Raw genomic sequence first — 71504 nt, forward strand, 5'->3', positions numbered from 1 at the left:
GAACGTACAGCCTCTGGTGTTAGGAAAAGCTGTAACCGACCACCAGCATGCAAGAAGTGCCTTAACCCCTGCCCCTTCTCTCAGGGCTCCAGACTTATTCCTGGTGAACTTGGGAAACCACAGCGGGGCCAGGGATGGAGCCAGCCTGGCCAAGCACCAGGCGAATGCCTGGCAGGCCGTGCTCTCTCCTGTTCCTCTGTACCCATCCGTGGCTTTAGAAAAACTAAGCAAACCTAACAGTCACTGTCTTTGGGCTGAGACAGTTCAGGGTGAAGATCCATTTGTCTTGCATGCAGCCGACCCCAGTGAGATCCCCCGCCCTCCTGGGTTGGGGCTCGCCCCCACAGCATCTCAGGGCAGAACCCAAGCCTCTTCTCAGCCCCAAATAAGCAAAACCGCAGCAACTGCTATCAGACCAGCTTCCAATGACAAATGGCAGCATACCAAGAACCCCTTCCCACCAGAGAACTGTGAGGAGCAATTTAACAAAACAAAAACGGTTTATTTACAATACTCAATGCATTTTACAAATAACATTTGCATTCCCTAAGTCTTTTGGAAAGTAATTCCAGTTTGTGCAATGAGTTTACAGGAAAAGTCTTAAGACATCTACTCGACATCTTAAACCTAAAGTCTAAATTTCAAAAGATATGTCACACTATAAGGACCATTTCCAATTAAGAAAAACTAAACTCTGTAGTTAAATATTGCCCTTAAATATCTTTAACTCAAATACAAACCAGATTAGTCTATGAAATAATACCATTAGATTCAGAAGAACTCCACCCCTCCCCCCAATAAAATGCATGCAGAAAGTAAACAAGGTAAATAACATCAACGACATTTTATGTCAATACCTTATTTTGGACTCTCTCAACTATTGTTTTGCTTGTCCCAGCGTAGAAACAGGTAGGCCTGCAGCCTGCTCCCTGGCCCCAAGGGGCAGGTTCGGGAGAAGTCCCTGCTTTCTCCGGGGACCCTGTCTGCTAGTGACAGCAGGGTCTCCCCTGCAGGTATGCCGGAGCTTAAGGGGCTCAGTGGCCTTCCCCACACCTGTCCTGGCAGCTCCTGCCAGAAGCACGACCGGATCTTAGGGCCTTGAGCACAGATGATGGCAGCTAAGTCCCTCTATCTGCGCAGGAGCCACACACTGCGTTCCGCTCACGTCAAGACCTTCGGAACCAGGTAAGGAGCAATGAACTCGTTAATTTCTATCGCTCACAGCTGCCATCTCCTAAAAAGGTAAGCTGCATGTCCTTCCCAGCTCTGGAGCAGGAGAGGAGACACACGGGTCTCCGTGCTGGTTCCCCCAGCGTAGGGGGGCTCTTTTCCACCCCTAACAGCTGGGGTGGACTGGGGGAAGAGGGGGCTTGCCAGACAGAAAGCCTGACACTTGACAGAGCCAACAAAATCCCGGTAAAGAAACGGTGAGGTAGAGTTGAGAGAGTTCAGGCCAATCCTTTGAGCGTCGAGCTTTTGGCACGTTCAACTGACAGAGCCCTGGTGACTTCTCCCCGGGGACACCTCACGGAGTGCCGGAAGCTCAGGAATCCTGGCACCCGAGTCCTGAGAGATTCCGCCCCTGGCTCTTTAGCTGATTTACCCCCAATACTGAAGCAAATAAAAACAATGCTATCAATTTGCTGCATTTATTTAAACAAATCAATTTAGAAATACCATAGAATGAAACAGAAAACTTCTGACATGTAAACATACTGCCGTGTTCCTGAAACGGATGTTAACACCTGATCAAAGCTAGACCTTGCCTATAGGAAAGCTGCCCGGAGTAAGGCTAGTCTCCAGCAAAACTAAAACCATTCGTTTCTCCAGCTTTCCTAGCCTGACACCGCAATCCCATCAAACCACAGGTAAATATAATAAAGACAACAGTGGCTGTGGGTGGAGAGCCCAGTACCAATGGTTACAGCTGTGACACGGTGTCATTCTGGGTGTCACATTGAAAGCAATTGAGCCAATCACATTAGAAAAAAAAAAATCATGGCTTTTCTTCTTTATCACAATTCACTAAGTGATGTTACTTATGGTCCATGTCAAACACGTTTGGTAGAGGCTATTTACAGTGTACATGGCTGAGCATGCACTATTTATAGTTACAAAGATACCTGCCAGCTCATTACAATAGGTTACACAGTGCCTGGAAATGGTGAAACATCTCACACATCATTGAAATCAACACAGTTTCAAGCAGGAAACACTCCTTGTTTGACCACGATTGCAATAATTAACATGAAAATTCTTATAAAAACATGAACCCCCTTCAAGAAATTGATGCATATTCTACGCACTACAGGTTAAGGCAGTAAAAAAATGTATTCCTGATAACTGGAGGTCTTGACAATGTCAATTAAAGCTGTCTTACTCTCGTTTCCCATTCTCCATCATATACTCAAAGTACTATCTGTATAGCTAGTTTTGTGAAATCTTTCATTTTTGAAGTAAAAAAAGTTTTAATATTGAACAGTTGATGCTTGAAAATGTTAACTGCCAGGGAAAGGAAAGTGTAAATTGGATTCTGCCTGAAAGTTTCTAAATCATAAACAAGAGCATTATTTGAGTCTGACCCTTAAAGGTAATAAACAAATACATATAGTTTACCTTTTTTAATTTAAAATATACTGAACTTTGAACAATTCAAGTATGTAAGACTATCAAAAATAACTTCGTAAGCCATAAAACAAATGTCAACTGTGTTTTCAATGTTTTAAGAACTCTTTAAAACTAGTAAACTAAAGCAGGACAGTTCGGTTCCACAAATGATAAATGCCTTTTTATTTGCACTTGTGATTTCTCGAATACAAACCGCTACCAACATATATATGTAAAGATATGGCAGATTATGCATTTGATCAAAGCACTTTGATTTAAGCAAAATACAGATTCAAACGGTGTCAGTTCCGTGCATAAGATCCAAGAAGCTCCGGTCAGAACCCTTGACTCCATAGCCGCAGGCGAGATAGGGCACAATCTGTTGTAAACAGGGCACTGTAGTAAAACCAGAATATTCTTAAACCAAGGCCTGTCGTCTGCATGAACTTGAAGAGACTTTCTCAAGCGTTTTCCAGCACGGCAGTACACTCTGTTGACCTCTGAATTCCATAAATTAACTTTCCTTTGATTTCATTTTGATGGTGGTTGTGTTCACAGTTTTAAAAATTGGTTTAAATTTCTATAAAACTCTGTACATGTTCACAAATTATTGCATAAACAGCATAATCTTCAAGACAGTGTTAGCAAACACATGTCCATTTCAGCAAAAAAAAAGAAATTCACGTTTCCCGTCTGGCTTTTTTCTTCTTTTTTATCTGTTTGGGAGATTCCCAGCTAGTGTCAGACTTGGCTGAAAGGGAAAGCAAGTAGTTAGGATTGCATATGCTGTTTCACCTAAAAATAGACAAGCACGGGCTGGCAGCACAGCGGGGAGGGTGGTTTGCCTTGCATGTGGCCAACTCGGGTTCGAACCCCGGCATCCCGTATGGTCCCCTGAACACCACCAGGAGTAATTCCTGAGTGCAGAGCCAGGAGTAACCCCTGAGCACCACTTGGTGTAGGAGAAAAAAAAAAAAAAAAGCAGTGATGAAAACACGCTCTGACGTCCACTAATACAAATGTCTCAAAATGTAAGTTGCTGAGTGCCATGACTAGGGTACTCTGTACGTGGTGCTGGGCAATCAACCTGGGCTGGCCATGTGCAGGCAAGTACCCTGCCTGTTGTAATATTATTGCTCCAGCCCTCATTCTTTTTATTTCAATCCAATGTATTGTTTGATTTTAACCATATGGATGGTATCTCAGCAGTTCTGAAGTAGAAAATGGTTTTATTTAAATGAGGCTTGGCCTAAAGATTTGAAAGTGAATATGGGTAAATGAACAGCTGCCAATGGCAGCTGATGGGAGAAAATTCTGCACTCTGGGGACCAGAAGACAGGCCACACCGACAAGGGCAGCAACCAAGTCCTGTGTCTGCCCTGGTCACCGCATCTCCTACTGCAGACCACTGGCCCTCACAACCAAGGACCACAGCGTTCCAAAGAACCTAGCCTTTGCAAAGCAGGGAGGGCTGCTCTGGAGAGCTAGCAGACTCTGAGAGGAGACACTGCATTGCTTTGCGTTTGGGCTTCCTCCTCGCGCTGCCCAAGGACCGTGTGTGGTACAGGCACATACGAGACAAGCACCTTCCCGTCCACACTGATGCTAAAATACTGAGGCTTATGAGAGTAGAGCACACACCACAGCAGGGAAGGGGGCCTTGCTTACTCTGTGAAGGAGGCACACTATTTTGCTTAGTATTTGACTTGGGTTTCTCCGTCTCTTGTGGCGTCAGTGGCACTTGGGAAGAGCTCTTGTCAGAATCACTTTTTGATAAAGGAACAGATGGCTCGGCAGAAACAGCAGGTGGAAGAGTCTTGGTAGGCTAGTTTGGAATAAAATCACTGATTTGTAAGAAACAAGGAAAGTAACATTGAATACCTCTGGAGAACAAGAGGCGCTGGTTTAGCTCCCGCACCGGCAGAGGCAGCTCACGCCTGCCCCCTAGTGGTGTGGGGCCGTCAAAGCACCACGCTGCAGCCCTTCCCCCTTCCCCCCTTTCCTCAGTCCTTCCCTCAGTCCTTCCCTCCCTCCCTCCCCTCTCCAGCTTCAAAGCAGACCTTTTTGCGACTTTTCTGCTGGTGCCCCCAATGAAAGTGATGGGGAACTCTGGCCACAACCTTCAGATTGACCCACTCTGGTAAATTTCAATGCCTCTGATGTAGACGAACCTCTCTCAACTGGGGGCAGATGGCCCCTGGGACAGGTACCCCAAAGGACCACCAGAAACAATGAAATCGATGGGGAGGGTCAGCCTGGGGTCACCCAATAGGATGGGGGCCCAAAGGAAGGACACAAGGTCCAAGAGAGCCCAGTGAGAAAAGTTGAGGAAGATAGTGCCAGAGTCCTGCTCTCTGGAAGCAGAGAGGAAGCTGTCTGGCCCTGGTCAGAACCAGGCCAAACTAGAAGGCTGGGGAACGCCTGGGAAGTCCCGGCAATCTGTGAAAGAGCAGAGGTTGCTGGCAGTGGGAAGCTGCCCTGTGCCCACTGCAGGGGAAGGAAGAGGCCGGCCTCCTGCTGCGCTCCAGTCACCTTGCTATGCTCAGTGAGGAGCCTCCAGGTTTGCTCCCCAGTATCTCATGGCCCCCGCACTGCTGGGGGTGGCCCTAACCCCAGCAAAGAAACGCCAAATGGCTCTCTGCTGCTCTCCTATGAAACCCTCCCATGTGGGTGGGTCAGAGAGAGAGCACAGCAGCAGGGCACTTGCCTTGCACACGGCTGACCAGGGTTCAAACCCCGAAATGGTCCTGAGCCCTGCCAGGAGTGCTCCCTAAACCAAAACCAAACAAAAAGATCTCCACAAGTATGGGGCCTGAGATGCTCTGCTCCTCCAAGCGCAAACTCAAGTGACTGCACTACAACTCCACTGCGAGAGCATAGGAGCGCGCGTTCTTTCTTTCTTTTTCTTTTTCTTTCTCTCTCTCTCTCTCTCTCTCTCTCTCTCTCTCTCTCTCTCTCTCAAACTCAAGGGCGGAGCACAGTTTTTATAGGTGGGAGGCCTGGGCCCAATCCCAGGGAGGTAAAACGGGGCGGAAGGCCAGCACGAGACCCCTCTAAGCTGCCTGCTGACCCCTTTATGCCCCTGTGAGGGCTCATGGGTTGTGGGTCGCCTACGGTGAGGACGCGGATCAAACCCAGGGCGGACACAGAGTGTATGCTCTGCCAGTGAGCCACATCTCAGACCCCCGTGATGCCAGGGACAGCACCCCAACTTCTTACTCGCCAAGGATGTACTAAGTTCGCTGAGCTATTTCTTCAGCCCCTGAAACTCATTATTTGCAGCCATGGCTTTGTGCAAGGCAAACACCTCACTCTCTGTTCTTATAATGAGTTCCCCTTTGTCCTGGTGACGCTGAGAGGGCCAGTGTTCCCAGAATGCTTAACACAGTAGTTTGGTATCAACTGTAACGCTGTCATTCCCAAGGCTTCAGAACTCGATTGTTGAAATAAATAGAATCACCTGGCTATTTTTGATGGGCGCTTCAGCTGGGTCACTAGTGCTTGTGGTCTTCGAAGAAAAAGATTTTTCCTGTTTGGGATGAACTTTAGAGGCATTTACTGGGAGCTCTTCTTTGACCTCTTTTTCTAAATCTTCTGTGTCCTAGAGGAGAAAGTGCTTATTAGATCTAATAAAGCACCCATTTATGCTAATGAAAATCTTCTGAGTTGTACTGTTATGATGGAGATTTATTATAAGCATCTTTAGCTTTATAACTGAATTTTAAAGAGATGGTTTTGTTTATGGGTGGAAAGTTTTAAAAGATGCCTGCCCTGTGTGCACCGAGGATGAACTTCCCTGCGTCCTGCAGGACAGTCCCTATGACCATGCTGATAAGCCGCCACGATGGGTGCACGCCCTGAGCACGAAGCAGGGTCATGGGGCGGCGGCAGCAATACCCGCTACAGACAGGCTCTGCCTCGGGTTCCGGATGCTCCTTGGCTGACCAGCCAGTGTGACTGGCTCAGGGAACACCCCCACAACAGTTACTGACATACAGATGTTATTCCAAAAAGTGAATTTCATTCAGAAACGGTCCAAAGAGTTAGATTTATACGTCTGGAACATTTCAGAACCACCTCTGCTTTTTCTAGGGATTTAAATCAAATGTGAACTTAAATATGACCCAGGGTTGGAGAGCCAGCAGAGCAGGTTCAAGTGCTTGCATCCTGAGAGGCTGGCCCCGGTCCAATGGCCAGCCCACGTTAAGGCCGCCCAGGGTCCTGCTAGGAGAGAACCCTGACCAAGAAGGCCAGAACAACCCTTCTTCTTGGTCAGGGAGCTGCCTCAAAGAGCTTCAGTGCATGTTTGCATGTGGATACCACATGATCCACCCAGCACCCCCTGGATAGCACTGACGTGGAAGCAGCCCAAAAACAAACAGAAAAAAGGTGACAGAATCCCAAAGGATGGCCATGTGCTCCCGGGGGGCCTGGGAACCTGACGTGTCAGGAACTCAGCCTGGGCTCCTACACGCACACCGCGGGCTCCAGTGTGCCGATGTTACCCTCAATGCCCTCGTCAGGAAACAAACTGCAGTGAAAACGGACAAACAGACTAGTATCTATCTCTGAAAGGATCTACTGTTTTCAGTATTCTGGGGCCACAGTTGGTGGTGCTCAGGGCTTCCTCCTGACTCTACACACAGCGATCACTGCTGGAGCGAGGGAGAAGGCAAGAGCTTTATCTGCTTTACAATCCCTCGGGCCCCTGCTGGTATCTATTTATGAAGGACAGTGCTCCCTACAACATGGAAGAACTAATGATACATTTCCTTAAAAAACAGTCCAGATGCTGGAAGAAGAAGCACTGGGGGATATTTGCTCAATATCCCTGGGCGAGCCAGCCATGATCCCTGAATCCTGAGCCAGGACTAAGCCAGGAGCACCTCCGGGTGTGGCCACCCAGTGACTGGAACATGAGAACAGCAGGGAGGGCCCTGACCCAGCTGGCGGCCACCTGCGTTCAGACTCAGATTACTTTCTACTGCAGATGTCAGGGAAAGGGGTTTATTGTCTCTTACCTGCCCAGGGGCAGAGAGCAAGCCTGGTGGGATCCAGCGAGCTATCCTGCCAGCACCTCAGAGAGCTAGGTGGGGGTGCAGGCTTTGCATGCAGCAGCTCTGGGTTCAACCCCTGAGTTTGTCAGGTGTGGCCTAAAACCAAGAACCAAGCAACTAAAAACTCCAACCAACCCCCAAACTGCAAGCACTCCTAGGACCTTGTATGGCTGGAAGGAAACTGTGAAGTATCGCCCGGGCAGGAAGAGGGCCCTCTGGTGGTGTGTGTGGAATAGGACACATGCATGCAAGAAAGAAGGCCATTAACAGAACTAAAAATCACAGCACTTCATTAAAAAGGGGAAAAACAGAAACCATATGCATCTCTAGATTGCAATTTGACTCAATTTTCCTCTTGTTCTCTTTTTTTGTTTGTTTGTTTGTTTTAGACACATCTGGCACCAGGCTGGCCAGGTGCAAGGCAGGCGCCTTCCCTGCTGATCAGCTCCAGTGCCTGATGTCCTTTCCTTAAAGTAAGGAAGGGGTTTTGTTTGCCTCTTAGGAAGCACTCCTGGCCAAGTCTGGGAGCCCTGCAGTGCCAGTGAGCAGACCCGGCGGCAAGCAGCAGCAAGCTCTCAAACATCCTGTGCCTTCCCAGGGACTGGCTTCTCTTCAGCCACAGGGCTCAGGGGCTCTCCAGGCTCTCGCCCCGCCCTCGTTCCCTCCCGCAGCCCCGCCCTGCCTCAGCCTACCTGTGCGGGAGAGTTTTCTTCGCCTTGCTTCTTCTTTTTCTTTTTCTTCTTTTTCGATTTCCCAGTTGGAAGAGTCCCCTCTCCTTTTTCTTTATCATCATCTGAAACCTGACATTAAAAAACAAAACACTAAAGTGAGCTATTGATTATTTTGTCTTATTCAAAACTTTGTTACTTCTTTCACTAGGTTCAGAATTATATCCTAATTTTCACTAAAAATTAGAAACATAATAAAAATGATGTAAGTTACATAATAAAAATGATGTAAAATGATCTATTTAAAAACTAACACAGGGGCTGGAGAGATAGCACAGTGGGTAGGGCGTTTGCCTTGCACGAGGCTGACCTCAGTTCAATTCCTAGCATCCCATATGGTCCTCCGAGCACTGCCAGGAGTAATTCCTGAGTACAGAGCTAGGAATAACCCCTGAACATCACCGGGTGTGACCCAAAAAAAGCAAAAACAAAACCAAAAAAAAAAAAAAAAACCTAACCCCCTCCAAATTCCCTAACAGTGCAAGAAACTTCATTCTCCATTACACCACATTTTCATGTATCTTTAGTCACTGCTAAAGTACAATTCGTAGTCTTGGTATACATTTTCCCTTCTGCTCTCTTCTTCAAACTTGGGTTTCAAACTTGGGTTTCAAACTTGGGCTCACACATGCAGTGCATTTGCCCTTCCACTGTCACATCCCTGGACCTATCTCTGCGTTGGTTGTTGTTGTTATGGGGGGAAGAGGGGACATACTCAGCTATGCTAAGACCTGGGTTTGATCCCTGGCATCCCATACAGTCCCTCGAGCACCGCCACGAATGATTCCTGAGCAGAGCCATGAGTCACCCCCAAGTACCACTGGGTGTGGCCCCAACCTCCTTCCACAATATGCTGAAATGTTTGCATTAAAACTGAACCTACTTAGAGAATAACATTCTACCCAGTGACAGAACAGTTCCAAACAATACATCTAACAAAAGATCTGCATGTACAGACACACACATATATAAAACATACGTAATGTTTTATATGTACACATATTTGTTTTGGGGCCACCCCAGTGACGCTTAGAGATTACACCTGGCGAGGCTTGGGGGCCTGCAAGGGATACGTATAGGGAACCAAAACTGAGCTGGTCCTACGCAAGGCAAGCAGCAAGCTACCTGCTCTACCACCACTCCAGCTGCCAGACTTGTTTGTTTTTTGGGTCACACCCAGAATACTCAGGGGTGATTCCTGGCTCTGCACTCAGGAATTAGTCCTGATGGGGCTTGGGGGACCATATAAGATGCCGGGGACGGAACCCCAGTCAGATGCATGCAAGGCATATACCTTACCCACTGTACTATCATTCCAGCCCGTTTTTTTTTTTTTTTTTTTTTTTGCTTTTTGAGTCATACCTGACGATGCACAGGGGTTACTACTGGCTCTGCACTCAGGAATCATCCCTGGCGGTGCTCAGGGGACCATATGGGATGCTGGGATTCGAACCTTGGTCGGCCGAGTGCAAGGCAAACGCCCTACCTGCTGTGCTATTCCTCCAGCCCCATTGTTTTTCTTTTAATTACAAAAGTGCTACCAGTTTAAATGAATTTAAATCCCTACAAAAATCATAAAGCTAGGGGCCGGACTTATAGTACAGCGGGTAGGGCGTTTGCCTTGCACGCAGCTGACCTGGGTTCAATCCCCAGCATCCCATATGGTCCCCAGAGCACCACCAGGAGTAATTCCTGAGTGCAAGAGCCAGGAGTAACCCCTCAGCATCATCGGGTGTGGCCCCCCTCCCCCCAAAAGGATGAGGCTGGGAGAAGCTCAAAGGGCTGTGGTGCACATGCTGTGTGCAGTGGCGCACCACAGGGGTCTCCACAACTCCTGAGCTTGGGGCCGGGAGTAAGAAGCCCCGGGCACTGCCAGATGTGGTGCACCCCTAACAGAAAAAGACTGGGGCCATGGAGACAGTTTAAGGGGCTAGCACACATGCTTTACGTGTGTGTGTGTGTGTGTGTGTGTGTGTGTGTGTGTGTGTGTGTGTGTGTGTGTGTGTCTGTGTGTGTCTGTGTCCTAGGTCTTTTGACCTCTGGCACTACATGGTCCTATGATGTCCACCAGGTATGAAAGATAGGATTTGTCAGTCTTTATTCAGTGGTTCTCGCGCAAAGCAGAGCCGGGCAAGCTCCCCGTGGTGTATGCGATATGCCAAATACAGTAACAATAATAGGTCTCAGTCCCCTGACTCTGAAAAGAGCCTCCAATCATTGGGAAAAATGAGTAAGGAGAGGCTGCTAAAATCTCAGGGCTAGGACGAATGGAGATGTTATTGGCGCCTGCTCGAGTAAATTGATGAACAATGGATGACAGTGATACAGTGATTCAGTGGTTCCATTGGCTAATTCTGATGAGGCACAGGAAGATTCCAGCTAGAGAGACATTTCTGGTTGTACAACACCTGCTAAACAATGTAATTTCTCTTGGTTACATTAAGAGGAAGGGTTGTTTTTTAAACTTTTGAACCACACCTGGCAAGGCTCAGGACTAATCCCAGCTCTGTACATGGGTTTGATCCCCCACATCCCATAAGGTCCCTTGAGCAGCACCAGGAGTGATTCCTGATCACAGTGTCAGGAGTAACTCCTGAGCATCACTGTGAGGGGCCCCAAAACAAAATTAAATAAAACTTAAAACAACAACAAGAAACTGGAGAGATAGTATGGTGGCACTAGTCTTGCATGCCAGGGTTCAATCCCTGGCACCCCATAATGGCCCCAAGTGCCAGACCTCATAGGCAGGAAGGAGTAAGTCCTAGACACTCCCCCCCCCCCCCCCACACAAACTGTCACTGCCTGGAGTCGGGTGGTCCTTAGGACAAGGCCTTTGGCAAGGCCCAAAACAAAAAAAATTAACAAAGTTTAGCAAAATTGACCAGTAATGCCATCTGGCCACAACTTGCTTTCTTTTTCTTTCTTTTTGGGCCACAATCAGTGGTGCTAGGGTTTACTCCTGGCAGACCCGAGGCACCATATGGGATGCCAGGGATCAAACCCAGAACTTTAAAGAACTTGTTCTCTTCCATTTCTGATTCTGTTGCCAGTCTTTTCTTTTAGTATTATTCCATTTATCTCTGTTCTGACTACGTATTATTTCCACCTGCCTACTACTGGCTCCCTGTGTTGTGATGTGTCTTATACAGCTGCTCGTGGACTATGATGGCCCTTAAATACAGCAAAACCCGACCCACGGTAGATATGCAAATATTTGCTGATTTTTTTTGGGGGGGGGTGTAGGGGGACATACCTAACAATGTTCAGGTCACATTGTCAAGGATGAAACCCGGTCAGCAATTTGTCAGGCAAACGCACCGCCCGCGATTCTCTCTGGTGTGTGCAGAGCCCCAGTGGCCCCATTCCATCCCCTTAGCTTCTCTGAGAAGCCGGGAGACAGTGCAGGAGCAAGGGATCTGCCCATGCACAGCCAAACCCCGCTAGATCCTGCACCACGTAGGCATTCCTAAGGAGTAAGCCCCAAGTACCACCAGGTGTGGGGCCCAAACCAAAACCTCAAAAACAACAAGCAAAAAAGGCCTCTGCCCATCCCTCGAGCTGAGCAGTTTTCAATATCCCATGTCCAGACCCAGAGACAGCCCAGTGCTGGCCCACAAGCACAGAAGGGCCGGAAACTCCTGCTACTACCAGCAGCTTGCAGTCTCGGAAACACAACTTCCACTCCAACGCTATCAGCTCAGCTCATTATCCACCACCCCAGTTCATGCGGTGGCCTCTTAAATTCTTACCAAAAATAGCTTCTGAAATTGGCCGAGAGTCTATTTATAGCCAGCCTAATTTTCCTAACACTAGTACTGACTAAATTTCAGTCTCTTTTTCTGAGGGAATTGGGGGGTACACTAAGGGCTGTCAGCTTGGAGGACAGGGGCCATGGGCACCCTCCCGCACGGCCTCGCCAACTCTCTGTGGGAAGCAGCATGCCTGCGGGAAGCAACCCTCCCATGGGGCGCGCTGATGCCAGAGAAGGCGACCCCGACCCACAGCTCGAACGGAGCCAGGCACACAGACAAGCATGCCCACCGATCCCTTTACTCACTTTTTGGTCATCAGGAATTGGTTCCTGGGACTTTAGCAGTGATGCTCTTTCTTCATCTACCCAATTCCCCCACTCTTCTGCTGGTGCATTCCAATCAGAGCTGGGATCGGCAGAAGACAGACCATCTAAAAGTTAACAGTGTCAATTAGGTATCTATCATCTCTGCCGTAAGCTGAAATATAAAAATTAAAATTCCTTACGTTGAACTAAGCTGTAATATTAAACTATTGTTTTTCTTACATTCGAGCATGTTTTAAGAGCCAGGAAAAAATGATGATGGCAAGAACCTTGATCCAAGTTCTACTGAGCACACCATAAGGTTAACTGAGTGGCACTTTTAGGGAACTCCAGAAAACATGTCTAGTAAGCACTCAGCTACTCTCTCCTTGCACTCTGTTATCAGTGCTCAGGAGACCATATTCAGTGCAACGGAGAGACTGGGTGAGCAGCGTGCAAGGCTCTACCGTTTCCCTGGCTCACACATTTGAATTCTAAACCTCCAAATTCTTTCATTTTAGGAGGCACTAGTATTTGATCTCTTTTGGGCAGCTAGTGCTGCCTTATTTAAAGAGCTTTGTCCAGGCTACCCAACCAGTTCACACCGCACACTTCCATATAAGCCCCTTAAATGCTTACTCCAGCCAACATCCAGCACATGCTTCAGGGGAGCCTGAAGGTGGGTGTGGCGAGGGCCTGGGTGACACGTGAAACCCTGTCATTAAGTGCCTAAATGAAAAACAACAAAGTGCTCAGGGACTGCCAGCACAGGGACCTGCCTCGTCAGGGAGTGACCACGCCCGAGCTCTTTTAGCCCATGTCCCACTCAAGGTGTGGGGCTGCAGGCTCTGCAAGCAAGGTGCTCCGGTCTGGTGCCTGTGGTCCCTGAGCACCAGGCCAGGAGTAGCTCTTGTGCTTTTGCAAACTATCCAGTATAATTCTCGAGAAAGATTCATGAGCCCAGTGTACTCATGAACTTCTTAGATGTTTCTTTCTTTTCCTTTGTTTTTTTCTGCCATACCTGGAGATGCTCAGAGGTTACTCCTGGCTCTGCACTTAGGAATTACTCCTGGTGGTGCTCAGGGGGCCCTCAAACCCAAGTCAGCTGCAAAACAAACACTCTACCCACTGTACTATCGCTCTGGTCCCCATAAACTTAGGACATATTTCTAGGAAAATAATTCATAGTTGAAGTTTTCATTTAAAATTAAGAATGATTTCTCATTCTTCAATATTCTCCCATTCATCTCTGTCTTCTTTTGGCTTTTTGGGTCACACCCAGTGATGCTCAAGGGTTACTCCTGGCTCATGCACTCAGGAATTAGTCCTCGTGGTGCTCAGGGGACCACATAGGATGCTGGGAATCAAACCCGGGTCGGCTGCGTGCAAGGCAAACACCCTACCCACAGTGCTATCGCTCCAGCCCCCTCACTATCTTTTTAAAGAGCCTAATTAGCTTTCTTTTCAATGGTAAGGAATGTTTTATTCAATCTCCTTGAAATATATTAAGGTCCTCCCTGCTAGCTAGTCCTCAGGTTATCCAAGTGAGAAAATGGCTGTTTGAAGTGGTAGTGGTCGTGCAGTGGGCCAGTGGCTCGCCTTACACACGAGCAACTGGGCTTAATTGCGGTATCCTGTATGCTCCTGAGTGACGCCAGGAGTAATTCCAGCACAGAGCCAGGAGTAACCCCTGAGCATCACTGGGTGTGGCCCCAAGCAAAACAAAACAAAAAAGGTTATTAGCTGTTTCACGTCAGAACTTAATACAGCACTGACTTTAATAAGCAACCCCCCAAAAAAAAAACCCCAAAACCCCAAAAAACAACAAAAAACAACCACCACCACAACCACCACCACCCCCACCTCCAAATCCCCCCAAAAAAGCTTAAAGACATTCTCTGGTATTTAAACAAACACTGACTCCATCCCACCGAGCAGAGTAACTGTGTTCCCGGGAGGGCGACAGGGCAGCACAGCATTTACCGAATAGTAACCATGTAACTCAAGTCTGCTCTGGCTTGGCAGCCCCAGCACTAGCAGTGCTCAGTCACTTCTCCCATGGAGTGCAGGACACATGTGTGTGGGAATGAGTATTTTCAGGGCAGAGAGGGTGCTCCCGAAGGGTCCTTGGCTGTGTGCTCCAGTCCCGGAGCACCCCAGGGAGCAGCCCCTCAGCACCCTTAGGCGTGGCTGGACACCAAACCAAACCAAACCTGAACTAACCCTTTCATGTAGCTACGGTGATTTTACTCCCTCCAGCACGTCAAAAGAATCAACATCTGACTTTCTCAGACCTGTGGTGATGGTGATGGGGTTCTGTTGCAGCCAGTCTAAAGGTTAACTTCTGCCTGTAAGATGTTCCCTGTGGAGCCGAGAGCTCAATGGGCTGGCGTGCACGCTTTACATGTGTGAGGCCCGGGCCTGAGCCCCAGAACCACATGGTCCCCCAATGCCCTTCCCAGGAATACCAGGAGAGACCCCCAAACAGAGCCAGAAGTATCCTGAACACTACCAAACGTGGCCCAAAACAACCAAAAAACAACCCTATCTCACCTCTGCTTTCCTAGCTTAACCTTACATCCAGGGTCCTGGAGAACTGTGCCTTCGGCGCTATTTCTGCTGACAGTCAAGAGGGCCCACCGTGTGGCCTGTCCCTGAGGGGCACTGCTCTGGGCCCACCCCCGTGTGCGTGCAGCCCCCTCTGCACGTTAGAGGAAGGCAGGGTTAGAGCGGTGCTCCTCTGTCCTGGCAGAAGACTGGAGAGCTGTCTGTCCGTCTGCACCAACTCTTCTGAGAAGCGCCTCATCCCACCCTCAGCCTCACTCTGCCTGCAGCTGCTCTCTCAACACGGCAGAGCTCGAGCTCTGCATGCAGGAGCGCGCGCCCCAGCCCTGGCACCCGCCCCCTCACTCTTCCCAATAGACTGCTTTCTCAAAACTGCTTAGAATACCTTTGGGATTTATGTAATACATTACATTTTTTAAAAAAAGAGGGGCCAGAGTGACAGTACAGGGGGTAGGGTGCTTGCCTGCACGTGACCAACCTGGTGAGTTGAAACCCTGAACCCATATGATCCTCTGAGCACTGCCAGGAGTGCTCCCTGAGCACTGAGCCAGGAGTAAACCCTGAGCACCACCAGTGCACACCCGCCTCCACAATTTTTTTTTAAAAATAAAGAGCCCTAAAAAATAAATAAATGAATAAATAAATAAATAAATAAAGAGCCCTCTTTCATTCATGACCTCATTAAAACCTAACAACCTATGAAAACGGATACAACAGATTATTTGCTCCAATTCACAGCTTAACTCCCAGATTTAACTGTGTAACCCAGTCCAGCTCCTGCAGCCACACCATGATCCTGCTGGCATCAGGAAGATGCAGATGAAGCTCCTGGCCTGTGGGCTGCCAGTTCAGGCCCTCACACCTAGCTACCCTTCTCACCTGACCCCCTTGTGTGCAAGACTGGGCTCGAGTAGGGCAAGGACAGCAGTCAATCTTGTGCTGCGCCATGGCCCGTGGAGTGGTTCTGAGCATGACCGCTGTGGCCAGACTGCCCACCTGAGGCCACCTCCACAGGTGGCCAAGGGGTGCAGGGAACTCGCACAACCTTCCTCTGCCTTAGTGTCTTGTGCCCAGAGTGGAGCAAAGAGAATTTCTACTTTGTAAAATCGATGTAAGCACCAAGTTAACACGCACGAAGAGTGCCAGCTATGTGTGGGTGGGCATGAGCACGGTCACTGAAGACCGGGACGCAGGGAGGCCCGGGACAGGCGCTGGAGCAGGGGTCTCTCCCTTCAGAGGGCTCACCTCTTGCTTAGGGAACATGTGCTGCCAGAGAGCAAACCCGGGTTGCCTGTGTGCCGAGCAGGTGCTCAGACACGGAGCATTCTCTCAGAACAAGCAGCGAATCCCACACCGCAACCAACAGTCCGGGAATGCTGAGACAGAGGCTGGGAAAAGGCTGACCTCAGGGGGGTGCAGGCCTGGCATGCAGCAGACGGGGCTTCCTCCCCCTGCCACGCTGAGCACTGCACTATCCTGCCTGCTTGGCTGATAACTTCTGGGAGTGGGCTGTGCTGACACTGATGCTACTGACGCTCTGCAGTTCCCCGAGACTGAGACAGTGCAGGGTGTCAGGCAGAGGAGCCCACGTAGGCCCAGCCTGCACAGGGGCCCCTGAGCCACCCGTCACAGGTCAATCCCGAGCACAAAGTCAGGAAGAGTCTCAGAGCGTGCTGGGCTGGCCCAAATACCCCCAAACAAAACAATGGCTCCTTTGCCTTTTTCCGTTTCCCCAGATGTGAAACCTGAGTCTTCTTATACTTCTACTGGAAACTAGAATTCCAAACCTATTATACCAAAACCAGGAAGGGGAAAAAGAACCTTCACTTAAAATGCAAGTTTTAAAAACTAGAACTACAGGGTAACTCTAAGAAAACTTTGTTTCAATATTCCCCTAATCACGAAAAACAAATGCAGCATTTTTTTAAATGGGGGTGGGGTCACAGCTGGCAGTGCTTACTACTGGCTTTGTACTCAGGTCACTCCTGGCAAGCTTGGGGAACCACATGGGATGCCGGGATTGAACCTAAGCTGGCTGCATGCAATCAAGCACCCTACCTGCTGTATATCACTCCAGCTGCCCTAGTACATATATTATTAATGCTACAGGTTTTTAATGATTAGCTTATAAGTACTGCATTTGATATTATGTTACTATGGCCTAAAAGATGAGAAATTAGAAAATTAAAACATAAAGCATGAATTTAGGGTGCTTAGGAAGAAAACTCTGGAAAAAAACTTATAATTTTTAAAAGGACATACTTAACCCAGACCATTCATCATCGATATAGGGCTGATTACGGCTAACATCCCACTGATAATCAGAAGTGGTAGATTGAGAAACTGGCTCAGCAGTAGACCCTTAAATGAAAACGAATGCAATAAAATTAAAAATGGAATTTTCTATGATGTTTCATAACAACAATAGATCTATACTTCGCAAGCGGAGATTTTATTTCTCCTAAAAAGAAAAATTGAGACATTAGAGTTTAAGTACAAGTAGAAGTGATGGCAATTTGAGATTATGCTTGATGTAATTTTTTGACCAGAAATATATTATTTTTCCTAGTGCCAATCTATCAGACTTTGTCTTTCACAATAATATGTACTTCAATTGGCCATTTACAAATTTTCAAAAGAAATGTGTTGAACTTCTAAACGTAAGACAATACAGAAAAAAAGACATCCTGGCCGTTCTGGAGGAGCCTGCACACTGAACCCTGAGGGAGAGGGGAGGAAAGCACAGGAGTTTGCTAGAAGCTGCGGCCTGGGGACAATGGGACAGACAGACCATCCGGGAGCAGCAAGCAGGGAAGCCGAGGAGTTGTGCTGGAGCTCACAGCACACTGACGTCGGGGCATTGAAAGAGCAAAGGGTACTGTCACTGATTCTTTGTTTTGGTTTGGGGGCCACACGCAGCGGGGCTCTAGGGTCACTCCTGGCGAGGCTCAGGGGACCCTATGGGCTCGAGGGCTGCAACTCTGTTGGCGGTGTGCCGAGCATGCAATGAAAGTTAGAGTAATCTACCATCTGTAACTTTCCCAGCTCCCTGGTCAAACCCTCTCTCTCTCCTCCCCACCGTCTGCACCAGGGTTTTCATGTATTCAGTTTCTCTCTGAGTCGCTGAGAGAAGAAATGGCTCTCAGTGCCAGCGTCAGTAGTGCATAGCACTCGCTTCTCATGAACGTTCTTACTGAGCTTCACATTTCCATCAGTTATAGATGATCTCACTACCATTCCAGCTACGGGACTGCCTGACAAACACGCAAAAGCCATGGGCATTCTCATATAAATGCTAATAGCATTATCCTATAAATTCCGTATTGTTACTGGCGCAATAACTGCTTAGAGGCAGTGGAATAACCTGACTGCCATGTCGTTAGCAATCCATGCTGTTTTCTCTAAACAGAAGGAAGGGAAAAGCATCTGTGTGAAGCAGTTTGTGCCTCTGCGTAGAGCAGGGTTAGCACTACAATTAAGCACATCACAACTGCTTTTTAATGTGGCACACAGGACAAGATGAGCTTTTACATTTTCAAACGGTTAGGAAAAAACCTGTAATAGTATTTCAGAAATAGATGCACTCATGCTTATATATCATCTGAGTCATTTCCTGCTATCACAACAGAATTAAGTTGTTGCCATTGGGACAAAAAAGGACAACTGTAATAAGATGGTCACCAATATTGGCCACTGACAAACTAACTGCAATATTCAAACACTTAAACAGCATCTAGATAACTAATAAAATGCATATTCATTTAAATAATACAGAGTGCTGTAGCACTGTAGTAGCGCTGTTGTCCCCGTTCATCAATTTGCTCAAGTGGGCACCAGTAATGTCTCCATTGTGAAACTTGTTGTTACTGTTTTTGGCATACTGAATACGCCACAAGGTAGCTTGCCAGGCCCTACTGTGCGGGCAGGATACTCTCAGAGAGGGGCAGAGGAACCTGGTCAGCCTTATGCAAGGCAAATGCCCTACCCGCTGTGCTATCGCTCCAGTCCAGATAGAGTGCTGTACCATAATAAAATGAAACAGCTCACTAGCAACTGTGTAATTTCTTAATACATACATAAAAAGTCATGGAAGACTGAGCCTTACCTAAAAGGCTTAGCTGGAAATTCCCAATGATTATGCAGACAACAGAAATACCAAATTCCAGCTAAAATGCAACAGACACACAGCAGTGGCCACTCAAGCCCCAGACGGAAGGTCTCAGTGCTCTCGCCCATAGCTGCCTCCTGTCTGGGAAGCCGCAGACCTCCCTAGCCTCATACAGACAGGAACTGGCAGCTAAGAATTCTGGTCCTTCTTTCTCTGTGTGTTGAGACCTGCCACTTTCTATTCAGTTGTTATTTATGTTAGTACCTGACACTAGTATTTCAAATGGCAAGTGCTAATATTAATTTAAACCAAAAAATATATTTTTTTTTGTTCACTAAATGAAAGACTGTTTCCACATACCAGAAACAGTAAAGTGTGAGAGATGCCAAAGCAGCAGAATTCTGTTCAGAGGCATGCACCCCTAATCCAACTAGACCAAGCAGCTGTTAAAATAAAATAAATAACATCACTTGGAAACTTCCATTTGCACCACAACTTAAAATATAGGTTTAGATGGACAAATTGTCATGAGAGTATTTTAAAAGAATCTTAGAAATCAGAACCACTTATTAGTTTTTATTAATAAATGCTACCACTTATTAAATACCCATAAACGCTGGGCAGGAAAGTAAGACAATTTCCAATGGCTATGGCTCTATCCACAACAGCAAACCACCCTGTTATCTAGCAGAATTATCTGCCACTGATGACCAGGCATTGAGCTGGATCCCTGACATTCACTATAGCCACATTCACCACTACTTAATGTGAAGGGCCTACATATTTGATAACTCGTCAATTTCCATAGAATTTAGTATGCAGAAGTGATTACATAAACCAAATAGGCTTATCTGAATTAGAGCAATCATTCCATTTAACCATGACAGCATGAGATTTCTTTCTGATTTATGAGATCTTAAGGAACATAACATTAGACACGATGCTAGTCACATCTGGCTCTCTAACTTGCCACAAACCCGATTTCACACAGCTACCTTTCTCTGTCTACAACACCTAGGCATGAACTCTTTAATTGATGCTTGGTTTGATCTGTAGCAACATTAGAGAAAAGTAGCTAATTATAAAAATGCTATATAACTATCATTATTATTATTATTATTTTGCCACACCCAGGGGTACTCCTGACTCTACACTCAGGAATTACTCCTGGTAGGCTTGGGAACCATATAGGATGATGGAACTGACCCTGGGTCGGCTGTGTGCTCTGTACTATCACTCCACCCCCACTCCATATGGAAATAACATTATTATTATTTGGTTTCTGGACTCCACCTACTTGCTCAGGGTTTATTCCTGGCAGCACTGGGGGAGTGGGGGAGAGAGCACATACATGGAACACACCACGTATGATGATAGGGACTGAATTTGGGTCAGGCGCCTGCAAGGCATGCACATAACCCACTGTACTAGCTCTTCAGCTTCCTGAAAATGCTATATAACTTTTATAAGTAAACTGCACATAAAACAAAAGTTCTTAGTATTACTTAAAACTTGACTGCTTTTTATTAACTTGGAAGGCTACTTTTATGGCAGAAATTTATACCTTTTCACTGTAAAAATAAGGCTGGGATTTTAGGGATTACTTCTTCCATACAAATTCTGGTATTTCTACAGAAGTTTTGAACAGGGGGAAGAGAGAGAGAGTAAGCTTAAGAACAGCATTAGCAAATGATCTAGTGTTTGCTTTTGGGATGTAAGTCAATGTGCACTTTTCTCTAAGATTAAAAAAAAAAGAACAGGAAAAATATTTTTACTCTTAAGCACTAAGATTTCTGTATCAAATATAACAGCTTAATGCATAAGAAATTGTAGCATAGCAATAATAATAAACTAAAAAGCCATGGGCAAAGAACAAGAATCAGCGATTCACAGAAAAAATACAAGGGATAATGTAAAATATTTAATCTTCTTAGTTTTAAAGTCAGCCAAAATAATTTATTTTGATAACCAAATTAGGAAATATTAACAAAAAATAACAATATCCAACATTGGAAGGCTATGCTCAGTATCAATACTATTAGGAAAACCCTCTTAGGAAACCCTCTGGCCGCACTGTAGGACACTGCAAACATTTCCTTCATCCCAGTAGCATCACTCTCAAAATTACCCTAAATGAAAAAAAATCTTCAATGCAAATATGTTTACAATGGTTAAAATGGGGGGGAGGGGAGATGTTACCTGATAGGTATACTCTATTTGTGACACTTATACAATATATTATAATGCCATTAAACTTACAAAGCAAAGAAAATGAATAATATTAAGTAGAGGTGGACATAGAAATGCACACCTGGTTTCTATTAGGAAAAAACAAAACAAAACAAAAACCCTTCCAAAACAAAACTTACAGCTAAACTGTCTGTACACAGAAGGGGAAAAAAAAAACAGACCATTAACCCCTCCCCACCCCAACTGTGACTCTCATTGAGTGGTGTGATCTGTAGCACCATAGCACTGTCCTCCACACTGTCCTCGATTTGCTCGAGTGGGCACCAGTAAGATCTCCACTGTGAGACTTGTTGCTACTGTTCTTGGCATACTGAATACGCCACGGGGAGCTTGCCAGGCTCTGCCATGCGTGCGGGCGGGATACTCTCGGTAGCTTGCCAGGCTCTCCTAGAGGGACAGAGGAATCGAACCTGGAACCTGAGTCAGCCACGTGCAAGGCAAACGCCTTACCCGCTGTGCTATCGCTCCAGGCCAAGTGGTGTGATACAATGGATTTTTACTTCTTTATGCCTTTTTCTACTAAACCTAATCTCTTTCCTAACACACACGAGCGCTCTCTCTCTCTCTCTCTCTCTCTCTCACACACACACACACACACACACGCGCTCGCGCGCATACAAGCCCAGCAGCAGAGCTTCTCCCTGCACATGTGAGGCCCAAGCTGCATCCACAGCCGCCCCAGCCATGTCCAAATCCCGCCCAAAACCAACAGAAACAAGCTGCTTTGTTTTTGTGCCATGCCTGGCAGTGTTCAGGGCTCAGTTCTGGCACCTGGGGGATCCTATGTGGTGCCAGGGATCGACCCTGGGCCGGACAAGTGCAAGGCCAGGCCTACCCACTGGACTGCTGCTCCAGCCCAGAACAAAGCTGATCTCTAAAATCCAGGGTGGGTAGGTAGTCAAGACAGGCATTTGTGAAGACTGAAAGACAGTACTGAGACAGAGGTTATAAATTGTACTCCTGTTTACTTATATTACAACTGCTGAAATTAATCAAGAAGTCTGCTCACACATACTTATTACATAACGCAACACACCTACTCATGACAGTGAAATACATCGACAGTCAAATGCGAGAGCATAAAGAGTAAAAAATGCCATTATTCACTTTAGCTGCCACTTAGTTCCGTGTCAAGGATCTGAATGAGTTAATCATTACTACTGTTTCTGGATGGCATCACTATTTTTTCTACTCAGACTTCACAAAAATTCTGAAAAATTCAAAATGCAACATATAAACAATTTTCTTACAATTCTTACCAATGCCAGAAAATATGGAGCGGTCACTCCAGCTCCTTGCCCAGTCCTTCCCATTAGCGTCTGCATCGCCCGGGTCCTGGCCCCAAGCAGCTGGCTCCGCCTTTCTCTTGCCTGCAGGAGCAGGTGAGACCAAGTTCCACTTCTCCTCACCTGCACTGACGTGGGAGGAGAGCTTTATCGACTTTTCATTCCAGTCTCCTCCATTTACAGTGAGGTTCTCATTCAGTCCTGAAGAAACTTAAAGAAAGGAAAGAAAGACTTACAAAGTTTATGTGCCTCCTTGATAAAAGTGGGTATTTCCAAGTTTCTTCAAATGCCCAGTTACTCATTGTCCCTGTCCTCAACTGCTTGAGCATTAAAATAAAAAGGATTTAAGAAGAGACATGCCCATGATGGAATAATTGTTAATTTAAAAACTAAGAGTAGGTCTGTACCTAACATAGATTTAAAGAGATGTTTAACAGTCAAATGACTTGCTCAAAGAAGTATGACAGAGCCAACTCAGAATCTGTGGCAGCCAGAATACTCACCCGCCAATATGAAGACTTGGAAACACATTTTTCCCTTCAAAAATTCCCAGATACTGGAGTGGTAAGACAGCGGGCAGGGCGTTTGCCTTGCATGCAGCCGACCGGGTTTGATTCCCGGTATCCTATATGGTCCCCTGAGCACCGCCAGGAGTAAATAATTGCTGAGTGAAGAGCCAGGAGTAACCACCAAGCATTGCCAGGTGTGACCCAAAAAGAAAAAATATAAAATCTCAGCTATATTATGTATGAGAAAGTGGCTCTAAAACCCGGCTGTGTATTAAAATCAAATGGAAATTTTTTTGTTACTGTTGTTTGGTCACACCCAGTGGTTATTTGGGGACTATTCAAAGTCAGGGACTGGAACATGAGCCTTCTGCATGCAAACGATACATTCGGCCATTGAACTGTGTTCGAAGTTTTTTTTTTTTTTGCTGTTTGGGTCACACCTGGCGATGCACAGGGGTTACTCCTGGCTGCACTCAGGAACCACCCCTGGCCGTGCTCAGGGGACCATATGGGATGTTGGGAATCGAACCCGGGTCAGCCGCGTGCAAGGCAAATGCCCTACCCGCTGTGCTATCGCTCCAGCCCTTCTGTGAAGTTTAGAAATAAGCACATGCTTATATTTAAGTGCTGTAGGGCCAGGAAGATAGAAGAGCAAGTACGGAGTTTGCCCTGCACTCGGTCGACCCAAAGTTCAATCCCTGTCATCCCCAGAAGGGACCCAAAAACCAACACCAAAAAGAAGCCCCACACCTGCAATGAGAAGGTGCTTTTCTATTTTTTATAAATGTTTTCATAAGATACATGATGCCTCTTGGCCCAACCTTTATAATTCCTGTTTGTGAAGTACTATATATCCTGAATTTAGTTTATTCATTCCAAAATATTGGATATTATGAAAACAGTTTAAAGTATGATACTTATTAAGACTTTTTACTTAATAGTAAGGAGACAAGCCCCTTTATCTCTATATGAGATGTGCTTAGTTACATTAAACACAAGTCTCTCTACCTCCAAAATCCCATTTCTCTACTTGCTTAAATGGTAATAACTAGTCTTACACATAAACTACTATCAAAAGAATGTTTTCTATGGGGCGAGAGGAAAACGTAGAACATACTAATCACATGACTGTCAGTGTGGGATTAATTTTTCTTTTAAACTTTTTATTTTGCAAAATCTTTGGACTGTGTTTGTTACCAAAAACAATTTTAAAGACTTTTCCCCCATGTATGTCATTAATGCAAGGGGAAGATATATATGTATATATACAATTTACACACACACACACACACACACACACACACACACACACACACACACACAACACCTTCTCTTTTGATGAACCTTCCATTTAAATTACATGCAATTTTTCTCACCCTGAAGTGTAGAATCTCCTTTTCCAGACTTAAAGTTGCTAACTTGAACATTTAGATGAGAATCACCTAATTGGAATAGAAATACATTTTTTAAAACACTATTACAAAGGCTGCTATGCACATTATATTCGGAGTAAAGATAAATTACTTTTTACTTTTTATTTATAACAAATTGCTCTTTCAAATACTGTATTCTTACACTGGAGTCCATTTTTAAATCACAACATTTTTCACAACTTAAGGAATTGAGTTCTCTAGCATACTTTAAGTCAACTTATACCAGTGTACTTGTGGAAAAATGTCTGAAGTATATCGTGTGTGGCTTCTAATGGTCATGGAGAACTGGGATCTGTAATTGGATTCAACTTAGCCAGCAATCCCAGCTGCCTTCAACAATCCTGGAAGCAAATACATCCACATAAGAGGAACTTTGTCAGCATTTGGGTCCAGGACTTAGGAATATGACAAGATATGTTTTATTTTTATTTTTTGACAAGAAATGTTTAAAAGAAGACATTATTGCCTGACACCAAAAGCACAATGTTTCCTGAATTCTGCATGATGAGACTATTGGTATTAGCAAGGAAAGCATGCGCAAGACAGTGGGAGAGGGCCCAAACCAGTAAAGCAAGGCTAGTATGTGACGGTGAAATGGACGAGTAGAAGTTATTGCTGGACCACAGCAATCAATTCTACCAAGTTAACAACAAAAAAAAGGGGGGGAAGGCACTGACACTAAGAAAGTGGTCTGGAGGGATCAGAGAGATGAGTCAAGTGGAAAGGGTGTTTGCTTTGCACACAGCCAACCCGGGTTCCATCCATGACGCCTCTCAGCTCACATTTCCCTGAGTCCCATCAGGAATGATCCCTAAGCCCAGAGCCAAAAAGAATTTCTGAACACACATGGATGTGGCCCAAATATCAAAAACAAAACAAAATAAGTGGTCTGGAGAGAAGTGGGGGAATGAGGAGACAGAAGGTCCAGCAGGTAAGGCCCCACAGACACAGGGACCTCATCTCGCCACAGAAAGGGTGGCAATGCAAAAAGCTACCAAAAAGGCATCCACACCGGACACTCGGAGCATTTAAAATGCTTAGAATGGGGCTGGAACAATAGCACAGCGGGTAGGGCGTTTGCCTTGCACGCGGCCGACCCGGGTTCGATTCCCAGCATCCCATATGGTCCCCTGAGCACCGCCAGGGGTGATTCCTGAGTTCAGAGCCAGGAGTAACCCCTGTGCATCGCCAGGTGTGACCCAAAAAGCAAAAAAAAAAAAATATTAAAATGCTTAGAATACAGCTCAATAACCCCTCAAGTTGGGAGTTTCATTTCAGCCAGTATCTATGGCACTCTCAAAAAGTTGGAGTGGTAAGAAATTTAGATCGAACCTGTGCGGCCCAGAACATGCTACGCTTGCTTATGAAAACACTCAACATGAAAAAAGGAACAAACAAACATTAAAAAAAAAAAAAAAAGTCCTTTCCGCTATAAAAAAAATGAAGATGAAGAGCATTGGAGCAAGCAAAACACACAAGGAAAAAGAGGCAACAATCATTTCCCCTCTGACTTAAATCAAAGGCGAGCTAACAGAACAGGTCACTCATTAGGCAGCATGGCAAGAGAACGCTGTTGGTATCGGGTCCAAAATGCTCTCATGAAGAAGGGTATATCAGCACATTAGGTAAGAAATTCAAAATAGTCCGATTTCGACATATCATTTTGTACATCTTATTGAAGGAAGTTGGATCGATGTTCCACTAATATACCTTTATTCTTCTTGGAACCAACAGGAAATGATGCGGTTGTAAGTTGCTCGGTGGATACTGTGATGGCATTTTCTATCCCAGGGAGAGTTGAATCCAATGAAGCAGAATCAGTCTGCACCTTATCGCGCTTACGCTGCTGTCGTTTCTCTCTGTGACTAATTTTAGTTTCCCAGGCTCCTGACATAGCCCCAGAAAAAAAAAGTTATTCAGTGAGGAAAGGGAAGACTTAGAAAAGTCGTAGTAGTTTTTTATTTGCAGGGTGGGCACACAAAATATCGACAGACATGTGTTGACTTTGGGAACTACTGAGAACTCATTCTGATCCTATGTTATTATATAAGCATCTAATGAGCATTATTTAGTCTGTATAGATTTTTATCTGTTGTATGACTTAGGAAAATTATGGACAAGTCATCTTGTGTTATCTTTTTATCTTGCCAATAACACTGGTAGGAGAATCACTCGAAAGCACTCCAGAATGGGCGTTACTGGGCAAGGGCAGCAAACCGCTCACGCACAGACTCGTTTCTGGTCTCGGGAACCAAGGACCCCAGGGAAAGAATGGGATCCCCAAGGGTACTGCTGGGAAACAGATGAAAAGGAACGACTTCTCACGTGCTCAAGATACCAAGCGAGACCTAAAATTCACAAGCCAGTGCCTTTGGGAAAAGCACTACTAGAGATCCTTAAACAATTCACATTTTAAAAAGTTTGCTAATAATGTCTGATACAGATGTGTACATTAAAACCTGCAATTATTAGAAGAGCAAGATAGAAGATTAAGTAAAACAAAACACATCTTTGATAGAATGCACCTTGGAAACAAGGAATTAAAATGTTTTCTATAGTCCTTTCCACTTGCTCAAGTACCTTCATCAACTTCCTTTCCGTCATGGCGTGAACTGCTCTGCACTGCTTTAGCATCTGATTTTGATTTCTTCTTATTTTTCTTTGACTGAAAGTAAAATAGAATGTTACTCAACATTTCATTGTTTTTTTCTGAGAAGGTAGAAGTCAGTAAAATACAAAATGAAATGTATGATGCTAACAACCAAAAACATAGTGTGCTTAATAAAAAACATATAAACGGCAATAATAGTATGTTACTATTTATTGAGCGATTACTCTGTGCTTAAATAAGTACTTTACATTCATTTTCTGATTTATTCTCTAGAAACCTCACTAGAGGACATACTACTTTCGTTTTAGAGACAAGAAAATGAAGACTTAGATGTTAAGTATGGAACAAACCGGTCACATTAAGTTAGTGAGAACTGTAATTGGGACCACTAGCTCTGCCTGGCTCCAAAGTCTGTGCCATTTGGCATCACATTGTCCTAACTTGCATTATAAATATGATACTAAAGTAACATGGAGTAAAATGAAAACTATTTGCCAGTGTCCAGAAGGAAAACAATACAGCAACTACTGATCTTTGGATTTCATAAAGCAGAATTCTGGCAACACTGTACATAACATTTAATAAATCAATTGATAAAGCAGATATTTTGTCCATTTGAACAATGTGAAAAACTGAGAATCTGAATAAGGTAGATGTTAACTCATTGAAGAAAAAAATGCCAGCCGGAGAGATAGTATAGCGGAAAGGGAACTTATGCTGCATGAGGATGAACCAGGTTTGATCCCTGGGCAGAGGGCCAGGAATAAGCCACAAACGCTACTGGGTGTGGACCCCTTGCTCCCTAAACAAACAAATCAAAATAAAGGGAAAAAGGGAAAAAAAAACAAATCAAAATAAAGGGAAAATCCCTACACACATATAAGATATGGATGTTCTGAGGTGATCTTCCAACTCCCTCTGCCATTACTATTCCTCCTTCCAAAAGCTCATGAAGGGGCTGGGGTGATAGCACAGCTGGCAGGGCGTTCGCCTTGCATGCGGCGGACCTGAGTTCAATTCCCAGCATCCCATAAGGTCCCCTGAGCAGTGCCAGGAATAATCCCTGAATGCAAAGCCAGGAGTAACCAGTGCGCACCACCGGTGTGACCCAAAAAGAAGAAAAAAAATTCAGTCATGATTTCCAGTTACTTACAAACTAGTGTTTTTACTTATACTTTGTATTCACTCATTTAGCTATGCACTATCCTAAACTTTAACTTACAATTAAAAGGACTGTCTTTTGACAGATCTTTTTTTTAAATGAACAAGCAGTAGGTAATACAAGGATGCAATAAGCAACTATTTTTTTTTTCTCTAAAAAACGTGGCAAACATACTCCAATAATGCTACTTCTCGGCAATTTCCAGTTTAAGGGCCAGTTCAACGCCAGGCCTGGGAATGCAGTGCTGCAGGGACAGTGTTGCAGGATTGCTCCGGGAAATGCTCAGGGTCCGTGTAGAACAGAAGCAGGGTTAGCTCCATGCAAGGCATGCGGCAGAGGTGCAAACTGGGCCAGCTGCTTTAAGGCAAGCATCTTACCTGCTCTGTTATCTCCATGGACCCAATGAATGAACTTTCTTTTAAAAAAAAAAAATCTGGCGGCCAAACCTGGCTGTGGTGGGTGGACCAGATGCAAAACTGGGCACCATGCGCAAGGCCAGCGCCCCACCCACTCCACTATCTGTCCCTGCCTAATGCCATGCCCTGAGGCAACAGAGGCGTGAAGCCCTAGCACACTACACGGTCCCTCCAAGAACTGCTGCAGGTGACCCCGAGCAGACCCAGGAGAAGCCCCTCAACACTGTCCCTATACCAAGGTTTCTGATAACAGGAGACCCTGAGCGGGAAAGAGGAAACCCAAAGATGCCCAGAGTGCGATCCTGGCACTGCACAGCCCCCAGACATGACAGGGTGTGTTCCCCGCCCTCTATAAACAACTATTTTGACAAGGTTTCCTTCTCTTTAAGGGCTGACGTGCACTTGTTGGTTTTTTTGCAGTTTGTAGTTCTTTACCATTAGTACATTTAGGATTAGTAGTAGCACTGTCTTCCCGTTGTTTATCGATTTGCTTGAGTGGGCACCAATAACGTCTCCATTGTGAGACTTGTTAGTGTTTTTGGCATTATATGCCCCGAAGAGCTTGCCAGGCTCTGCCATGCGGGCAGGATACCTCTCGGTAGCTTTGGGGCTCTACGAGAGGGACAGAGAAATCGAACCCAGGTTGGCCACATATAAGGCAAACACCTACCCGCTGTGCATTTTAGGATTATGCTTTATTATAGCTACAAAATCAGACTTATTTCCACTTCAGAAAATCTGAGGTCTTGCCTGTAACTATAATATTTTAATTTCAAGTGTATGATTTTAAATTTCAAGTGTATGATTCAGTGGTTCTAGTATATTCAAAACTGCCCAACAATCACCATACCAGAACATTCTCATCATGGCATGAAAGAGATCCCTGCTTCAATTAGTCACTGCCTCTATCTCTTCCCTTCTAATCCCCCACACGAACCTAATTTCTGTTAAACTTACTCTCATCAGGAGGAAAAGGACACATCTCTGTCAATTACCACCAGGAGCAGAGGCCAAACTGCCCAAGAAAACAAAATCAAGAACTTCAGGCAGTACAGGACAAACTACTGGTTCTACATGCAACCACCACAGCTCTGAGGCCACGTCGGATGACAGCATCTAGACACCGAAGTATAATGGAATGGGTGTGACTGTTCCAGTCACATTTTATTTATAGAAATAGGCATCTGGCTAGATCTGGAGGCCGGCACTGTCAGCCTCTGGCCAGGGCAGCTCTGTCCAGCAGGCTTGGAAGGCAAGTCACACATAGACGTTGCTCTTATTATCATGGGGGCTGGAGGGAGAGGAACAGTGCTGCACCCAGCTGTGCTCGGAGGACAGGGATTCAAACAAATTGAATTGATTTGAATTCAAATAGGATTCACCAGGAATTCAAACCAGAGCAGAATCCAAAGCCACCGCAATGGAGGCAAGAGCATGCTCTCTTGTACTCCCCGCCTCTGCCTCTGGCCCACTATTATCAAACGCACTTTTATTTTTTTGTGGTGCCAAGGACTAAACCCAGGGCATCACACATGCAACTCATGACTCTGCCACTGAGCCACAATCCCTTGCCCTAACATGCAATTAATTTTTTTAAGTAGACATTTGACTAAAAAAATAAATAAATATTTAACTCAACACATCCACAATACTAGCAAGGGTTCCACAAACTCATTTCACCCCTACATTTCTGTTATTTATTTTTTTGGCATTTGGGTTGAGGGTGGAGGAAAAGGATCCCAAAAGTACTCAGAAAGCCCAGGCACCTCTCCTGGTACCAGAGTGATAGTCAGTGGAGAGGGCGTTTGCCTTGCATGTGGCTGACTGGGTTTCATCTCCAGCTTCCCATACGGTTCCCCATGGGCCGCCAAGAGTAATTCCTGAGAGCAGAGCCAGGAGTAAGCCCTGAGCATCGCCGGGTGTGCGATGCATGCAGCAAGCAAGCTTGTTTTTCAGGACATATGTGGAAAGACTAAAGAGGCTCCTTGCCTAAAGCGACGAGGGTGTGGCTTGGGCTGCACAGCACTGACCAGGGGGTGGTCCGGCTTTGGGCACTTCCATATTAACCTAGATCCTGGTCATCATAGGAGGAAGCTAGTTAACTGTAAGAGCAGGCAACTAATCATAAATATGGTACCAGCCACACACATCTGTGCTGTCAAAGAAACATTAAATCCTACTCCCACCCCACCTTCCTCCAAATCACCCTGAGCTTTTGAGTAAGTGTGCATATATTATTATATGCTTTTGGGGTCATACCTGGCAATGTACAGAGGTACTCCTGGCGCTGCACTCAGGAATTACTCCTGGCATTGCTCAGGGGACCAGATGGGATGCTGGGAATCCAACCCAGGTTCGCCACGTGCAAGGCAAACACCCTACCTGCTGTGGTATTGCTCCAGCCCTGCATAGATTATTTTGCCTTACAGAATGTCTGTCCAAATCTGCCTCTTGACTTCTACTTACTGAAACCATCTCCCACATCCTTCAAAGACTCAGTGAAATCAAATTTTTTTTGGCTACCTCAACAGGAAACCCTTCCCCTCTGAAATACCCGGCCCTGAATGTCTCATGCTAGCTTCTGGTATTTGCCTTTCCTTAAATAGACTGCAACCTAGGGGGATTGCAGACTAGTTCTCTTTACTCCTTTCAGCAACTTGACTCCCAAACACTTAGCCTAGCCAATGGTGCAGTATATACGAGACACTGAATACTTTTTGTGTGTGTGTGTGTGTGGGGGGGGGGGCAGAGGGGGCCACATCCAGCAATGTTCAGCGGATTATATGGGATGCCGGGGCAAGAAAAACACCCAAATATCCCTCTGGCCCACTGAACACTGTTAACGAAGCACTGACCTTCATAACCAAATAAAGACCTAGAGGAGAAATACTGTTTTACCAGCTTTATAGAGCCAAAATCTTTAAGTTTCATATACAGTTTTTCACCCAAGTGATAGAAGTAGGTATTCTATGACACAACCTATGATACAGTTACTATGTATGCAAGCAACCATACTTCTGAAAGGGCGGCCTAAACACCACTCTGAAAGAAACAATTTTGTAATAATATGTATTACAATGTATTACAGTAACGATAGGTCTCATTCCCCTAACCCTGAAAGAGCCTCCAATCCTTGGGAAAGAGGAGTAAGGAGAGGCTGCTAAAATCTCAGGGCTGAGTATAATAGAGACGTCACTGGTGCTCTGTCTAGTAAATGGAGGAACACTGGGATCACAGTGATACAGTGTTACAATGTATAAGGTAAGCTAGGAATATTTGTTTACAAAGAAAAATAGCCTAAAATAGCAGGTAAGAAGAACATAATAGCATACAAAATTAACTCCAATGTGAGAGACTGGGGTGGGGTGGGGTGGGGTGGGGAAGCATCCATCCTGACACAAGGTGCCCAAGGGAGCAGTAGTGCTCAGGGGCGAGAAGGCCTCTGGTCAGCAGAAGGAGCTGTGTTCAAACCCTATTTTATTTATTTTTTTTTGCTTTTTGGGTCACATCCAGCGATGCTCAGGGGTTACTCCTGGCTTTGCACTCAGGAATTACTCCTGGCGGTGCTTGGGGGACCATATGGGATGCCAGGGATCGAACCCGGGTCGGCCGCGTGCAAGGCAAACGCCCTACCCGCTGTGCTATCGCTCCGGCCCCTCAAACCCTATTTTAGAAGTGGTATTCAATTCATGAAATCTGAAATCTATACTTCAGAGCTTTTACCTATAAAATGAGCTACAACTGTTACCTGTTTCTGAAAGGGGGAAAACAGAGCAGTAATCAAGGGGGGCTGGGGGGAATGGACTATATTTGAACACTTAGTAACAGGGCTGGAGTCTTCCTTGTAAAACAGGAAATACAATGCCATTTCCTGGGGCCAGAGCCACAGTACAGCAGGGAGGGCGTTTGCTTTGCATGCGTGCGTGCGACCTAGGTTCAATCTCTGGCATCCCATATGGTCCCCCGGCACCACTAGCACAGCATCACTCTGCACTGAGCGCAGAGCCAACAGTAACCGCCCCCCCCCCCCAGCAAAACAATTTCCTCAGAGCACTTGTGGTAAAATAACCTCTATGAATATTGCATAAAATCTTAAGAACATATCCGATAGGCGCTCAATGAAGCATGGTATGTAAATACCTTCTTAAATATGCAATGCCTTACCAGGCTCTGCTGCGTGCAAAGCAGACACCTTATCCCCCACACTATCTCTTGGGTCAACAAGTCTTTTACTTTAAAAAAAAAAAAAAAAAAAGGAAAAAAAAAAGGGTGGGTGGGGGTGGGGGCTGGTGCCAGAGTGATAGTACAGAGGGTAAGACACTTGCCCTGGCACACATGCAGCTGATCCAGCAGAGCCAGGAGTAAGGTTTGTACACCATCAGATGTGCCCCCCACCCCCAAAAGAGTGTCGGGGGAGGGGGCCATATTCAGCAGCGCGGCTTACTCCTGGTGGGGCTCAGAGGCCATACTCATGGAGTGCCAGGGATCAAACCTGGGCTGCCCACGTGCCAGTCAAGTGTTTTATTGCATTATGATAGCTCTGGTCCTTAGATCCCCCCCCCTCCGCCTTTTTGGTGCGTGGGTGGGGGGGAGGGGTGAGGAGGGAGGTTTGGGCCATACCCGGCGATGCTTAGGGGTCACTCCTCGTGGTGTTTGGGGGGACTATATGGTGTTCTGGGGACTGAACTCAAGCTGGCCACATGCAAGGCAAGCACCCTACTCACTGTACTATTTCTCTAGCTCCTTAAAGTGTTTTTGTTTTTTTAAAACTGTAGCTTAGATAACATGGCTATGAGACTTTTATTTTGCTAATGACCTGAGTGTAACACATTTGCTTTTGTGAAGTCTGGCCTGTCACTTTCCTTTAAAGAGGGTGAGTCTCTGAAGAGGGGCTGAGGGGAAAGCCTGGTGAGCAACTGCCACACAGAGGCCAAGAGGCGGTCTGCTGGGACGAAACTCGGGGCGCCGCGTGTGCAGGCTCCGGCCTTTCAGCTAGCTCCTAAGTCCCACAGGATGATTTTACTAAGTTGTTTTTTTGTTATTGTTATTGTTTAGGGGTCAAGTAAAACCCTGTGGTACTCAGGGGAGCACGTGGTGTCAGGGATCAAATCCACACGCACGCCGGTCCTTTGAGCACTTCCCCTGGCCTACTCTGTTCGCCAGAAGCGCACTAATGGAGGGAGCAACTCTGTCGATAAATAAAATGCATATTATGGATCTGGAACCCTACTCATATTGCCGCAGACCACCCAGTGGAGACCACCGACCACTGGGGACCAGGGTCGAAGGAATCAGGAAAAGTCAGGAATCGGCGAGGGAATGACAGACAGCCACACTATAAGCTGGTGAACTGCTGCAACTTTATTCTGCAAAGCTGTGCTTATATATTGTTTCTCCAAGGAAATAGCAATAAGCAGGGGATTACAACATCAGGTTACACCATTAGACCACTGCTTTGATGATTACAATACACCATCAGAACACTACTTTGATGATTATAATTCAGCAGAAGAATTATTAACGAAGTACAATACAGTATGAGTTAATTCCGCATATCGCTTCTTTGACCTCTTGTTTTCCTGTAAGGCTAGGGTAAAGCTAAGGTTCTGTAGCACATATAAAAGATGTTTAGTCATAAGTAAACTGGTTTTCTGTCGATAAATAAAATGCATATTATGGATCTGGAACCCTACTCATATAAAAGATGTTTAGTCATAAGTAAACTGGTTTCAGCACAATTAATATTTATTATTAAAGCATATATTATTAATGCCATGGCAATGTTTACGATACTCGATGAAACGGCCCTTTAAAAGCAGTAACAGAAGCTGAAGCAACAGTACAGTGGGTAGGGGGCATTTGTCCTGCACATGGCCGACTCAGGTTCGATTCCACCACTGAATCTGAGCTCAGAGCCAGGAATAAATCCTAGCTGTCCCCTAGTGTGGCCCCCCCAGACACAAATAACCACACAACTAGTAACAAAAACTTAATTCCACTTTTGCCAGCTAGGGGGCAGGAGAGAGCAACAGGCTGCGTACAGGCAAAGCTTGCAGGAGGTCCACGGCCAATAGTGCAGGGTCCCCTGGGCATTACCAAGAGTGACCCCCAACGCTTAATTCAGGGTTGCCCCAGAAAAAAAACAAAAAAGTTTCACCACCTAGATCAATGTTTCACTTAAGTGAAGGTACATGTGTGATTTTGTAAATCAAAAGCGAATTTTAAGTTCTTACTTTGTTTTTTTTTCCGGGTCTAAGGACCGACTCCAGGCAGGGCTCAGGGGACCCAGCTGGCTGGCTGTGTGCAATGCAAGCGCTTTTACCCAAAGTACTTTCTCTCTCTTGTTTAGAAAAGTGTAATTTTTATGTCCCTCTATTTAGAATGTTACATATAATTTCTATGTTTCCAAACTTACCTTTTCATTTTTCTTGTCCGTCTCCACTGGTTGTTTTGCTGTTACACTTCGAGGAGTTCGAACAACTTCTTCCTCAGCCACTTCAACAGTCCGTCCATTTGGCTGCACAACAACAAAAATCAGTGTCATCAATCTTGGGCAAATCAAATCCAAAGTTGTTGCTTTTTTGCCATTGTGGTCCACACTGGGCTGTGCTCAGGGCTGACTCCTGGCAGGGTCTGGGTGACTGAGGCTGTGTAGGTGGCTGGGAGGCCAGCACCCACTTGCTGCACCGAAAGGTGCTCATGAGTAGACTTCGGCCTGGGAATCCCAAATCTGGCATTTAGTCTGAACCCCTTGTTTGGCTTTCTGTTGGTGTTTGCATATTTTCTTCATATGTTTTGTCATTTTTTGGGGGGAGATGGTTGTTGGTGATGTTTAGGCATCACTGAACATGGGACTACCACATGCAAAGCATGTGTTCCAGTCCAATGACCATCTTCCCCACCTCAACATATTAGTTTCAAGTGTTTTATTTCTAGTGCTTACCAAACAGGCTAATATCAAATTGCCTCCTCAACTAAACAAGATCAGGAGATGCCTCAACCTGGCTGGAGCGGACATCCTCTGTGCCCTAGGCCTCCAGTTCCACCCCAGCACCACATGACCCCAGCAGCCCCGACTCCCTGAGCACTGTGCTATCAGGCAACAGCCAGGCCAAGTACCATGGCGACTGCTTCGAGCAGTTCCCGAGTCCCTGGACATTGCTGGTAAGGGTCCCTCAGGGCAAACACAAACAGAAATAAAGGAAGAAGGAAAAAGATCAGCCTTTTTGTAATTTAATTCTTTCTACATTTGGTACAATCAAAGAGGACAGAGACAGTTCAAAGGGCTGGACCACATGCCCTAATTAAAAGATGGGGGGGCGGGCATGAGAGAGATAGTCCAGCTGATAAAGCACTTGCTTTACATGTGGTCAACTTGGGTTGAATGTGTGGCACCCCATATGGTCTCCCAACCCCTACTAAGAGTGATCCCTGGGAGCAGAGCCAGGAGTAAGCCCTGAGTACTGCAGGGTGTGGCCCCCCTGGCCAAAACCAAACAGAAACTACTTAGAAATGGAGACTACAAAGACTCAGGTTTGGGGATTAGATGAACTTGACATTCTAACTCACACACACACATACACACAGATATATATCTGCGTGTGTGTGTGTGTGTGTGTGTGTGTGTGTGTGTGTGTGTGTGTGTGTGTGTGTGTGTGTGTGTGTGTGTGTGTATCCAGTGATGCTCAGGGTTACTCCTGGTGGTGCCTGGGGAACCATATGGTATGCCAGGGATTGAATCCAGGTCAGTCCCGTGCAAGGCAAACGCCCTACCAGCTCTACTATTGCTCTAGCCCCCTAACTCATATTTAATCACTGTGGTTTATAAACATTTTCCTCGACTTAACCCTTGATCACACCATTTTTGATATGAAGAAAACATGTCCATGTCTTACATGAGTTTATTTTTTTATTTTTTGGGGTCACGCCCAGCAATGCACAGGGGTTACTCCTGGCTCTGCTGGGGGACCACATAGGATGCTGGGAATCAAACCCGCGTCAGCAGTGCAAGGCAAATGCCCTACCCGCTGTGTTATCACTCCAGCCCCCATTACATGAGTTTATTAAGGGGCCGGAGAGCTCACTGGGCTGCGCAAATCATGGGCTCAGGTTCATCCCCAGGACAGTGGTGACCCCACCTCACTGCTGAGGGAACCCCCTGGTTATCAGAGTATAGTCCCAACCAACAAGTGACAGGAAATGAGGGCCTAAGGGCTGGCTCCAAGGGCTGAGGTGCAGACTTGGCACACAGAAGCTCCCGGCTGGAGGACAGCACAGCCTGGTCACCAAGCACTGCTGGGGGAGATATCCCCAAGCCCTTCCACAAAACAGCACATGAGAACAGGTGAGAGCTTATGTACTTGCTCAAGAAACAGTTTCTCGGGGCCAGCAGGTAGGGTGCTTACCTTACACATGGCCAACCCAGCCCAATCTCTGGCACCCCAAATGGTCCCCTGAGCCCACCAGGAGTGATTCTTTAGCACCCCTGGCCCTTTTCATCCTTTCCAAAGCTATGATGACCAGACCCTCAACCCCAAGGTCCAGCATTCGTGTCATTTTGCATACCAGTCTGCTCAGAGCACACTCGGAGTCCAGGTGAAGAGGTCCCAGAAGTAACACATGCACTACCCGCTAAATGCTTTTGGGATAGCAACACAAATAAGGCTGTTCTGTAATGCTGTTAGGGAGCTTTATTTTTTATGTTGAGGTATCGCAGGGTGTGATATTCAGGGTTACTCGAAGTTCTGCACTCAGGTGGTGCTTGGAGGACCATGTGGGATTCCGGGAATCAAATATTGCATGGCAAATGTCCTACCTGCTGTACTATCGCTCTGGCCCCAAGAAGTATTTTAAAATACTGCTTGAAGATTCAACATTTTTGAAGAAAATCACGAAAAGTTCACTCCTTCACTCCCTTGATACATGATGAACATGGCAAAGATATATATAGACCCTTAAAACAGGTAGGAGTAGTTCCAGCCTAAGCAGCTTATTAGAACACTAAGGAGAAAGACAGTATACAGTAACACACACCACAACATAAGACAAGGGACAGGGATGGAGCCCAGTACATGCAAAGACTCTGGGTTCAACCCCCAGAACTGGGAGCACAGGAAAGAAAGAAAAGTTGAAAAAAAAAAAAAAAGACTAGAATGCAGAAATTACAGTCTGTCTCCTCATCAAAAAGAAGCCATTCCCAGCACGGTGTTCGAGACAATGTGGCACCAGGGATCAAATTTGGGTCTTCTTCATGTGCTCTAGTCCCCTGAACTACAGCCCTGGCCCTGCGTCTTAGTGAGGGCTTACTCCAGTGGGTTCTCTTTTTTGGCTTTTGGCCATATCCACTGTGTTCAGGGATTCCAACCAGGTTAAGTATAAGTAGCACACAAGGCAGCACCCCACCCCCTGCACTATCTCTCTAGATTTCTGGCTTCTGGGGCCACACATGGTGATGCTCAGGTGACCGTTGATAATTATACGGAACACACTGAAGGCATGTACACACACACACACACACACACACACACACACACACACACACACACACAACAGATCTTAGAAAACCTTATGGAAATTCAAGAGGCATCATGCTGCAGCCCCGTGCTGGGCGCCACGCAGGTACTGCTTCTAGGCTTGGTCCCGGGCAGTCTCTCAGTTTTGGTTGTGAAAAACAGGGACACAAACTCAAGAAAGAAAATGTCTTTAAGTCACAACTTTTGCCTTTTTCTCAAACTCTGCCAAATGTTCACATATCAACTACAGACACTAAACACAAATTATGGCTTAAGTCAGTAACCAACTGTAAAATTCAACCTCTGGGTACAGAGCGACAGTACAGCAGATAAGACGCTTTGCTCTGAAAGCACCAGTGGGGGGTTGGGGAGGGTTAGGTCACTGGCTCTCCATATGGTCCCCTCAGCAGCACCTGTGAGCAGAGCCAAGAGTAAGCCCTTCGAAAAGCTGGGTGTGTGTGGCCCAAGAAACAAACCAATAAATGCAACTCAAATCTTAAATTCTTAAAAAAAATAAATAAATAAATAAATTCAAGATCTGGCTACAGATACCCCAAAGTATTTTCCTCATTAATAGCTCTTTATGCGTTCTAACCAGTTGGCCAGAAACAACTCTGAAGGGAATCCAAAGTGTCTTCTCATCAGGTGCCCGGGCACGTGCAAGGCCACTCTCACAAGGAAGAAGGTTGATCCACAGTACCTGTCTGACCGCCCAGTTATGCTAGGGATAGGTTTTCAAACAACAGCTCCAGCTTTCAAGATACTCTGTGTGATGGGTAAAGAAATTAGCCTCTAAGTGAGAACACCCATGCACTTCTTTCTTGGAGCCTGACCACCTCTTCTGTCACTATGGCATTCTGCCGAACAGTTTAGAAACAGCACTGCTGAAAGGAAACTACATGTTAAGTGGAGGCCGTGCACGCGTGAGATCTACACAAGAAATAAAAAGCTCTGAAACCTGGTCATGTATACCAATTCAGCACATTAATCAACAATGCAAAGCACAATAAAAAAAAAAGAACTTTTCAAATGGGGGGTCCTGGTTCGGTTTTCAGTACCCCACTATGACACCCGAGCACCAACCCAGGAGCCAGCAGCATTTGAGCTCTGCCAGGTAAGACCCAGAAAGCGTCAACAGGGCCAGAGAGATGGTACAGCAGATATGGCACTTGCCTTCCAGCTGGCCGGCCTAACTCATGTCTGGTCCCCCGAACCCCATCGGGAATGACCCCTGAGTGCAAAGCCAGGAGTAAACCCTGAGCACCCATGGGTGAGACCTCAAAAAACAATCCCCACCACCCAAGAATTCAGAGTGTTTATTGCTGCTCTTGATAACTAGGTTAACGCCGAAGATCTTTCTACCTGGCCAGTCAGTGTCCTGCATCGGCAGAGTAACACCAGGCAAGGAGTCCTGCCATAGAACAGCAGGAGTCAAAACTCTGGAGCTATTATAAAGGTCACTAACATTTTCCAGAGAAACTTCTGACCTAAAATTTAAAAAGGGTCGAAGAGCTAGTACAGCTGGAAAGGCACTTGCCTTGCACGCAGCTAACCCAGGTTCAATCCCAGCACCCCAGAGCCTGCCACGAGTGATTCCTGACTGCAGAGGCAGGATTTACCCCTGGGCACTGCTGGATGTGCCCCGTCCCCCCATATACATATAAAAGCAATAAAGAATGCCCAGAGAAATAGCACAGGCCTTGCCTTGTAAACAAATTTGTGGTTAACCTGGGTTCAATCCCTGAATACAAAATCAGGATTAAGCCTTGGGCACACCTCAGTGTGGGCTGAACACCACCACCCACTGCCAGAGCAATGAAGTTATAACTCCCTAGAACACTGTTCTCTTGTCCTTGTCATACATTATAATCCCATTGAGCATGCTGAGACCACAGATATAACAGAATTTTTATCTGAGAAATTAAAAACTTGCTTTTAAACAACTTTGTTCTATGATCTTGAATAAATCTTTTACCCTCTCTGAAATTCAAGATCCTGCTTCTATAAAATTTTTAGTAGGTAGTACCGATCACTCAGATCTTTTTAATCGGACAATGAAAGCAAGACCTGGGGTAGGAGAGCAAGGCTGAGATGAAGGGCGAGTGATTAGAAAGTAGAAAGACTACCAGAGCCAAAAGTTGTGTTTCACCTTCACCTGGAATAATACACCAAAATCACTATGAATAAGACAAAAAAAATTTTTTTGGTGAGGGAGGTGGGTAGGGTGCTCCCAAGTGGTGCTCAGGAGGCAGGGGCTCCACAGCGACCCTTGGTCAACACCAGGGCCCTGGGGTACCCAGACCCAGGCATGTTCTCCAACCACTGTGCCATCTCCAATCCCTTGACAGAACTCCTTCTGAGTGCCCCAGGTCTGAGATCAGAGCTGAGATCTAAAAGGTTTAACTGGCACCCTTGGCTAGAGAGGACTGGCAACAAAGAGACTGGAAGCTGGGAAACCAGTTAGGAGGAAAGGTAATAAGGTCCCAAAAGTAGGGCAGTGGCAGTGAAACGGAAGAGAAATAAGGACTACCACAGATATTAAATGCAACCAGAATGACCCAGTGGCTACAGAAAGACAAACTTTGTAGATTTCATATCACTGTATCACTATTATCCGTTCCTTATCGATTTGTTCGAGCCGGCACCAGTAACGTCTCCACTGTGAGACTTGTTACTGTTTTTGGCATACTGAATATGCCACGGGTAGCTTGCCAGGCTCTGCCGTGCGGGTGGGATATTCTCGGTAGCTTGACGGGCTCTCCGAAAGGGACGAAGGAATCGAACCGGGGTCAGCCATGTGTAAGGCAAACACCCTACCCGCTGTGCTCTAGCTCCAGCCCAAGATTTCATATAAGTAAGGCAAACACAGTCATGTTCCACTATGAAAATTAGAAGGTGACTTATATGCTGTTTACCTCTCAGGCATGAAGACCAGAAATACCGTCACACAGATGCGCTGGTGGGCTCTCGTTACAGTACACATGCGATAGAGCACCAATGATATGCACCATTATGTATTAGCAAAGAGAAAACCTTATTCTCTTGTTCATGGAGCATACAGGTACGGACAACTGCACCACAGCAGTCTATGAGAATCCCTCTACACGGAGCAACAGTACAGCAGGAGGGTGTGCTTGCCTTGCACACGGCAGGTCAGGGTTGATCCTCTGCACCACATCTGGTCTCCCTGAGCCCATGAAGAGTGATCCCTGAGTATACAACCAAGAAGTTCTGAGCACTGTTGGGTGTGGCTTCCAAACACAACAAAACCCCAAAGAAAATCCATACAGGAACACACAAAAAACTTATTCACCAAAATGAACTGTCAGCCCGCCTTCCCCTCCCCCCTTCTTTTTCTTTCCTCCCTCCCCACCCCAGGCCAAGAACTAAGGCAAATGAAAAACATGCCTTTATCACCCTAATTTTAACAGGGGAGCAAAATGCAATTCTTAACCTAAAAAAACCCGATGGCAAGACATTACCAGAGGAGACAAACCAGACCAATTTATGAGTGTACTTTATACAGGGGCAAAGGGTCAGCTGCATGGGTTGGCTCTTGGGCCCAGCACTGTCCCCTCAGTGGCACCAGGAGCATCCCTTGAAGAGTATGCCTATAGGTGCTCCTGGGCACCACCAGGCAAGACCTGAGTACAAATAAATAAAACGAAAGGCCAAACACCAGCTGTCCAACAAATGAAAACAGTATCAGAAACCAATCTTGAATACTGATGTTGCAAATCTGGAATTTTAAGGAAAAAAAAAGTAATGAAAAGGACTAAAAATTCAAGCAAATACAAAATGTCCTTTAAAAGAAACCGCAGTGGCTTTCATCACTGAATCCACATGAATCAAAATAAGTATATTCTAAACCACTGATTTTTTTCCCATGTGTGAGAATGGCATAATAGTTATAACTTTAACTACTTAAAAATCTTTTCTTATAGATCTTCTGGTCCTCATTTGTTTGGTAATTTTCAAAGGAACAGGCAAGGATTTACTCAGGGAGCCAAAATAAAAAGGCCCTGGACCCCAAGTCCAGAGAAAATTTTGAGTTCAAGAATCTACAAATGGGGCTGGAATGATAGCACAGCAGGGAGGGCGTTTGCCTTGCATGCAGCCAACCAGGGTTCGATTCCCAGCATCCCATATGGTCCCCCTGAGCACCGCCAGGAGTAATTTCTGAGTGCATGAGCCAGGAGTAACCCCTATGTATTGCCGGGTGTGACCCAAAAAGCACTGTATCACTGTCATCCTGTTGTTCATCGATTTGCTCAAGTGGGCACCAGTAATGTCACCATTGTGAGACTCGTTGTTACTGTTTTTGGCATATCTAATATGCCACAGGAAGCTTGCCAGGCTCATGTGCGGGCGAGATATTCCCGATAGCTTGCCGGGCTCTCCGAGAGGGACAGAGGAATCGAACTTGGGTCGGCTGCATATAAGGCAAACACCCTACTCGCTGTGCTATCACTCCAGTCCACCCAAAAAGGAAAAAAAAATCTACAAATGTTGTTAGTTTCATTCAAAGCAATGATACAGCATGGAGTGAAGAACTACATTTTAAGGAATCCTGCCGTGTTTAAGTCCAACAAAGATTAGGGTCTGGGAGGTAATTCAAGTGGTAAAGCACAAACCTAAGATCTTTAATCTACAAACTAGGTAAGCTAACAGAACAAGGTCAAATGCCTCCCTCAAGGTTTGCGCTCTCCATTCTCAACAGAAGGACGGGGAGTTAAGTTTTTCTCCTTTGGCCTTTTGCTGCTTCTTCAGCCTCTCCCACTGTCTGCTGCCTAAGCCAAACTGTCCGATTGTGTGGGACTGTGCTATGAGCCCATCTTTCCCCAAAAGCTCCCCTTGGGGGGAGGACCCGGCACAGGGGCTGAAGGTGGTAACCACCTAGACCCCACTTGAGCTGCACCAGCACTGGGGAAGAGCCTGAACTTTTCCTTTGGTATCTCCCCAAACTGAGACATAGAAGGATGATACTCCTTTACACTGGTTTTCATTTCTGAACAGCTTCCTGCTTTTCTTCAAGTGCACAGCACAAAGCAGGTGCTAAGTAATGGCAGCTCCCACCGGAAGCCCTACAGCGTGGTTTCTGGACCCAGTCATGCCTCATGACCAGATAGGAAACCAACTTGGTGGGTCCCACGTATCATAAAGAAAACGGTTTGACACGTGTGCAAGGTAACGTCTAATGTCGTACTGTAGGCTGCAGTCAGAAAGATCCCAAAAGGTGCAATTTTATAAATGCGGGTGAACTTCTCCAATGCATCTTTACTTTGGGTAGGCAAAAATAATTTCTCCAATTAACGCGTCAACATTCGGTTATTCTTGCCATTTGCCATCCCGAAGGATTCCTACACTTACTCATTCCCCTTCTTCCCCAACTCAAAAGACAAGGAGGAGGAGGAGGGCTGGGTCCCAGGACTGAGGGGTATTTTTCACAGAACAAGCCTCCTTCAGATGAGTCATCCCAGGCGTACCACGCATGCACTTCGGATGGGCTCGTCGAGCACCTGTCCCCGGCTCAAGTCAATCTGAAATTCGAGAAGTCCCAGAAAGGGATGTGAAATTCGCACAACCTGCTTCTCCGCAGAACCAGGCTTATATCAGACTGGGTTCCGTGTCCGTCCGTCCGTCCGTCCGTCCCCCCCCCCCCCCAATCATGTTCTTTCCTGATCTCAGGGGCCGGTCCTATTTCTAGGAGAACACGGCTTTCTGCTCATTCCTGATGCGCTCCGATAAACAAACGAGGGCTCCGGGCCAGGTTCCACACCGACCCCTGGGCGCGTGCATCGTGCCCACCTGGGCTACCCGCGGGAGGGGACCTGACCACTCAGGGCCTCTTCGAGCCCCTTCCCGAGCACAGACTCCCCCTCCCCCGAGTAAGGACCGTCTCCCCGCCGCCGCCCGCCGAGAGGACGCGCTCCCGGGGCAGGGGCGCCCACGGCGGGGACAAAGCGGCGGGCGGGCGCGAGGGGCCGCGGGGCTCGGCGGGGCCCGCACGTGCGCCGGGCCACGGGGAGCCCACACGGATCTGCGCTGTCATCGTCCCGCCGGGCGCTCGGGCTCCCTGGGGCGGGGCCCCCACTTCCCTCCCAACCGTCCCAACCGAGCGGGAAGCGCGGCTGCCCCCGACTCCGCTCGCGCCCCGCCACCCCCCTCCCCGCCGCACAGTTCCCCGCAACTTCCCCGCACCCACGCACACACGCACCGGGCCGCGCGCTCCCGCCTCCAGCGCGCGGGGGGACCCCGCAAACGCCAAGTGCCCCCGCCGCCAAGCCCGCTCGCCTCACCTTGGGCTTCTCGGGCAGCTTCCTGCGGCTCTTCCTCTTGTGCTCGTCGGCGCGCAGCGTCTTCAGCAGGGCCAGGTCGGCGGCGGCGGCGGGGGGCGCGGCGGCCGCCTCCTCCCGGCGGCGCGGGGGGCTCCGGCGCTTCCTGCGGGCGCCCGCGCACGCCGCGGCCCAGCCGTAGCCCAGCAGGACGAGCAGCAGCAGCCCGAGCGCGCCCGCCGCCAGCACGATGACCCAGGCGGGGTAGCGCCGCGGCTCCAGCCCCAGGTCGAGGCCCAGCTCGGCGCGCAGGAAGCCCAGGCCGAGCGACAGCAGCTCCCGCAGCCGCGCCGAGCCCTCCTCGGCCTGCTGGGCCAGCCGCTCCTGCCAGCTCGGCGCGGCCATCTTCGCTGCGCCCGCGGGGTGACGCGGCCGCGCGGGGACGCCGCCTCAGGCCCGGCGCATCGCGGCCGTCCGCCGCGGCTCGGGGGGCTCCCGGGGCGCCCGCGTCGGCCTCGCTCGGCCGCAGCCAGGAGGAGGGGGGCGGCGGGACGGAGTGTCTCCGGCGGCGGCCGCTAAGCGGCGTCTGGGCGCCAGCGCCGGGGCCGGCCGTCCTCCCGCGGCGGAACAATGGCGGCTCGGGCCGCGCTCCACGCCGCGCGCGCGGGGAGGGGGGCAGGGGGCGGGAGGCTGCGGGTCACGTGGGCGAGCCCGGGGGCGGGGCGCGACCGGCGGGCGGGGCCGGGGCGGGGCGCAGGTCACGCGGGCACGATCGGGGCGGGGTGCGGAGCAGGTGGGTGCGGCCGGGGGCGGGGCGCGGTGTATGAGGCGTGGCCGGGGGCGAGGCGCGGTGTAGGCGGGCGGGGTCGGGGCGGGGCGAGAGTCACGTGGACACAATCGGGGAGGGGCGCGGGCACGATCGGGGCGGGGCGCGGATCACGTGGGCGAGGCCGGGGGTGGGACGCGAGGCAGATGGGCGGGGCAGGGCGGGGCTATAGTCACGTGGAAACAATCGGGGCGGGGCGCAGGTCACGCGGGCACGATCGGGGCGGAGCGCGGGGGCAGGTGGGCAGGGCTGGGGCGGGGCGTGGGTCACGTGGACGCGGCCGTGGGGGTGGGGCCAGGCCCACGTGGGCGCGGCCGGAGACTGGAGCCGTTGGCGCGCGGGGAAGCGGGTCTGGCGCGGTGGAGACGCGGCTTCCCGGGCTGCCGCGGTCTTTTGCCGGAAGGACCAGTGCGGCGGAGGCCCGCCCGGAGGGGATGGCATTTAATGGGAGGCCGGCGCTTTGGATGAACCTGGGGTGGAGCCGGAGGGACGCCCGGGCGGGGAGAAGCGGGGCGCGGCGGCCACCCTGTCGAAATAGGAGTGGCCCCAGTGGACCCACGGTTTCGTTCCTATCTCGCCGGGGAGCGGTACGGGTTGGTGGGAACGGTTTTTCCTCCCCAGGATCGGTGCTTGCACGTTGGGCTCCCAAGGGACCTGGGGGGACATCCCTTTAATAAGGGGGTGCTGCTCTCCAGGCACCCGGAGCATGCCCACCACGTGCCAGTCTTGGTCCCTGCACAAGCCCTTGCGCAGCCGGCCCTCCTGCCCGCTGGGAGCCCTGGGAAGGCCTGGGAGAAGCAGGGCCTGGGGACAGCGGCGCAGACGGGACAGCCGGGAGGACGCCCCCTGGTTCGATCCCTGGCACCCCACGGGGTCCTTTGAGCGCCCGCATGTTCTGAGTACAGAGCATCACCAAATGCGGCACCCACTCTTCCCCCAAAGAAAATGGGGGAAGCATCTCCACCGGTGCTACGGGGGTACATTTTATTTTTATTCTCTTGTTTGCCACCGTGGAAGGAAGCACTGACATGCTGTTGTTCATTGATTTGCTCCAGCGGGCACCAGTAACATCTCCATTGTGAGACTTCTTACTGTTTTTGGCATATCAAATACGCCAAGGCTAGCTTGCCAGGCTCTGCCCTGTGGGTGAGATACTTTCGGTAGCTTGCGGGACTCCCTGAGAGGGGTGGAGGAATGGAACCTGGGCTGGCCGCCTGCAAGGCAAACGCCCTACCTGCTGTGCTATCACTCCAGCCCAAGGAATCAGTAGGCGTTGAAGAGGACCCCATTTGTGCTAGGGCTTACTCTAGGCAGTGCTGGGGGTTGGGGGGGGGGTGGTCAGTATGGGGTGGTTGGGATGAAACTGAGAATCAACCATGTGCAAGGCAAGCTTATTCCTATCCTCCCTAACAATAGGTCGACAGATGATTGCAAGCCATAACATCCAAAAGGAGAGTGAGCGTAAAAGGGAATGTGCCTGCCACAGAGGGGTGGGAGGGATACTGGGATCATCGGTGGTGGAGAATGGGCACTAGTGGAGGGATGGGTATTTGATCATTGTATGACTGAAACATAATCATGAAAGTTTGTAAGTCTGTAACCACTTCACAGTGATTCATTAAAAATATTAAATAAAAAATCTAAAAAAAGCAGGTCAACAGATGTTTTATATTGTAGATCAACTTTATATACCTGGGGTCATGTAAAAAAAATCTGAGATACAATTTTAGGTTGTAAGTAGAAAAAGATTGAAAGATTTTAAACATAGGGGCTGGAGTGATAGCACAGTGGGTAGGGTGTTTGCCTTGCATGTGGCTGACCTGGGTTTGATCCCAGCATCCCATATGGTCTCCCGAGCATGCCAGGGGTAACTCCTGAGTGCAGAGCCAGGAGTCAGCCCTGAGCGTCGTCAGGTGTGACCCAAAAAGCAAAAAAAAAGGTAAAAAATAAAAACATAGATGTTGGAGCCAGAGTGATAGTACAGCAGAAGGGTATTTGCCTTGCTTGCCACTGACCCATCTTTGATCCTTGGCATCCCAGAGCACCGCCTGGAGTAACCCAGAACATCACTGGGTGTGACCCAAAAACGCAAAAATAAAAAAGCACAGTGTAAAAGAGTTTGGCTCAGCTAGACTTGCAATGGAGGTTGTTTGGTTTTTTCATTTGGAAACTCCTCCCTTGATGCTCAGGGGACTCTGCGGTGCTGGGGATGGAGCCTGGTTCTCCTGCATAAAAAGCCCGAGCCCCAGCCCTCTCAGCCATTTCCCTGGCCCTCAGCATCCCAATTCATTTTTTTTTTCTTTTTGGGTCACACCCGGCGATGCACAAGGGTTACTCCTGGCTCTGCACTCAGGAATTACTCCTGGTGGTGTTCGGGAAACCGTATGGGATGCTGGGCAAACGCCCTACCCGTGTGCTATTCCTCCAGCCCCTCCCTCCAAATTCTTGAAAATGGCAAAGTTCAGATAAATGGCATTGTTCCTTCCAGAGGCTTGGAAATAGACTGCTTTTTCAAGAGTCAAAGTGACCTTCTAATGGAGTGTCACCGAGAACTGAAAATGAGTGAACTAGAAAGACAGGCGGCCATCTCAGTGCCTCTCGGAAGGAGCCTGTGAGAGTAAGGCATGCCTGCTGTCTTTATGGGCACAGCAAACTGGATGATCTGGTTCTGTTCCTGCAAAGTCAAAGGGAACAAATTAGTGTTGTTGAAAGCTAGTCAGTGGCTATTGGAGGTTGGTCGGGGAGGGTTAGGAGAGGTGGAATTACAAAGGGGCCCCAGTAAAACTTGAGAGTGATGGATATGTTCATTTCTTCATTGTGACTTAGAAGCATCTGAGTATACCAAAACTTATCGGATTACATACTCTTAAGTATCATAGTTTATGTTAACAAAAAACTTCAAATTGAGCTGGAATGATAGTAAAGCAGGAAGGGTGCTTGCCTTGTATGTGGCTGACCAAGATTTAATCCCCGCCACCCCATATGATCCCCCGAGCACTGCCAGGAGTGATCTCTGAGCACTGCTGGGTGTGGGCCCCCACCCCAAAACAACAAAAACAGTTCAAACCAAAAAAAAGTCATATATATATATATATATTTTGCTTTTTGGACCATACCTGAGCTGGTGCTCAGGGCTGCTTCCTTCTGGCTTTGTGCTCAGTCCAGAACCTGCACCTCCCTCCTGCATGCATAGCCCCCGAGTACAAGTCCTCAAGTCTGGCTCCTGCCCAAATGGCGAGAAATTGTAGTGACCTGCCTAACTCCGGTTCTTACAGAGTTAAGACATTCCTTCACACTGGGGTGGAGTGGTGGGGGAGATTTCAGAACAGTTTGGCCAGTTTGTGCTTTTAAAAACAAGTTTCAGGGCCCAGAGCGACAGTGCAGTGTGTAAGGCTCTTCCTTGCATGCAGCAGACCCAGGTTCGATCCCCAGCATCCCGTATGGGCCCTGAGCACTTGCCAGGAGTGATTCCTGAGTCCAGAGCCAGGAGTAACCCTCAACACCACCGGGTGTGGCCCCAAAACCCAAAAAACAAGTTTCAGAGAGAAGGAAAATATCTGCCATAGAGGGAGGCCGGGAGTGGGGAGCTGTGGGGAGAGGGGAGAGCGGGTTGGAAACTGAGGACAGTGAGGTGGGAAATGGACACTGAAAGGAAAGATGCTGGAACATTGTCTGACTGAAACCCAATTATGAACAGCTTTGAAAGTATCTCACAGTTATTCAATTCAAAAAACAGCAACCACCTTACCCTTTATCCCCCTGCCAAAAAAACCCCCAAAACCCAGACAAGTTTCAGGGCCAGGGATGTGGCTCAGTGGTAGAGAATTTGTCTCACATGTGTGAGTCCCTGGGTTCAGTTCCCGGCACCTCCAAAAGCAAAATGGAAGTAGTTTTCCTGTGATATTGCCTTTATTCATCTGTTGGGGACCAGTGTTGGTGCTCGGGGTGGATTACATGGGTCTGAGTCAGAACCTGGGGCTCTTCAGTCTCACCCCCTAGCCCTGCTGTGCCTTCCACATAATGCTCATGAACAAAGGCAGTTTTGTGGAGATTTGCACAATAAATACTAATTCTATTCCTTGGCTCCACTGTAATTTATTAAACATTTTAATGCTGGATCATTCGATTATTGGCAGGTTTTTTGTTTGATTTTTCTTCTTTGCCCTTAAATTCAACTCTGTCCTGAGCGTGCCTGTTTCTTTGTCTTTGTGACCATCCATAATTACTCCTTGAAGATGGAATCCGGCCCTATAATTGCCGGAGCCCCAGCCCTCGGTACCAAGAACTGAAAAGGCCTTAGCCCTTGTAATCAGGGCATCTTAATAGTATGGCAGTGAGCTGGGAAGCCTGGGAAGCCTGGGGGCTCCAAGCCCGACTCAGGCCTTGAGGGCAGCCTGGGGACGCGTCAGGGAGCACAGTTCCAATGTAGATCCCAGAGAGGGGTTTTGAGGCCGGGTCTGGGAGTACCACAGCAGGATTTTATTGCCGGGTTGGAAGAGCGGGTTGAGGCGGTGACCGCCAGGAAGCTGGTACTCCCGCCGTTGATGAAAGGCCACTGGCCTGTCACTTTCTGACGGCAGCTGGGCTGTATGGAGTGTGTTTTGGTTCTGCAGAGTTCACCACTAGGGTTCTCCAAGGGATTCATTGGACAAACAGGAGAGTGAAATTGTACAGTCATCACTTTGCCCCTTCTAATGAGAAGCACGGGAGTACTTTGGGGGAAGAGTTCAGCCAAAGGTTGGTTTGTGCTGGGACCCAAGTTTTTTTTTCTTTTTGGGTCACACCAGTGATACTCAGGTGTTACTCCTGGCTCTGCACTCAGGAATTACTCCTGGTGGTGCTTGGGGGACCATACAAGATGCTGGGGATTGAACTCGGGTCGGCCGCGTGCAAGGCAAACGCCCTCCCAGCTGTACTATGGCTTCAGTGGGACCAAGTTTGAACGCTGGGACCATGTGGGCCCCTCCACCTCTAGCGCTGCAGGGTTTGGTCTGATACCTCAGAGCACTGTGGTCGTGGCTCCTGGACCTTCCCAGCAACCATCCTGGCCAGAGATCAGCTGCACAGGCCCCTGGGGTCCCTGAGAACTGCTTAGAAGATCCCTCACCCCAAAAACTTGGAGCAGAGGCTGGAGGGTAGTAGACCTGTCTTTATCCACTCCTCTCTGAATCCCTGACACCACATACAGACCTCCAAGCACCAGTGGGCATCACTTCTGAGCACTGCCAAGTGAGCCTGGGAGCAGTGGAAGAGGGTATGAAAAGAGGATTGTGACAGACACAGGCTGTGTCTGTTGACCGTCCCGTGAGGGGGCAAAGCCATAGCTAAGGCCAGCACCCCTCCTCATTTTAGAGTGTGCATGTGAGTATGTGTGCACAGTGAGACATCTGGGAAGACAGTCCCTAAGTCTGCACAGTAATTTCAGCTGTCACACGCAGGATGAGGGTTTCTGTTGGTAGTTCCTGACTTGCTCTCTTTTGAGTTAGAATACATCATGTGAAGATTTCCTGTTTCAGGGCCGCAGAGAGAACTCAGAGGATTGAGGACACAGAGGACTGGGCTGACCCGACTCAGCTCCCGGCACCACCCTGCCCGCTATTGGAGGGGCCCTAGCCCCTTCCCTCAAATTATCTTGTTAACCGGAGTCAACTGGTATTCATCTTTTTAATTTGGGAGGTGACTTATTACTAATGCACTTTCTCCCCAAAGGAGAATCGTGTTGTAGGTAGCCTGACTTCACATCCGAGTGCCCGTGCCCTCCTAGCTGAGCCACACCATCCTGAATCCTAAGACACACCAGTCCCGTTTCTTTGGCTTCTGGTTGATTAATATCACCTGTCCTGTTTCCTTAGCTTCTAGTTGATTTTTGTTCTTTTGAGGGATAAAAGTCTAGTTTCCTGCATTCCAGCCATGCACTATGTTCCTGAGCCCCAGTTACATTTAAGAAAGTATTCTTTCTCTGTTTTTGCTTTTGGGTCATATCCTCGGTACTCAAGACTTAACTCCTGGCTCTGTGCTCAGAGATCACTCGATGAGGCTCAGGGGACCATATGGGATGTCGAGGATCGAACCAGAATCAGCTGTGTGCAAGGCAAGGACCGTACCCACTGTCCTATGAAGAAGCATTTGTGAGCCTGTGCACCTGTGGTTGCTATGAGGGGAACTCTATTAGGAGGTGATTAGGAACCTCTGCTAGAAGAGGGGAAAAAAAAAACCCTGAAAACCTTACCTCATTTGCAAAGCCAGTGCCAGCAAAAATGCTGAGGAAAAAGAAAAGAAACAGGTGGCCTGTGGAGAAAGACCCAAGTATCAATGAGAGTGAGCAATGCTGGAGACACCCCTGATGAGAATGATCCCAGTCTGGAACTCGAGCGTCGGCCTCTGAGCCGATACCGCACCAGGCCTCGTTACATATTTAGAATAACACTGTCCTAATGTTGACCGAATACTTGAACCCAGTGAGCCTTGGAATTTGTTTTGTTTTGTTTTGGGGCCACACCCAGCCATGCACAGGGCTTATTCCTGGCTCTGGGCTCAGAGATCACTCCGGGCAGGATGAGGGGCCCTTGGGAATGGGGGGATGAAACCCGGGCCTGCCGTGTGCACAGCAAGCGCCCTCACATCTGTATGATTGCTCTGGCCCCTGAATTTTTCCTGAACGCAGTGCAAGTGGGTCGCAAGCCTTTGCTGGGCTGGACCCTTCATTCGGCAAGTCAGAATGTCTGTGAGTCTAGGTGAGGACTTTCACGTGCTTTAGAACAAATGTTTGTTAGCACCTTTATTTAAAAATACAAGTTCTGAGAGATAACATCTTTTTTCAAATATATTAGACCATTTTTTTTTTTTTGCTCATTTTTGGTCCACACCGGTGGTGCTCAGGGGTTACTCCTGGCTCTGCACTCAGGAATTACTCCTGGTGGTACTCAGGGGATCCTATGGAATGCTGGGAATTAAACTCTGGTCAGCCGTGTGCAAGGCGAGTTCTCTACCTGCTGTGCTATCACTCCAGAACCCCTACGTTATTGTGATTGTGTCTGGGGCCTGGAGAGCTAGTACCGCTTACTTTGCATATGGTTGACCTGGCTTTGATCCCCAGCATCCTGTCTCCACCTTCCTGCCCCACCCCAGCACCACCAGGAGTGATTCCTGGGTGAAGAGCCTGGAATAATCCCTGTGCAATACTGGGGTGGCTCAGGAACCAAACCACACCAAACCCTATTAATTGTGTCTAGTTTCGACCTAAACAAACGTCAGCTTTCTGTTCCTCTGTGCATTGAATGAAATGTTTGTGGGCACAGAGGGAAGATGCAAAGTTCTCATAGCTGGCAGTGCCTCTGAGTTTCATTCCTAAGAGGCTGCTAAGTTCCCTTTGTGAACTTTGCAGTAAGAGTGAGATAACCCCCTTAATTTTCTGGTTCTGACTGTCTCTTCCTACCTAGCCATGGGTGGAAGCATCTGAGAGGTTTTCACCAGCTGCCTTCAGTGATGTTCTGAGAAATAATGGAGTTATTTGATGGTGGTGATTATTTGGTGGTGGTGGTGGAGCGGGATGCACGGTAACACCTGGCAGTGCTCAAGGGCTCCTCCGGGCTCTGGGCTTAAGAGTTTTTCCTTAGCATCACTCAGGACCAGAAGGTCCTGGGTGGACAAAGCCTGCACCCCACCCTGTGAGCCGCCCTGACCCCCACCCAGTCATGGACTTCTTGATGAAAACATAAACCAGGATGAAGGTGAATGCAGCAAGAAGCGGTGTGTGGGCAGGAGCCATAGTCCAATGGGGAGGGCGCTGGCCTTGCATGCGACTGACCAGGGTTCCATCCCCGGCACCACATGTGCTCCCCCGAGCCGTGCCAGGAGTGAGCCCCGAGCACCACTCTTGGGGATGCGTCAAAACTGAAGACTCTAAATCTGTACAACACCCACAGCATCCTTGGCCTTGGGCCCCGAGGACTCCATGCTGCAGCCTGATTGCTACTGCTGAACAAATGACCGCGAGCGGCAGTGATGTCTTTGGGGAAAAGTCTCCCCCGACTGGAACTGGCCTGTCTAGGGGAAAGACGAGACCTCGTCAGCACGGGCTGCCCGAGCAGAACTCCACAGACGGGCCCTTCCCCACCTTCTCACAGCTGGGCCTGCGGGTCTGAGGGTCCTGCAATGGTAGGAGACCGGCTTTCTTATTCTTTCTTTCTTCTTCTTAATTAATTAATTGATTAATTTATTGGCTGGGAGGCACATCCGGAAATGCTCAGGGCTGATTCCTGGCTCTGAGCTCAGGGATCACTCCTGGCAGAGCTCATGGAGCATCTGGGATGCTGGGGATTGACCCCAGGTTGGCCCTGTGCAAGGCAAGTGCCCTGCCCTCTGTCCCATCACTCTGGTCCTCAAGGAGACCCATTTTCAGTCTGCTCAAGCCTGCACACAGGTGGGGAACCCTGCACAGACAGCAGAAACAGATCCTCTCACAGCTGTCAGCACTGGTCTCATGAAGGCATCCCTGGACTGGGGCCTCTCTCTATGGCCTGTGTCGGCCACTCTGGCTGGCCCCTCACCTCCCTGTGTAGCCGCAGATGGAGAGGGTGAGCTCTGGGGTCCCCTGCTGGAGGGGCATCATCCTTCCAGGCCTCAGGACCTCGCCACACCTCAGTTAACCTCCTCAGAGCCCCAACCCCAGAGAGGGATGCCAGCGGGTAGGAGGATTAGGAGGATCGGCAGGAGAGCCCCTCACATGGGATCAGAGCTGGGACGGGAACAAGGGGACTGCAGGGGAGGGGGAACTGCAGGGCTGAAGCGCGGACGCTCCTCACACGGAGCTGCAGGCGTGCAGGAAGGGCGTGAGCCCCGTGACACAAGTGTGTGCGGCGATGCCGGGATACAGATATTGGCTCCACGAAGGGAAACGGAGGAGGTGATGAAGAGGGGAGGGGCTGAGGCCGAGGTCTGGGCGTGGGGAGCAGTGAGAGGGCGCAGGGGAGGTGTGTGCGTGATGCTGGCCGCCTCCCGGTCACCCAAGTGTCCGCAGAGGCCAAGAGAAGTTGGCATTGGCCGGTATTGTGTTGGCGCTGGACCTGCACGCAGCTCTGTGTCTTGTGCCGAGATCCCCGGCCCGCGCGCTGCTGAGGACAGGGCTGGGCTACTGATGACCGGCCTTTGTGGCCAGGAACCCTCGGGCGGTTCTCCTCCGGGGTGTTGAAAATCAAAAGCTCACAGATTTTCTTTCTTTCTTTTTCTCTTGATTTTTTTTTGACCATGCCCAGCTATGCTCAGGGCTTACTCCTGGCCTGGCTGTGGGGTCAGTGATCTCTCCTGGTGGGGCTGGGCATTGAACCCGCCTGGAAGCATGCAAGGCAAGCGCCCTAACTGCTGGACTATCCTTTGGGCACCAGATTTCATTTTCCCTTCCCTCCCTCCCTCCCTCCCTCCCTCCCTCCCTCCCTCCCTCCCTCCCTTCCTTCCTTCCTTCCTTCCTTCCTTCCTTCCTTCCTTCCTTCCTTCCTTCCTTCCTTCCTTCCTTCCTTCCCCTCCCTCCCTCCCGCAATGCTTGGGACCATGTGATGGCAGAGATCAAATTCACAATTTTTTTTTTTTGGGTCACACCCTGCAATGCTCAGGGGTTACTCCTGGCTCTACACTCAGGAATTACTCCTGGTGGTGCTTGGGGGACCATATGGAATGCGGATCGAACCGGGTCAAACACCCTCCTTGCTTACTATGGCTCCAGCCTTTCAAATTCAGGATCTTGCACAAGCCAGACATGTGCTCTACCAGTTAAGTCATATTCTTGGCCCCTAGAGCTTCTGTTTTCTAATTTACTACTCTCACCCAATTTACAGAATCCGAAGAGGATTAGAAAGATCAGGAATATATCATTTTCCTCTCCTGCTAATACTACTTCTGCCTTTATAGTCTAATATACAGTGAGAACCACAGTAAAAATTAAAATGACAGCCATTAAAAGGTAAAGTTTTGGGGCTGGATTGATAGCACAGCAGGTAGGGTACCCAGCCTACCCAGCCTACCCAGGGCACGCAGCCTACCCAGGTTCAATTCCCAGCATCCCATATGGTCCCCTGAGCACCACCAGGAGTAATTTTAGAGTGCAGAGCCAGGAATAACCCTTGTGCATCGCCAGGTGTGACCCAAAAAGAAAAAAAAACCCACAAAATAACATCAAAAGGTAGAGTTTCTAGATGCTAGAGTACTTTGTTTCAAGATTGTTTCTTTTTTTCCTGACTGCTTCTTTGTTTCTATAATTCTAAGGGAAATAGCTGAAAACTAACTTTCTCCATTTGTTCTTCCTGAGCAGAGCTTTGCAAGGAGTAGAAATCTGCCACTGCTAGTGACTGGGATAATCTCAGTTTGTATCTGATACCTTCGAACACTTTTATTATCTCTTCAGAACAAACTATTCTCTGCCTGCTTTAAATCCCAAAGCTCAAAAGGTTGTTAAATATAGAGTATTTTGTTTACATCCACTATGGGGCATTCAGACACAGGAAATCACCCTGAATAATTGGAATTCTTTCTTTTAGCTTTTGTCCCCGTTGTTAAAAAAAAAAAAAGGGACCTGTGTAAAACACAAAAATAAAAAGGAAAGGGCAAAGGCGACACCGCACCGGGGAGGATGAAGGCGATGATGAGGCACTGAGGCACGTGAAGGAAGGAACGGAGCCAGGCTGGTTGGTCTTAATCGCAGTTTATTCCATTCCCATCTCCATTCTCCTCTGATTCTCCTCCTGCTTCTTCCTCCCCCATCCTACTTCATTCTCCTTCTCTGGATCTTGATCTCGATCTAGCTTCTCCAGCCCTGGCCTTGGGACTGGCCCTGGAATTCGACAGCACTTGCCTCCAGCCCTCCTCACAGCCACCTTAAATCCCCCCCATCCGGCTCCGGATGTGGCAGCTGGGGCTTATGCATAGGTGTGGTTACAATCAATAGGGGGTAAAGTTCTATCCCTTAGGGGGTGCTTTCACTAGGACAGAGTCTCTCTCAGCAGGACATCCACCCAAGAGCAGAATCCCATGGGTGTGTTTCTCCTCTCTTTGTCCAACTAACATATAGGTATTCATATTATAAATCATTTTGTATGGACATAGCAAGAGATGCATTAAGCTTATAGAATTGCTCTCCTGGAGTCACCTGGATCTCAGACTACAGTGCTCAGGCCAGATTAGTCTTTCCTAGCCCTAGCAGGGTCCTAGTCTCATCGTTGTTTTTGGATCATGACATGATATGTCCATGACCAATATCTTAACATATAGTTAAGCATTAGGCACTATGGCCAGGCCCATCTCGATGCCAGGGTAGCACATAACTCACCGCTTGCCCTGGGTCCGTCCTGTCCCTCGTCGGGACCCTGCTTTTGGGGGTGCTAGGAAGTAAGGACAGCTGAGGCTTAAGTCGAGAAAGCAGATGCCCAGGAGTGAATAATATTCGAAGCCAATTAAATCCCATGTTACCAAAGCATATTAATAAATATCTTTCTTTGTCCATACAAAAAGGATATTGTTTTAAAGTAAACTATTCAAAAGACATAAGAGAGGAGAAAGACAATATTAACTTACAATACAAGTACACTGTCCTAGCAAGGTCTGACCTTACAAATTAGGAGTTTGATTAGAGGAAGAGCAGATAAACTGGTAGAAGTGGTTACAGATAAACAAAGGAATGGGAGTGACTCGGGAGCACTTTGATGGGTGTGACTGATATACCTAAGCTCCTAGTGGCAAGGGGAGCAGGACATACCAATGTAGTCTAGAATTGTTTAGAGATTATTACCAGATAAACCCAAATTCTGTGGCAAGGGAGAACGGAGAAACCAATGATATCCAACAGAGACCCAGTTCATAGGCTGGAGATGTGGCTGGAGCTGTTTATGCCTTGACTGGCTGGTCCTGGGCGTGGCCCTGGGGTGACTTGTTTGCCACCTCCATCCCACCCCACCCCACCCCACCCCACCCCAGCACTGCCAGGCTCATGGTAGTTAAAAAAAGGAGTTGAACTCAATATACAGGCACACCTCCCTGATGGAAGGATGGATAGCGTTATGCCTGATCTTCAGAGTCAGTTTTGTTCTCTGGGTTTGGAGTTTTAAAATTTGAGTAGGGGCTGGAGCAATCGTAGAATGGGGAGGGTGTTTGCTCTGCATGCCGCTGACCCAGGTTCAGTCCTGGGCATCCCTGCCAGGAGCGATCCCTGAGTGCAGAGCCAGGAGTAACCCCTGAGCATCGCCCGGTGTGGCCCCAAAGCAAAACAATTCCCAAGTAAATTAGAACAATTTGAAAAATTTCATGATGGCATCACCTGTCAACTTCAGCAAATTCCTTATTCTCTGCATGGACCTACATGTAATTCTTATTTAATAAATGTTTAAGTTCAATAGATGTTTGACATTTCATTCTTCCTTGACTTTACCCCTCTGTATCGGGGAGTGAAAACAAAATGGCACGTAGTGACGGCAAGTCAGTGTCCTCGAAGCCTCGTGTGCTGAAATTGAAGGAGGCTCTATCGAGACACAGACTCAGCTGCTGTCCAGACAGGGTAAGTAACAGTGAGTTTGCCTGCCCAGCAGTCAGGCCCATTTCTCACATGACAAGGGATGTTGGCTCCTTCCAAATGCCATTAGACCCGCTGTCCCCCTGCTGCTAAGCTGATTGGCCCCAGTGAGCTTGTTACCACCGCCCAGCTCCAGGCCTCTTGATGGGAGAAGAATGAAGAGGATGAAAGGGCACCTTTATCATGGGGACCGGGGTGACTGTACAGCGGGGAGCAGGCCTGCAGCTAGCCCCAACCCTCACCAGGGGTGATCCCTGGGAACAGAGCCAGGAGTAAGCCATGAGCACTGCCAGGTGTGACCAAAAAACTAAAACCAAAACCAAACAAAAGAAGATCTGCCCTTCACTGAAGGGCGTGATGAGAAACTGTACACGTTCTTCTGCTCACGTTCCAGGGATGCACGTGATGGTCTGAGCACGAGGAGCAGCAGAAGGGCCGAGCTGTATCCCAGAGGCCTGGGCTTGCTTGCTTCTATGCTTCCTGGGCCCCAGACTCAGAGCTCAGGGGCCCCGCAGTGCTCAGGAGACCACACATGATGCCAGGAGTCCGGCCAGGCTTGCTGGCCGAGAACCTTCATCTTAGCGGCCAGGGCTTTATTTCTTATAAGACAGCAGATGGGGCTGGAGTGATAGTACAGCACGTAGGGCGTTTGCTTTGCGCTTGGTCAACTGGGTTCGATTCCCAGCACTCCGTATGGTCCCTGGGCTAACTAGGAGTGATCCCTGAGCGCAGAGCCACGAGCAAGTCCTGAGCACCACCTGCTGTGGCCCCAAAACCAAAGAAAACAAAAGACAATGGATATGGCACAGCCACAGCTTTTTTTTTTTTTTTCTTTTTGGGTCACACCTGGCGATGCACAGGGGTTACTGCTGGCTCTGCACTAGGAATTACTCCTGGCGGTGTTCAGGGGACCATATGGGATGTTGGGAATCGAACCTGGGTCGAAGCTGTGCTATAGCTCCAGTCCCTCACAGCTTCGGTTTTAAGTAAGTACTCGAGGAATGTACTTGGCTGGATTAATTTAACTGTGAAGAAAAAAATAAGAGCAAAATTCTGCACTATTGGGGCTGGAGCAATAGCACAGCAGGTAGGGTGTTTGCCTTGCACGCGGCCGACCCGGGTTCGATTCCCAGCATCCCATATAGTCCCCCGAGCACCACCAGGAGTAATTCCTGAGTGCATGAGCCAGGAATAACCCCTGTGTATCCCCGGGTGTTACCCAAAAAGAAAAAAATAAAGATAAAAAAATAAAAAGAAAATTCTGCAGTATTGGAAAAGTGCTTGGAAATGCATTTTCTATTATTTTTTCAAATAATAAAATAGGTTTTAAGTTTTATTTTTTATTGTTTTTTGATCTTGAAGCCATACTTGATTGTGCTCAGGGCTACTCCTGACTCTGCAGTCAGGGATCATTCCTGGTGCTTGGGGGGCCCTACCGGTGCAGGGGATTGAACCTGGGGTGATCATAAGCTCCCTATCTCCCTAGCCATTTTACTATCTCTCCAGCCCCTGAAAAATGGTGTTTTTTTTCTTTTAAACACCGTGAAAGCAATTACAAAGTTTTCAGTTTAAGTCTCTGTCATACAATGATGAAACACCCAGCCCTTCCTTCACCAGTGCACATTTTCCACGACCAAAACCCCCAGTACCCCCCTATCCCACACCCTCCCCCTACCTGTGTGGCAGACGATTTCCATGTTACTCTCTCTCTACTTTGATTATATTCAATATCTCAGCACCAAACCCACCATTATTATTTATGATTTTACCCCAGCACTCAGATCTGCCGAAGAGGCAACATTAGACAATGTGTTTTCTATTGCTGATTATGTGTTGCATATGACGATGCGTGGCCACTACTGTGGCTGCGTGATTTTGGAATTCTGAAGTTTTAATAATTAAATCTGGAGGGATTTCTGCCAAAAGCCACTGTGTTCCGAGCTTTGTTTCTGAGTCTCTGGGATCATGGCCAATAAGCAGCTCGATCAGCAGCCAGAGGGTTTGCTCGTGGGTGGCAACTCGGGGTCTTGTAGGGGCCGGGGTGGGGGGGAAAGGGCTGGCTCCTCCCCCATCCCATGAGGCCCCGTGTTCCTCATCACTACGGGCCCCTCCCTGGCTGTCCCTAGGCCTCTGGAAGGTGGCGGTGGTTACCGAGCCGCCAGGGGAAACAGGCCAAGGCACGAAACTTGTTCCCACCTGGGGTGGTCCAGATGCATTTCTATCGAAAGCCGCATGTTTGATATTCAGCAATACAACAATTGGTCACCCATCCCTCCACCAGTGCAAACTTTCCACCACCAATATCCCCATTATCCCCTCCTTTTCCATTTCAGTCCTTACCCTGCCTCTATGGAAGACAGTTGTTCAGGTATTCTCTCTAAAGTTTTGGGCATTATATTTTGCTTGGATATTCCCACCATAATTCAAGCCTGCCTTCTAGGGGCAATGCTAGATCATCTATTTCCCATTGCTCACTTTGTATATCAGGAAAGGTGGGCCCCATGGTTCGGAGAAATAGTCCTGGTCCCCACATACCAGAGCCATGCTTGTAGAAGCTCCTGGTCACCGGCATTCCATCTGGGGAAGGCGGGGAGACTGCACCTGCTCCATCTGGGGCGCCCTGGTGATATCAGCTTGGTTTGAGGCCCGGAGCATTCTCTGGTGTTGTGGTGCCCGCCGGCCAGGATTCTTCACTGCTCAGTTTGTTTTCTTTTAAAGTATGTTTAAGGTAAGAGAGATAATACAGCAGTTAGAGTGTTTACCAGTATTTTTAAAAAGTTAAAAAATTATTACATATACATATTCTATTACATCCCCATGAGATACACAGCTACAAAGTTGTCCACGATCGGGTTTCAGTCATACAGTGTTCCAACACCCGTCCCTTCACCAGTGCACATTCCACCACCAGTGTCCCAGTTTCCTCTCACCATCACACCATCACCCTTCCCCAGTCTGCCTCTGCAGCAGGCACTTCTCTCTCTCTCTCTCTCTCTCTCTCTCTCTCTCTCTCTCTCTCTCTCTCTCTCTAGTCTTTTGTAAAAGAAGGTTCAAAAGTTAGGCACTGAAACAAGAATCCATTGCCAACAGGGACATTTCAGAGTTAAGGAAGCTAAGACCCACAGAGATGGAATAGACAGTGTAGGATCAAGCCGCCCAGTCCCCAGGGAGACTGGCCTTTGGGCTGGGAGCTCTGTGAGTCTCGGAAAGGACATGGGCGGACTCCCCTCCCCTGGAGAGGCCCAGAAGTCCCCCACTCAGCTCCAGCAGATGGGCCGCCCTGCTCTACACCTCTTCCACACTCAAAGCAGGGGAAGCCCCTTGGGAGCACAGCACGTGTGATGAGAAGGTCGGGTGAAGGCCCACCAAGCTCAGTGGGTGCGAGCAGTCTCCCAGCAGGCTCCACCTGCACCAGGCAGGCTGGCAAACCCCCATCAGGGGTGTGAGTAACACCACTGGGACGCAGAGCAGTCACCACAACACCACACTTTCATTAATCTGTCTTCTGATCATTCCATTTACCATTTTGTTGGAACAAGCAGTATCAAGGACATCTGTCTACTAAGGGGGCAGGGGGCAGGGTTGTGGAGTGGGTGGGAAACTGGGGACAGTGGTGTGGGAAGGCCACACTGGTGAGGGACTGGGTGTTGGAACATTGAATGTCCATGACAACTGTCTCATGAACAGCTTGGTTAATCACGGTGTTTAGATAAAAACATAAATAATATAGAAAGTCCTTCGCCCCTCTCGGAGAGCCTGGCAAACTACCCGTGGCGTAATCAATATGCCAAAAACAGTAACAACAAGTATCACGGTGGAGACGTTACTGGTACTCGCTCGAGCAAATCAATGAGCAACGGGATGACAGTGATAGTGACAGTGAATGTAGAAAGAGCAATGAGAACCCAGATCACTTGTATTACTTGTCATCCTGTTCACCTTCGATTTGCTCGAGCGGGCGCCAGTAATGGCTCCATTTGTCCCAGTTGCATGCTAGTGTAGCCCAGTGGTATCTGCTTGCTCCAGGAACAGGAAGAGCCTCAAACTGTTCATTCAGGGTTTTGACGAAGAAGTTTGACCATCTCGTAGGTGAGCGGCCACTCGGTCTTTTGATGTCCTGTGGAATCCAGTCGGTTACAGCTCTAGTCCAGCGGTCGTCTCTGAATCTCATTACGTATCTGGCCCATCTGATTTTTTATTTTTATTTTTTTCAAAAAAAATCAGAGAACCCAGATAATGGTGAAAAGTGAAACCTGTGGGTCTGACAGTTCAGTGGCCTGGAGCATGGACTTTGCCTGTGGGAAGTGCAGGTTTGATTCCACAGCATGCATGGACCCCAGAGACCCGGCAGGGGCGACTTCCCAGCACCACACCAGGAGCAGCCTCTGAGCAGTGCCGGGTGTGGCCACAACCACAAACCAGGCAGAAAGAAGAGGGGAGGAGAGGGACGCTGAGGGAAGCCTGCCTGATTGGCACGGCTGAGGAGAGGGGCAAGGGACTAAGGGACGTGGCACCCGTCAGGGAGCAGCAAGGACGTTCTACATGGGCCAAGTCGCCAAGAGCAACCCTGAGCACTGCACACGGAGCAGTCCCCAGAGCACCACTGATCTGGCCGCTGGAGCTGAAAGCAAACAGGATTTCCCCAGCTGAATGAACTGTCCCCTTAGAAGGGCACATTATGTGTTAGGAAAGGATGGACAGGATGAGCATGGAGACCATTTCAGACGTAAGAGTTTGAGAAGAGAGTGTCGGTGGGACAGGGATGGGGAGGGGGCTTGCAGCTTCGGAGGCGCAGGGACAGTGGCACCCAGGTACACAGCTGTCTTGTGGCAGTTTCCTCCCACCCAAACCAACAACCCCCCCAGGGAAGCAGCATTCAGAATCCAGTGGATGCGCGGAATAAAACAGGTGAGGATTAATTCAAACCAATCAACCAACCTGGGGCCAGAGAATACGGTGGGGAGGGTGTTTGCCTTGCACGTGGCCAGCAAGTTCCATCTCCAACATCCCATATGGTGCCCTGAGCTCGCCAGGAGTAACCCCTGAGCAAGGCCAGGTGTGGCCTAAAAAACAAAAACAAACAACAAAATAACAAAACTGTAGCACTGTTGTAGCACTGTCATCCTGTTCATTGTTCATTGATTGGAGCAGGCACCAGTAAGTCTCCATCGTGAGACTTGTTGTTACTGTTTTTGGCATTTAGAACACATCACAGGGAGCTTGCCGGGCTCTCCGAGAGGGACGGAGGAGTCGAATCAGAGTCCGCTGCGTGCAAGACAAACGCCCTACCGCCCTACCCGCTGTGCAACCACTGCTCCAGTCCACAAAATAACAAGCCCCCAAACCTAAAAATAAACCCCAACCTATTTAACCCTGAAAACTTTCTTGCTGGAGAAAGGCAGGAAGCTGGAGAGGGAGGAATAAAAGCCCGGGTGAGAGCTGCCTCCGCTTCCAAAGCTGAGCAAAGTCCCAGAGACGCAACCCTGGTCACAGAATGCAGCGTTGGAACCCAGCAATGGGGAGTCCTCTGTGTGTGTGTGAGTGTGTGTGTGTGTGTGTGTGTGTGTGTGTGTGTGTGTGTGTGTGTGTGTGTGTGTGTGTGGTGGGTCAGGGAGGAGTGTGGGTGGGTGACGGGCAGAGTGCCTGTGTGTTGGCGTGAAGAGCATCTTCCACGGCAGACTCTGCCATGTGTTCTGGGACCAAGCAGCTTGGCCACCGCCGCCCGTCTCGGCCCTGTGCCAGAGCAGCTGCGCGTGGCAGGTGAGTGCCTGGCCTGGCGGCCGTGCTTTGGGTCTGGAAGGCTGAGTCATTTTGTTTGTTTGTAAGCCCCGCGGCCTCAGGGCCTACCCTGGCTCTGCGCTCAGGGATCCCTCATGACGGTGCTGGGTGGACCACAGGGGCTGCCGGGGATCAAGCCTGGGTCAGCCGTGTGCAAGGCAAGGCCCTGCTGGCTATACTGCTAGCCCCTGCCGTGCTCCTTATATCTGTGTCCTATATGTGTGACTGGTGTGTGTGTGTGGGGGGTACACCCAGCAATACTCAGGGGCTGCTTCTGGATCTTGCATTCAGGGATCCTGGTGATGCTCAAGGCACTGTGGCTGGGCTTGGCCACGTGCAAGGCAAGTACCTTCCTCCCTAGGGCCCTCTCTCCAGTGGGGCAGGGCCCTTTGGGCATTTATTCATTTAAACTGTTGTATTGAATCACTGCGAGATGGACCCTTACTAAGCTGTTCATGACTGGATTTGAGTCATACAGTGTTCCAGCACCCACCCTCCACCAGAGCACACTTCCCAGCACCAGTGTCCCCGGGTTCCCTCCCGTCACCCCACCCCACCCCCTCCTGCCTCTATGGCAGCTGCTTTTATTCTCTCTCTCTCTCTCTCTCTCTCTCTCTCTCTCTCTCTCTCTCTCTCCCACCCTCTCTCCCTCCCCATTCTTTTGGGCATTGTGGTTTGCAATATTGACACTGAAAGGTTATCCAGAATATCCTTTACCTACTTTTAACCCTCAGATCTTGTCCAGCGTGATCATTCCGAGCTATTATTGTCATAGCGGTCTCTTCTCTATCTTACCTCCCCTCAGCCCCACACACACTGTGGTTAGTTCCAACCATTGATCAGTCTCCCTAATCCCTGTTTTCCCTGGCCATGGATATTAGTCCTCTATTATATATATATATATGAACACAGGCAGGGTCTTTTTAGACATCTAAAAATCTACATGTCCTCTCTCCACAGCTGTACAAGCGTGAATCCAGACCCAGCAAAATCTCTTTCGGCGTGGGCAACTCCTCGCAGAATGTCTCCAGCCTGAGAACTAAGCCTCGGCCCCGTGCCCGCCCGGGAGGGGAAAGGTATTTCTCTCTCTCGCCTCTTTCTCTCCGGGGATGAAGGGCGCGGTGGCCGCCATGTTAAGACGACCACAGATTGGGTTTTCAAGCCTGCAATTATCTAATATCTGGAAGAAATCTCCCTGGACTTCTTGTTAAAGTACAGAAATTCAAAACCGCGTGACCTTATTTGTCTTCACAGTAGGTCTGAATCTAGTGGGGTACTCCTAACAACAATAGTGAGGTTTGTGTTGAAATATTGAATGTAACCAAAGTAAACAGAATGTAAAATGAAACTTATCAGTTACAAGGTAGGGGGTGGGGGGCGGGATGGGAGGTGTACTGTGTGGGTTTTTTTTTTTTTTTGGTGGTGGTATATGGGCACTGGTGAAGGGATGGTTGTTTCAGCATTGTATAACTGAGACCTAAGCCCGAAAGCATTGTAATCTTCCACACGGTGATTTAATAAAATAAAATAAAATTAAAAAAAAATAAAAATAAATAAAAATCTACATGTCCTTTATTGGAGGCAGGTGTGGGTTACAACCAGGGGTGCTCACTCAGGGGCTATCCCTCACCCTGTGCTCAGGAATGAGCCCTGGCGGTGCTCAGTGTACTCTACGTGGTGCCAGGAATTGGAACCAGCCAGAGGAACTGGGTACAAGGTGAAAGCCTTACACGCAGGGCCCCCTCGGTCAGAAGGATCTGGGTGCACTAGCCCCTCTCCCCCCAGCCCCAGCCCCCTCCCCGCAGACACGCACACCAGGAGCTCTCGGCGTCGGGTGAAGGAACTTTCATCTGAAGTGAGTTTTCCTTTGAGGAAGGTGTAACCCCGCTTGTCCCGCGGAACCCCCCCATTTCTGCCAACACCTGCCTTTCCACCGCAGAAGAGGGGTCTTGCCCCCTCGCTACAATCTGCGTCCTGACCCTTGGGCTGTGATAACCCCACTTTCTCCTTGACCTGAAGGTGACCCCGGGGCAGCCAGGGGGAGTCCCTTGGCCCGGAGGAGCTGGCGGGAGGCGGCGTCATGCTATTTAAAGCCTCTGCTGCCCAGCTGCTGTCACCTTCCGGTCATTCCTTAGGCCCAGGCTTACCTTCCAGTCCTTTAAATAGCAGAGGGCCACGGCTGGCGGGGGGCCAGGGGGACAGCTGATTGGCCACCACGGGACACTGTGGCCTTGACCCCAGGGCCACTGTGAAGACACTTGGCCAGCAGCTCTGATGGCTCTAGGGAGGATGCACAGGGACTCGGCTGGGCCCTGGAGGCAGTGCTCCAGCATGAGAGCGGTGCTCGGGAGGCAGTGCTCCATCTCGAGAATGGTGCTCGGGAGGCAGTGCTCCAGGGCGAGAGTGGTGCTTGGGAGGCAGTGCTCCAGCGTGAGAGCGGTGCTCAGGAGGCAGTGCTCCAGCGCGAGAGTGGTGCTTGGGATCTTGCCCCTGAGCAGACAGCAGAGCCCCACCGTGGGGAGCCAAGCCTGCCTGCCTTTTTGTTGTTGTTGTTTTGTTTTGCCGTTGTTTCTTTTTTCTGTCTTTTGGACCACACAGGCTGTGCCCAGGTGCTCCCCCTGCCTGGGTGCTCCTGAGGGTGCTGGGATGGAACCGGCCCGCCCAGCCTTGAATCTCCACACAGACCAAACCCACCGTGGGCGGGACACGGCAGTCCGGAGCTCCGATGCCCGGTCTCGGAAGGCGAGGCTGGACGATGCCACTGAGGGAGGGGCGGCTGGATCCGAGGGAGCCCCCTCCTCCCCCTGTCCGTGCCACGTGCACAAAGAACCAAGGTGGGCTTCCCGCTGGTCCCTGGGGCCTGAGCAGCCCCTCTCGGGAATGGCAGGAGGTGCCTTGGTGAGCGAGTCCGGGATGGAGACACGCCCTCCGCTCCCGGGTGGACAGTCCCTCTGCTGGGACAGCTCCCAGCCCCGCGCCTTCCCCTGGCTCAGTGACTTACTTTGGTGACAGTGCTCTTAGGGGTACCTCGCCGAGAAAATTCTAGTACACACACACATATATATGCACATACACATATATAGGTATGTACTAGAATATATTCACACATACGGGTATGTCCATAAAGATTCCTTCCCTCCTTCCCCTCGTCAGCACTTGTGGGCGGCCGCGGGTGGCCCTCGGGCCTCAGGCCTGCAGAGAGAGACCCCAGCTAAGCAGGACTGGTCACAGCATATGAAGTCCAATTACAGGCCATTCCACTGGTCATTTCGTATGTGACCCAATCGGTCATTTCCCAGACTCTCACTTGCACAGGCACGGCCAGCCAGAGGCGGGAGCAGCTGCAGGGTGGGACGCTTGTGTCCAGAAGCTCAGGCCTCCATAGATGGTGTTGTCTGGGGCAGAGAAGTTTCTCAGGAGCTCTTGCGAGCGCAGGTGAGAAGCTGTGATGCAGGAGGCCTCAGGTAGCCGGGTGTGGTTCCTACTCCTCACCCGAGAGGCCCTGAAGCAAAGCATCTCCCAGTAGCACCCGGGAGAGACACCCACCAGATGGGGCGGGGCAGGGCAAGCCAATGGCCATCACCATGACTCCTGCACAGGAAGAGTGTAAAAGCAGCCATTGAGGGGCCGGAGAGCGAGGACAGTGGGGACAGTGCTGGCTTTCCATGTGGGTGAACTGGGTTCGATCCCTGGGACCCCATAGGCCCCCTGACCCTGCCAGGAGTGATCCCTGAGAGCAGAGCCAGGAGTAAGCCCTGAGCACTGCCGGATATGGGCCCCCCACCCCCCAAAAAAGCAGTTCTGAGGGTTTGACTTAAAGCTGGATGAGATCCCGGGTGTTCCCGGAACCTTCCTGCTGCTTCTCGTATCTTCCATACCTCCTGGTCAGGCCAGTTGTGCGCCCCCTCCCCAGCCTCCTTTATTCTAGACATCAATAGATGACAGGTGAAATTCAGTGAAATTCAGATAAGAAAAGAAAAGTGAGCAAATAGCATCTCGAGTGGTGTAGCATTTCCCACAGGCCACCAGTCAGCTGTGTGAGTCCTTTCCAGCAATCCGGTGGGATGGGAAAATCTACCTTTTTATGACGGCGTGTTCATCTCTGGCATGTTAGGAGATGCGTGGGACTCGGCGTGACTGCTTCTTAGCCAAGAGTAGGGAGCTGGACCATTTTCTGGCCGCAGGAAAACCACTTTTGCCCAGAGGGAGTGTCAGAGAGGAGAAAGCAGCTTCCAGCCCTGACGCTTGGCCAGAGGTGAGGCCCGGGCTCTGGACAACAGTCACACCAGGGGGAGGGACACACCAGGAGCCATCTTAGACCCCTGTCCTGAGAGCTGGCCCTTTAGGGGCTGGAGACAGTCTCTTGGTTAGGGTGCATGCCTAGCATGGGCCCCACCCAGGCTTAATTCTTGGTGCTCAGGCCCCCCCCCCCCCCAGCATCACAGCAGGAGAGGCCCCTGGGCCTCCTGGGCACCACTTTGGGAGCTCCTCCCCCCCAGTTGATCATATTTTTTTTCCTGAGCTTGACTGATTCTGTTTCTGAAAGGGTCCCTTTAATTTCTCGGGGAGACGGTGGGTTCCTTAGAAGCCATGGATATTCGGGGGCTGCGGATGGTGGTGTGGAACCTTCTCTGGTCATCCCCTGGGTTCCATGGAGGCAGGGTGTGGCCCACCTTCCCTTCCGTCTGGCTGGGGCATGGCCGTCGGCTCCTGATTGCTCCTGGGGCTGCCCAGCGGCCAGCTCAGCTGTGGGTCGGGGTCCCAGACCCAGAAGCTGCCTACTCTTCTACCTTTCCTGTTCAGAGTCGTACTCCCGTAAGGACCACCAGTCTCTCAGCCTGTCTGTAAGCGCCCTGCAGCTTCCCCATTCCCTGGAAGCGCTGCAAGTCCTTAATTCTTCAGGGGAGAGACCGTGCTGGCCCCAACAGGCTTTGCATGATGAATAAAGGTTAACGACTCTACAGTTTTCCTTGGCAAGGCTGAAACACACTATTGTCTCCTCGGTTCCTTTGGTTATGTACTCTGTTATGCACTCTGGAGGTTTAATTGTTTTGTTTTTTTTGTTTCTGGGCCACACCAGCGCTCTGGGGACTGGTCCTGGCTCTATGCTCAGGAATGATACACAGGGTCAGGTGAAATGCCGCATGCAAGGCAAGACCCTGAATTGCTCCACTATTTTCCTGGGCCCACCAAGGTTTTCTTTTTATTTGCTTTTTGGGTCACACCTGGCGATGCTCAGGGGTTACTCCTGGCTCTGCGCTGAGGAATTTCTCCTGGCATTGCTGGGGGGACCATATGGGACGCTGGGGGTTGAACCCCGGTTGACCGAGTGCAAGGCAAATGCCCTCCCGGCTTGTACTACGGCTTTGGCTCAGTTTTCTTTTTTAATGACTGAGACCCAGACTCTGAGTGTCCCCTAGGAAGCTGCCACTGTCATTTCAGGCCAGCCTGGACTTCAGACTTGTACCTCCAGACACCTCCATCTGTGGACGGTGAGGAAATGGTGACCCCATGGGGGTGGGACTGGGATGGGGGATGCCAGAGGTCAGGCTCCTGCCCTTCCGCCATGGCAAGGGGGAAAAAAGTGAATTTGAATTTTTCTTCTGGCGATGGGACCTTTGATATGACCTTTTATTGCGTGGGGCATACCCCGTGGTTACTCCTGGCTCTGCACTCAGGAATCACTCCTGGAGGTGGTGCTGGGGGGCCATATGGGATGGGGGGGAAGGCTTTGATATGTTAATTAACCCCTCTGAACACACACACACACACACAGACCATTTTTTCACCTCCAAAACAAAGGTGGTGACAACAGTAACCTATTTCACAAAGTTGTTAGCATCAAATTAAATAACTCCTATTAAGACTGCAGCTTATTAGAGGAATATAGTTATCTTGGAGCCTTTCTTCGTGAGGACACATCTACAAGAGAAGAGAAATGCAGCTCAGCTCCCCACGGGCCTCCCAAACCTGCCCAGAGCTCCTGTCTTTCAACCCAGAGATAATTTACTCAGGTTCTAATAGTAAGGTTTCCTGCTTTAAAATACCCCATAATACCAAGATAATGCTAAAATTCATTAAAATTCTCTAGTGTCATTTCCCATCAAGGCACTGCTCAAATGATTAATTTGCTATGTGATCTGGGGGCATGGGGGTGACTCCAAATTCTGTGCTCAGGGGCCCATGGGGTCAGTGCTGGGGACCGAACCCGGGCGCACCCTCCTGCATGCAGGGCAGTGTCTCTCCAGCCTGATGGTGCTGCCCCGCCTGCTCGCCCCCTGGGGAAGCGGCAGGGAGGTCGCCCTGGGTCCTGACAGACCCAGTTCCGTGGCCTATTGCTGCTCTGTGAGCTGGGCCGTTATGTGGTGGCGCAGTGGCTGCAGAGGGGAGGAGAGAGGAAGGACTCAGGCTTGGCCCCCCCTCCCACTTTTCACGCCCCAGCTGGCTCTCTGGGCCCCTCTGACCGAGCTGCTGGCTTAATTTTGTTCTGCTAACCATAAGCCCCCAAAGCAAATGAGCTCGAAGTGCTCAGACCCTTTTCCATAATCGTATGAGGCGCAACATTCATCAGTGGGAGCTGTTTCAGGTGTCAGCTGAGCCTTTTAATAAGCCTTTTAAATTAATTTTTTGGTGGTGGTGGGTGCATGCCCGGTGGTTCGCTGGGGTTATTCCTGGCTTAGTGCTCGGGGGACCACGCGGTGCTGAGGACCAAACCTGGGTGTCCCTCGTGCAGAGCCAGCATTTTTTTGGTGAGGAGAGAATCAGGAGACTGTGTCATGGGAGGATGTTCCCTTATGTGGGCACTGCCAGTTCCCAGCTGCTACAGTGGGGATGCCGGGGGAACTACTTGCTCTCACTGGTAATTTTATTTTAATTATTTTATTTTTTATTGTGTCACTGTGAGATAGAGTTACAAAGCTGTTCACAGTTGGGGCTGGAGCGATAGCACAGCAGGTAGGGCGTTTGCCTTGCATGCGGCCGACCCGGGTTCGATCCCCGGCATCCCATATGGTCCCCCAAGCACCGCCAGGAGTAATTCCTGAGTGCGAAGCCAGGAGTAACCCCTGAGCATCGCTGGGTGTGACCCAAAAAGCAAAAAAAAACCAAAAAACCCCAAAAAACCAAAAAAAAAACAAAGCTGTTCACAGTCGGGTTTCAGTCATACAGTGTTCCAACACCCATTCCTCCACCAGTGTACACTTCCTACCACCATGTCCCCAGTTTCCCTACCCCACTCTCCTCCCAGCCTTCCTTTATGGCAGGCACTTTCCTTCTCTCTGTCTCTCTGTCTCTGTCTGTCTCTATCTCTCTATTTCTCTCTTGTTTCTCTGTCTCTCTCTCTGTGTCTCTGTGTCTCTCTGTTCTGTCTCTGTCTTTCTCCTCTCTCCTTTGGGGTATTATGGTTTGCAATACAAATACTGAGAGTTTCACTGGTCTTTTTTTTTTTAATAAAAATTTTATTTTATTGAATCACCATTTGGAGAATTACAATGCTTTCAGGTTTAAGTCTCAGTTATACAATGCTGAAACAACCATCCCTTCACCAGTGCCCATATTCCACCACCAAAAACAAACAAACAAACCCCAGTACACCTCCCATCCCGCCCCCTCCCCCTTCCCTGTACCCCGTAACTAATGAATTTCATTTTACTTTCTCTTTACTTTGGTTACATTCAATATTTCAACAAAAACCTCACTATTATTGTTAGGAGTTCCCCACTAGAGTCAGACCTGTTGTGGTTTTGGATTTCTGTACTTTTGCAACTAAGTCCAG

General features: G+C 48.9%; 1 protein-coding gene across 3 annotated transcripts; it reads right to left on the bottom strand.

The window, feature by feature from the left end:
- Positions 1–481: 481 nt before the first annotated feature.
- On the bottom strand, positions 482–45237 carry MTDH (metadherin). 3 transcript variants are annotated; one of them, XM_055126231.1, is made up of 12 exons: positions 44598–45237; positions 35202–35303; positions 27178–27262; positions 26308–26484; positions 24541–24606; positions 22629–22865; positions 17274–17372; positions 12450–12574; positions 8357–8464; positions 6068–6208; positions 4276–4432; positions 482–3358 (listed from the first exon to the last, which is right to left on the bottom strand). In XM_055126231.1, exons 1-12 carry the CDS (start codon positions 44976–44978, stop codon positions 3288–3290), a joined length of 1749 nt encoding a protein of 582 aa, XP_054982206.1. In that variant the 5' UTR covers positions 44979–45237; the 3' UTR covers positions 482–3287. The 3 variants fall into 3 exon arrangements, with proteins under 3 accessions (XP_054982206.1, XP_054982208.1, XP_054982207.1); XM_055126233.1 differs by lacking the exon at positions 17274–17372 and having other exon boundaries at positions 22779–22865; XM_055126232.1 differs by lacking the exon at positions 17274–17372.
- Between the last annotated feature and the right edge of the window lie 26267 nt (positions 45238–71504).

The sequence above is a fragment of the Sorex araneus genome, chromosome 2 (assembly GCF_027595985.1).
Source record: "Sorex araneus isolate mSorAra2 chromosome 2, mSorAra2.pri, whole genome shotgun sequence".
NCBI lineage: Eukaryota > Metazoa > Chordata > Mammalia > Eulipotyphla > Soricidae > Sorex > Sorex araneus.

Bases quoted from the DNA above. Each gene is read 5' to 3' on its own strand.
- MTDH (XM_055126231.1), bottom strand. From the start codon at position 44,978: ATGGCCGCGCCGAGCTGGCAGGAGCGGCTGGCCCAGCAGGCCGAGGAG. The intron at 27,263-35,201 runs GTAAGTTTGGAA...TTTTACTTTCAG, and splicing joins CGGACAAGAAAAATGAAAAG to TCAAAGAAAAATAAGAAGAA. The intron at 22,866-24,540 runs GTGAGAAAAATT...CCTTTCTTTAAG, and splicing joins AGGAGATTCTACACTTCAGG to TTTCTTCAGGACTGAATGAG.